Genomic DNA, 71,845 nt, shown 5'->3' on the forward strand with positions numbered 1-71,845 from the left:
TACAGGAACCTGATGTACTTGCAAAGCGTAGACGACGCTACTTGGTGCAAATGTTTTCCGGCCAATCTGAAAGGTGTGGCGCAGGATTGGTTCAATAGTTTGCCGGCCGGATGTATCAATTGTTTTACTACTCTTAGTTTGCTGTTTGTGGGAAATTTTTCATACAACATACCACCTCGAAAGACTAGCCTTAACTTGGCGACAATCGTCCAAGGAAAGAATGAGGGCCTACGCTCGTACTTCCAACGATTTAACCAAGAAAAAGCCTAAATTCATAATCTGCCGGACGAAATGGCTTACTCTGAATTTCTCCGGGGATTAAGGCACAATGGTTTTAAATTTGACCTGGTAAGGAAAAAGATTCGGACATACGCAGGTGTTTTGCGGGAGGCCGAAGCTTATATTGAGGCAGCGGACTTTTGTTCGCTCACGAAATCAGAAGCGCTGGCCAAGGGGGCTGAGAAGAAACCTTCTCAGCAAGACTCGGCCGGCCAAAAGAAAGAAGGAAAAAAGAGAAAGGAAGTCTGGGTGGCTGATGCCCAGCCACAGAAGTCCAAGAAGGTCAAGGCGTATGAGCCTCAGTTTGAATTCAACAAGGATTGTTATTCTATCTTGATGGAAATTAAGGATAAGTTTGAATTTGAGAAGTCACACCCGCTGAGAGGCCCGGCTCAGTATAGGAACAAGAACATGTATTGTCATTACCACAAGGACGTGGGACATGACACAAACGATTGTATCAACTTGAAGAGACTGCTGGACAAGTTAGCCGAGAAGGGCATGCTGAATTCGTATGTGATGAAATCCAAATTCACTTACACACGGACAAACAACACGTCCGAGCAAAGATAGAAGAATGATAAGAACAAAGATAAGGAAGATGATGGCAACAACACTGATTCAGGCTTTGTGGCCATGATATCAGGACGATTTGCCTTAGGCGGCCCCACTATGAAAGGGATCAAGCAGGACGCCCGGAACCTGGGAAAGGTGATGCAGATGGACTCAGTAAAGGCTGAACCCTTCCCCGAAGTAATCATCAGTGAGGCCGATCGGGGGGAGGTCAAAGCCTTACACAATGATCCCATGGTATTCATTTTGAAGATAGCCAATTTGAAGGTCAGACGAATATTGATAGACACGGGTAGCGCGGCTGATATCATCAGCCTGGCCGCCTTGAAAAATCTAAGCTTCCCAGAGGATGCTCTCTAGGACATCACTCACCCATTGGTCGGATTTGGGGGGAATGTCATCCACCCGGTAGGCCGGATAGACTTACCTGTCCGATTTGGGCAAAAAGGGGAAGGAAGGGATATGGTTGTCCGCTTCTTGGTTGTGAAAGAACTGACTGGATATAATGTCATACTCGGTCGTCCTACACTGAATGCAGCAAAAGCAGTCATTGTGCCTCACCTAATGCTGCTAAAGTTTGAGAGGACGGACGGGAAAATAGGTACAATCCAAGGAAGTCAGAAGATGGCAAAGGAATGTAATCAGTTGGCGGTTAAGCCTACAACGCGCAGACCAAAATCGTCTGAGCCAAAAGAAGAAGGAACCTCACTCCCAACACACCAGGTCGGCCAGAAGCGTAAGGCGGCCAAGATAGAGCAAGCATAGCAGCTAATGACTGTTGGTCGGCCAGAAGAGTTACGACCTCAGCCGGCCGGCAGCCACCAAGATATAGTGCTTGACCCCGATCAACCAGGTTGGACGGTTAGTGTGGGCACTATAGCTTTGGGTGTGCTTGGGGATGAGTTAATTCAATTATTGAGAGACTTCAAAGATGTATTTGCATTTGATGTTGGCGAGATGCCAGGTATAAGCCCTAACCTGGCCGTGCATAAGTTGGCTATAAACCCGGCCATTAAACCTGTCCGCCAGAAGAAAAGGAATCATGGAAAAGAGAGGAATCAGGCGGCAGCAGCAGAAGTCAAAAAGCTTCTGGACGCAGGTTTCATTCGGCAATGTTATTACCCAGAATGGGTGGCCAATGTGGTCCTTGTGAAGAAGCCGAATGGAACTTGGAGAATGTGTGTGGATTACACCGATCTGAACAAGGCATGCCCAAAGGATAGCTTTCCCTTGCCCAAAATCGACCGCCTGGTTGATTCGACGGCCGGGCATGCCCTGATGAGTTTTATGGACGCATACTCCGGATTCCATCAAATTCCATTATGGGAAGAAGATCAAGAGAAAACAGCGTTCGTGACTGAGCAGGGGTTGTATTGTTACAAAGTTATGCCATTCGGCCTTAAGAGTGCCCCAGCTACCTTTCAACGACTTGTTAATACAGTCTTTAGAGATCATCTCGGCCGGAATATGGAGGCGTACATTGATGACATGATTGTCAAGTCAAAAGAACCGGCCGACCATTTGGAGGATCTACGAGAAAATTTCACCGAACTCAGGCGGCATAGGATGATGTTAAATCCAAAGAAATGTGTCTTTGGTGTTGAGTCCGGTAAATTTCTCGGATTTTTAATTGATCAGCGTGGAATTGAGGCCAACCTTGAAAAAATCCAAGCCGTCATGGACATGAAGTCACCAAGGACAATTAAAGAAGTCCAAAGATTGACCGGCTGTTAAGCAACACTTGGTAGATTTCTGTCAAGATCAGGCGATAAGTGCCGCTATTTCTTTTAAACCATAAAAAAGAAAGCCATGTTTGAGTGGACTGAGGAGGCCGAGGAAGCATCCGTACAGCAAAAAGTCCATCTACATACATTGCCTCGACTTGTCAGTCCACTTAAGAGCGAGAAGCTATTTATCTATCTTGCCATCTCAGAACACTCCTTAAATGTCGTCCTACTTGCTGAACGGGACGGCCGCCAGATCCCTGTCTACTTTATTAGCCACGTACTTCATAACGCCGAGCTAAGGTATCCCCCTACTGAAAAATTTGGCTTCGCATTATACATGGCATCGAAAAAGCTGCGGCCATACTTCTTGGCACATTCAATTGTGGTCTACAAAGACCAACCTCTGAAGAAGTCATATACAACTCTGGAGGCAAGCGGTCGTATGCTTAAATGGGCCTTGGAAATGAGAGGCTTTGACATTGCATTTGAGCCAAGAAAAGCAATTAAGGGGCAAGCCTTTGCTGATTTTTTAGCTGAAATGACTCGGCCGGATCTTCAGACGGCCGGAGACCAGATCTGGAAAGTGTTCGTGGATGGTAGTGCGACAGCTACTGGTTGTGGTGCAGGTGTTATATGTCAGTCTCCCGAGGGAGATAAGTTTGAATATGCTCTGAGATTCTAGTTTCAAGCCTCTAATAATGAGGCCGAGTACGAAGCCCTCTTGGCCGGCCTTAGAATGTGTAAGGCGGCAGGAGCGACAAAAATTGATGTATGCTCGGACTCCCTACTTCTAGTCGGCCAGGTGAATGGTGACTTCGAGGCAAGGGAGCCGGCTATGATAAAATACTTGAAGATTGTAAAAGAGGAGGATAAGAGCCTAGATCATTTTACTCTACAGCAGGTTCCTCGTTCATCCAATCATCAGGCGGACGCCCTCTCTAAGTTAGCATCCTCAGCGTCATGTGATACTCCCAGGTCGGTATTTTGGGAAGTAAAAGAAAAGAGGAGTATTGATGCTGAGCCAGTACATAACATTAATAGAAGCTCCACTTGGATGGACGGGATCATATCTTACCTAAAGGACGGATTACTCCCGGCCGATCCTAAAGAGAGCTGGCTGATGAAAAAGAGAGCGGCCTGGTTTGAAATTAAGCAAGGAGAGTTGTTTAAAAAGGCATTTGTGAAGCCGTACCTGAAATGTATCACTCCTGAGAGAGGGCATGATGTCTTGGACGATCTTCACCAGAGGCAGTGCGGCTCTCACATTGGAGGACGAGCTTTGGCTGAAAAGGCTGCCCGTCTGGGTTACTACTGGCCGAGATTAAAGTCGGACGCCATGGAAATGGTAAAGAATTGTGACAAGTGCTAGAGGTTTACAACCTTGATCCACCGACCCACCAATAGTCTTTCGGCCATCAGTAGTCCGCTCCCCTTTGCCAAATGGGGGATGGACATTTTAGGACCGTACACACCAGCGTCCGGCCAAAGGCGGTATGTGTTTGTAGCAGTAGACTACTTCACAAAGTGGGTAGAGGCCGAGGCTGTCCGGGGCATCAAGTGGACGGATGTTTCAGCTTTCATATGGAAGAGTATCATTACACGCTTTGGCGTTCCTCAGTCTATGGTGTTCGACAATGGTCCCCAGTTTGAAACACCTCAACTCAAAGAGTGGTTGGAGGACCAAGGCATAGCTCATTGCTTTGCTTCAGTCGGCCGACCACAAGCCAATGGGCAGGTAGAGGCATACAACAAGTTGATCTCCAATGGAATTAAGTGCAAGCTTGAAAGGGCAGGCGGCTTATGGGCTGATGAGTTGGTCAATGTGCTATGGTCCATACGAACCACGGCCAAGAGTTCCACAGGAGAAACCCCATTCATCATGGTCTATGGTGCCGAGGCTGTCCTCCCAATTGAAATGTATGAGCCTACCCTTAGAGTGATGCTATATGATGAAGCGGCTAATTGGGAAGCCATGAAGACCGCCCTAGACTTCCTTCCTGAAGCTAGGGGCAACGCGGCGCTTAGACACGAAATCTATCGTCTACGGATGACAAGGGCATACAATCGCTGAGTGTCAAAGCGACCGATAAAATTGGGAGATCTGGTCCTTAGGAAGATGGAGGCCGTGGGACGAGCAAATGAGGATGTGAAGCTGACCCCAAATTGGGAAGGGCCGTATCGAGTAAGGGAAGAGGTCCGAGATGGGACTTACCGTCTTGAAGGCATGAACGACCGACCCATTCCGCGTACATGGAACACCGACAATCTGAAGAGATATTATGTTTAAGTTTAAGTACTTAGCCAAAAGCTGTGTATACAGCTAGGTCGGTTGACCGAGCAATGTAAGCCGTACGACCACAACAATGTAATTTTGACAAATTAATGAAAAGTCAAACATTGTTATATTACTTTCCATTTAATTTATGCTTATACAGATATGCCGCGTAAAATTTGCGAGTAGGTTGCTTGCAACACAACAACTCGGTCGCAGAACAAAAGTAAATTAAATAAAATAAAAAACGGGCAACTTGACCCCGAGTCATATGTACACGTCCGCCCTTAACTAAGGCGGACGAAAAAAGGTAAAGTACATTGCGAAACCTATTTAATGGGGCAAGGGCATACCTAGGCATTCCAGCCCAGCCAAACTTAAAAATTTTAAGTTGAGATCATACTTGAAATTTTCTGAGTGCGTCCGAGCGATAGTTTCAACGGACAAACTCACATAAAGTCAATGGAACGGCTAAATAATGTGTTGATTCGGCGTACCACCTAGTCCAAGGGCAATCATTACTATGATTTGATTAACTTGGTAGAAGTCATACCACCTAAGGTATAAATTCTACCAAGTCAATCAAACCACCCAAAATATGGACTAGGCGAACGCCGAATAAAGGGGCATACCCCCCAAATGTACGAAGATACAAAAACGTGAAAAAGTACGCGTACGAAAATGAAAAAACATAAGTGTAAAATTTGAAGCAAAATCTGAAAGTTGAATTTATAAAAGACTGCTCAAAGGGCGGCAAAGTGCTTTACATAAAACCGCACAAAAAGGCGGCAGACACAAAACAAAAATAAAATAATTAACAAAGGCAGAAAAAGGCTGAAATCACGGGGCGACTGGAGTAGAAGCTGGACTCTGGCCTGGGCCGAGCTCTTGAACGGCGGTAGGGGACGCGTCATCAGCAGGCGTCTCCTTGCTCTCAGCCTCACCGTCTTTGCTGGCCGTCACTTCGATTTCCTCCTCTTCTGAGGTAGGTTGCGTGACGTCTAGCTCAGGTGAAGGCTGCCCGGCCTTCTTAGCCTCTTCTCTGAGGCAGACAAAGTTAAGACGCTTGGTGAGCGTTCCTGATAAAAGGCCGCCTCTCTCTCGTCCACCATAAGCTCAAAAGCCTCAAAGAAGTGGCTCTTCAGCCTGTCCTCAGCGTTCTGCTCAATGCGGACCACCTCATCCGCACTGGGGGCTCGAGGTGTTTGCAATCGAAGAGTTAAGTCCTCAACAGACTTCTTTAAACTTTCCACCTCGGCTCTTAGAGCGTCCGCCTCGTCCAAGGCCTCCTACAAGTGTTTTTGGGCCAAGGCCACATCACTTTGAAGCTTCTCGGAGGCCTCGAACCCTTCCCTTCAACGCTGGCAGTCTAGCAGGGCCTGATCCCTCTCATGTCTCATGGCATCTCTGACCACGGACTCATGCTGGAGGGCCTCGCCCAGCCTCACCAAATCTTCAACCTGTCGTGCCGCCTTGTCGGACAGGGCGTTGATTTGGGTTTCGAAATACCGGCGCTGGACAGCTGTTTCCCCAGTAATGGCATCCTGGGCCTTCTGAATCTGGGCCCAGGCATGCTTCAGCCGCTCATTCTCCCTGTCCTTCCATTCCAGGAAGGCATTCAGCCGCAGGCTGAGCTGCGTACAGGGTAAACGTGTAAAGCAAAGTAAGAGTGAAAAATTGACTAAGTGAATGTGAGGGTAAAGGTTACCTCAGCGCTGCAATTGATCATGGGGCCGAGGAAGCCCTCATGTATCCCCCGCAGCTTATCTCGCTGCTCAGCAGGGACGGCCCGGGCCATGGCTTCCCGCATGGCCTTCCTGTCCGCCCCAGTAAGGGACTGGCCGGGCACCTTCATGTGTAGCTCCTCTGCAATATCTGTATGCGGACGCAAAGAGTTTAATGAAAGCTCAGTAAAAAAGAGAGAAGAAACGAAATAGAAAATCCAAAGTTACTTGGACTAACCGTCAGAGAAGCTTGGAGGGGTAGGAAGGTTGAAAGTGAAGGGCGGGGGCGGCGCAGGCTCGTCACCCTCTTCTCCCGTCCGGCCAGGCTGGTCGCCGGCCAACTGAGTGGCCTCCAGCTAATCGGTTTCCTTGACTCTTTGAACGGGCGGAGTCAATTCAGGCCCAGTCGGTTTTGCTGGGGTCGACTTACCCCTATTGTCCGATTTCTTGGACCTAACATGACCCGACATGGCGGACGGATCTATGAACTTGGAGGCCCCGCTATCGCTCAGTCGGAGTTGTTCTCCTTTGGACTGCTTAGAGGCAGTCCGCGGCGTCGTCTTGGCCGCAGAAGTGGAAGTGGTCTTGGACGCGACCATCTTCCTTTGTTTGGACGCCTTACCGTCCTGGTCCGTCTTGGACGTAGGGGACGACTGCTTCCGTTTGGACCGAGGGGTTGGAGTGGCCAGCTGTAGAGGCAAAAGTTAGTAAAAAGAGAGCAAGATAATATAATTGATAGGCCGTGCCAAGTTAGGAAGAAGATCTCTTCCGTAATGCATACACGGACGACAAGAAGAAATCAAGATGGGTTTACTTACTCCTTTAGATTGCTCATACAGCTTCTGGCGAGCCTTGTACCGAGCCAAGTCAATCTCGGTCATGTTGACCTCCCCTTTCTGCTCTGGGTCAAGCATCTTGTACGCCTCAGCTGAAAGAGAAAAGGAAAAAAGTGTTAGAAAATTCTGCAAGTTCAAATAATCTGTGCATGTGTAAGAATATGTGTCCATGCGTCCACCTTGGGGCAGGTTCTTGTACAGGCCATAGGCGGACATAAATGTGGGATCCCGCAGCCAGCTGGATAAAGGGACCCAGTTACTTGGAACGCGCTCAGTTTTGCCGTTCCTTTTCACCCGCTTGACTTTGAAATATTCAAGCTGGTACTCCTGGCTGGGGTGGACGGGTGGCTTATCAGGCTTGAGGTCCCCGCGTCCAAGTTGAATTGGCTCAGCATTGAACCGATTCATCCGCAAGTTGAATTCAACATCCTTGGTTTTGATGCGGTAGAATCGGTGTTTCCAGTCACGCCACTTAGAGACGCGGTCCACCACCATCATGTAGTCTCTAGTGGTGCTCAAGATGAACCAGCCGTCCGTATCCGCGTCCAGCTTAGTCAGTGAGTGCATCTCACAGAAAACTGCGAAGTCTGGCTTGAAGCCTTTGCAGATGCACGTCACTAAGTACCAAAAAATGTTCAACCAGTTGTTTGGCATCAGCTGGAAGAGGGCTATGTCATACTCGTCCAAGATTGTGCGGACGAAAGGATGGAGGGGGAAGCGCAGTCCAACGTCTAAGGCCGCCCTGTAGACGCTAAAGGATCTTTGGCGCGGCCTCTCTTCTTCCCAAGCGGCCAAAGCGCGGGACTTCCTTGGAGGCTGGATCTCGAATCCCTCCCTAAGGTGGAGGAATGCCTTGTATTCCTCAAATTTGTAGTTCAGGTAGCCCAAGGCTGTGCTACCCACCGTACAGGCAAACGGATCCTTGAAGTTGTCAATATTGGCAACATCCTCCTCAATCACCTATTCGCCCTCAGCAGCCGCCGCGTTGCCCTCGGCCGCATTCTCAATCTCATCCTCATCTCGCTGAGGAACGCTCCCAAACTCGGAAGACAGCACTCTGTCCAGATCGGCTGCTTCCGCTGAGCTGCGGCTCCTAGAACTATGGTCGCCTCGGGGAGAGACAATATCTTTAAGCGGCCTTTTGCCTTTATCTTTGGCACCGGCCGCCTGACTCCCTGTAGGAGGTGCTCTGCGAGGGGGCAGGTCGGACGGTTCGTTAATTGAAACCCCCGTTCTTGGTCTGTCCGACCTACCATATCGGAGATAGAGTTCTGAGGGGGTGGGGACGGACGTATCAGCGTCCGCCCGAGAAGAAGAAGGAGGCCCTTCACAGAGTAGCAACTCGGCCCTATCCATGACCGAGCTGGCATATTGGGGGAACCTCAACCCCAGAGTTTGCCCGGACGTTCCCCCCGTAGTAGAAGCGTCTTGAGTTCTTTGGCGCTCCTCGAACAAGGAAGTTACTTCCACGGCCGAGCAGTAAGTGCCCGTGGAAGCGGTCGTAGGAGTGGAAGAAGAAGTCTCTAAGTTAGTATTATTTTGGTCATATGGAGGCCTAGGGTTCACCAGACTTCCGTCTGGATTTCTGGCCGCATAACGGTCATGCGTCTGCATCGTCCGTGCCATGTTCGACTGCAGGGACAGAGAAGAATGGGTGGATGTGAGTTGGTACGCACTAGAAATGGACCCACTCCATGAAGGAGACAACTCGTCTCCGTCCACTCTAGACTCCTCAGTCCCAAGCGAACGGCCGGCCTCATGAGGAGAAACGGACGAAGCCGAGTGTTGAGCCAGATTTTAAATGAACAAAGAAATAAAAATGCAATGAAAAGAAAGCAGGCGGCCTACCTCTGTACGTGTTGAAAACATGGAAGCCTTGGAGGTTGATCGGAAAACTCAACAAAAGTGCCCGGAAAACTCAAACGCACGGCGGAGCTCTCGAAGTTTCAAAGAAAAACTCACTTTCTCTCTCTAGAAGCTCTGACTTCTCTCTAGAAAATGTAAAGTTCCAAAGTGACAAAATGAAGTCAAACCCCTTGTATATATAGGCAAAATTTATGGGGGTAAGACAGTAAATTCATCTTTCTCGCCTAACACAGCTGAACGGTTACAATTTGAAAATGTGACCTAGAATTTGGAGGGACAAGGAGCAACTCCGTTAAATTAGGCGGAAACGAAGATGACCTAATAAACGGCGCGTCCAAAGGGAAGTTGGCAGAGCTAAAGCTCTCTCCGCAATGGCAAGACGGCCGCATCTCCCAAAAGCAAGACGACCTACCTTCGTCCGCACCATTTGTATAGACAGGCGTTCGCTCTAAAATTGTCAGGCGGACAGAAAACTAACAAAACCCTAATACACTTGTACGCACCAAGGCTATTTAAGGTCAGAGGAGTCGGCCTGTAGGCGTACGAGCCACCCCCTCTGAGGGGAAAATGTTGAGGGTAAAAATACCTCGTATTCATGACCAATCCCATAGTGAAACGTGGCCCAGTTATAGGGTGACACGTGTCACCACGGGAAGATGCCACGCAATTCAGAGCCCTTATTGTCTCAGGCCAGTCTCATAGCGACACGTGGCCCAGTTAGAGGGTGACACTTGTCGTCATGAGAAGATGCCACGTGTTTAGGGCATGTGTTCCCTCTTTAATCAGCACGCCAGAAAGCCCTAACAACGTCAGGGCCCAAATCCCGAGAGATATCAATGAAAGCCGCAAAACGGCGCCCCTAGAGTAGCACGTGACATTCACTGATTGCGCAGCCAATCACGCCACGCAAATCAAGGGTACAAACCCTAGAAAGGGGCACGAGTTTCCCCCTATAAATACCCCAATCATTTATGATGGGAGGGGGGATTAAGACATTTACAAACAACAGAGCATTAAATAGCTCCACCTTCTCTCTACTTTCTCTCTAGCCTTTTCCGTTTTGATCACTGACTTGATCGTCGGAGGCGAATATTCCGTTGATCGGAATATTCGTTGTTTTGCAGGTTGGACTGTCTCGTTGCCTGAAGAGCGTGACCAGTATCCCAGGAAATCCAAAAGACACCCGAAACACCCCTGGTCAACGCTATTCTACACCATTTATAAAATCTGTTAAGGAACTAATCTACCATACTTTATTTGTTTAAATCATTGCTACTTTTTCATTCTTGTCCATGCACAATATTAGCCTGTGTAATTGTGATGATGCATTTACTATCATTGTATTAATCATTCCCCATGTATTGTATATTTCCCTAGGCATTATGTCTGCTATACTTCCCTAGGTGCTTTGTATATAATGTAAGCTATGCAATGGAATGAGGCAAGGACAATATACATGGTATCAGATTAGGTTCCTATATCTGACTTTTCATCTCCTCTTCATCTCCCTCTTCCCTTCTCTGCCCATTTCTGCTCTCTCTTCCTCCTCTCTCGTCACTACCATGGTGAACGAACAGCTCAAAACCACTCCCTTTCACCCTGCGTGTGCAGTCACCAACATAAAAAGCCTCATTTCTATCACATTGGAGATGAAAAAGACCCTTTATTCTTCTTGGGCCGAGCTCTTCAAAATACAAGCTCGTGCATACGATGTTATCGACCACATACTGCCACCAAAAGACAAAGAGGAATCTGCCGATCCTGCCCTTTGGACCCGCCTCGACGCAATTGTGCTAGGATGGATATTACCACAATCTCAAATGACCTTCTTCAAATAATCCTGGAACTCGAATCCACTGCCCAACAAGCTTGGGAGCATCTTCGTGACATTTTCCTCGATAATCAAAGCTCTCGAGCAGTTCAATTGGAAGGGGAATTCTCCACCATTGAAATGAAATACTTTCCCAATATCTCCTCCTACTGTCAACACGTTAAAATGATTGCCGACCAACTCGCAAATGTCGGAGCTCCGGTCAACAACCAACGCCTGGTGCTCACTTTAATCCGTGGCCTCTCAAAATCGTAGGATAGTGTCGCTTCTATTTTGCAACAAGCCGATCCTCTGCCCTCTTTCTACAAGGCCAGATCTATCCTCACCCTCGAGGAATCCCGCCTCGCAACTCAGGCTGCCAGCAAGGCCATCACCGCCGGCTCCGCCCTCATCACCTTCGAGAATGACTCGGCTCCCTATCCCACTGATAATTCGAACCTTATGACAACTACAATCGGTCAAGCAATTCCAACAACAGGGGAAACAGGGGTAATGGCCGCGGCGGCCGCAATCGCGGCGGCGGGGGTCGTGGTCGTGGATAGCACCACAACAACAATAACCGCGACGTAAATCACTCCAACCATGGCAACAATTGGCAGAATTGGCCACAATGGTCTCAATACCCACCATGGGCTCAGTGGGGACAACAGCCATGGGCGGCGCCACCGTGCCCATACCCAACAGCACCATGGTCCAGGCCTGTTGGGCCCCGTCAGCAAGGGTTACTTGGCCCAGGACCCACACAGCAACAAGCGTACTCTGCTCAAACCTCATCTGCCGCAAGCTATGCTCCAACCGACATTGATGCTGCCCTTCACACACTCTCCCTCACACCACCGAACGGCGGGTGGTACATGGACACCGGCGCCACCTCCTACATGACATCTCAGTCAGGTACTCTCTCGTCTTACTTTAATTTGAGCAATCCTCGAAATATAATTGTTGGTAACGGGCATGCTATTCCAATTCGGGGTGTTGGTTGTGCTTCTCTTCCCTCTCCACATCCCCCCTTCTCCTTAAATGATGTTCTTCATGCCCCTAAGCTTATTAAAAATCTGATTTCCGTAAGAAAATTCACTTGTGATAATTGGGTTTCCATTGAGTTTGACCCGTTCGGTTTTTATGTGAAGGACCTTGCAACGGGAACAACTCGTATGCGATGTGATAGCACCGGTGACCTTTATCCCGTCTCCACCACCATCCCCGCCACCTCACATTCCACCTTTGTCGCTCTCTCTCCGTCAATTTGGCACGCTCGACTTGGACATCCTGGCAAAAATATCTTACAGTCTCTTGCTAAGCAAAATGTTGTTGTTGTAAAAGAAATTTAGACAATTCTATTTGTGTCTCATGTCCTCTTGGAAAACTTGTTAAGCTGCCATTTTTAGACTCTCATTCTACTACTTGTATGCCTTTTGATTTGGTCCATAGTGATCTTTGGACATCACCTAAATTAAGTTCCGCGGGCCATTTATATTATGTGTTGTTCTTGGACGATTTTAGCAATTTTTTGTGGACCTACCCTATTTGTATAAAATCCCAAGTGCACTCATTCTTTCTCCAATTTCGTGCTTATGCTAAAACTCAATTTGAAAGATTGAGAAATCAAGTGCTTTCAATGTGACAATGGAAAAGAATATGATAATGGACCCTTCCGAATTTTTTGTGAACAAAATGGCATGACCTTCCGATTTTCTTGTCCCCACACATCCTCTCAAAATAGAAAAGCAGAACGAAAAATACGCACTATCAACAACATGATCCGCACTCTCTTAGCTCACTCCTCTATGCCTCCCTCTTTTAGGCATCATGCCCTTCAAATGGCAACATACCTCCACAACATCCTCCCCTCAAAAACAATAGGTCTCAACTCTCCCACAAAAATTCTCTATCACAAAGATCCCACATACTCTTATCTCAAAGTTTTCGGGTGCCTATGCTATCCTCTCTTCCCATCCACCACAATCAACAAACTCCAAGCCCGGTCTACCCCATGTGTCTTCTTAGGGTATCCTCCGAACCATCGTGGCTACAAATGCTACGATATGTCAAGCAACAAAATTTTCATCTCTAGGCCTGTAGTGTTCGATGAAACACAATTTCCATTTTCTAAAGTTCACTGTCCAACTTCCCAAACTTATGAATTTCTCGATCATGGGCTCCTTCCTTATATCTTGCACCATTTATGCCAACCCTCACTTCCTGTTGCGGCCCAACAAACCAATCAGGCCCAATAAGAACCTCACTCACCAACGCCACCTCCTTCTCCCCCAATCACCAGCCCATCTATCCCAGACACCTCCCCTCTTGTTCCAGCGGCCCAACCCGCTTCACTAATCTCCAGCCCATCATCACCATCGTCTCTGGGCCAGCCCACTAGCGCAACCCAACCCCTCCAAATCAGAAATCCACCACTTTCACCCCAAATGGCAACTAGAAGTTCCCATGGCATTTATAAACCGAAAACTCCCTTCAATCTCCACACCTCCACTGCCCCCTCTCCCATTCCCAAAAATCCCATTGCCGCCTTGTCGGACCCGAATTGGAAAGAAGTTATGCTTGACGAGTTTCATGCTCTAATTAAAACTAAGACTTGGGAGTTGGTGCCCCGTCCCCCTAATGCCAACATTATTCCTTGTATGTGGCTATATCGCCACAAGAAAAATGCTAACGGTGATTTTGAGAGGCACAAAGCCCGTCTTGTTGTTAATGGAAGGAACCAACAGGTTGGAGTTGATTGTGATGAAACATTTACCCCCGTGGTCAAACCGGCCACCATTCGAACCGTTATAAGCATTGCCGTATCCAAGTCTTGGCCTATACACCAAATGGACGTCAAAAATGCTTTTTTGAATGGGGATCTTGATGAAACTGTGTACATGCACCAACCTCCAGGCCTTCGCGACAAAGAAAATCCATCTCATGTGTGCCTCCTCAAAAAGGCATTATACGGTCTCAAGCAAGCCCCACGGGCTTGGTATCGTAGGTTCGCAAATTTTGTCTCTACAATTGGATTTGTCCATAGCAAATTGGATCACTCTCTCTTCATCTATTGCCATGGCAAGGAGATTGCTTATATATATCTTGCTATATGTAGACGACATCATCCTCACTACATCGTCTAAGGCTCTTCGACTATCCATCATGGGCAAGCTCAAATCTGAATTTACAATGAAAGACCTTGGGCTTTTGAACTCATTTCTTGGTATTTCGGTGACCCATCATTCAAATGGGCTTTTCTTGTCACAAAAGGCATACGCAGAGGATATAATAGCAAGAGAAAATATGTCCTCCTGCAACCCTTCTGCAACACCAGTCGACTCCAAAGCAAAGTTGAGTGCGAATTCTGGGCCCCCAGTTGCCGACCCGACACTATACCGAAGCTTTGCCGGAGCCTTGCAATACCTCACCTTCACACGACCCGATATCTTATACACCGTCCAACAAATATGCTTGTTTATGCATGATCCTCGCCAAGAACATATGCAAGCCCTTCGTCGTATATTACGGTACTTAAAAGGTACTCTCAAGCTTGGGCTTCACCTATATCCATCCTCTCTTTCTACCCTCATCTCATACACCGACGCGAACTCGGGTGGGTGTCCCGACACGCGAAGATCAACCTCCGGGTATTGTGTTTTTCTCGGCGACAATCTAATCTCTTGGTCTGCCAAGAGGCAGCCTACATTGTCACGCTCAAGCGCCGAAGCCGAGTACAGGGGAGTGGCTAATGTCGTAGCTGAAGCATGCTGGCTTCACAATTTGCTGCTTGAATTGCGCCATCCCCTCACCAAAGCAACGATCGTCTACTGCGATAATGTGAGCGCTGTGTATCTCTCGGGCAACCCCGTCCAACATCAAAGAACAAAACATATAGAAATGGACATCCATTTTGTTAGGGAAAAGGTCAGTCGTGGTCAGGTTCGAGTTCTTCACGTCCCATCAAGATACCAACTCGCTGACATCTTTACCAAGGGGTTGCCGCAAGTTCTCTTCGAGGAGTTTCGTTCCAGTCTAAGCGTTCGTTTACCTCCCGCTCGGACTGCGGGGGTGTATTAGTCTATGTAATTGTGATGATGCATTTACTATCATTGTATTAATCATTCCCCATGTATTGTATATTTCCCTACGCATTATGTCTGCTATACTTCCCCAGGTGCTTTGTATATAATGTAAGCTATGCAATGGAATGAGGCAAGGACAATATTCCTACATACAAAATATTGAAGTGTTTGTAAAAATAAAAATTTGTTCATAGTGCAAAAATATTAATGTTTCAACACGAGAAGTGTTTGTGGATATAAACTCGTTCTTGCATATGTTATATTTTTTTATAAACTCGTTCTTGCATATGTTATATTTTTATTTGTAAAAAATAGTGATTCTTTTTTATGGTAAAATCAATTATTAAAAAAAAAAGACCATATGACATAACAAATACATAATCAATCATTTGAATCACATAAAAAAATTTATTTTTTCATCAGAATTACTATCTTTAAGAAGATCTTGCATGCATTATAGAATTTCTCAACGTATGGCCGGAGAAATAGTCGATCTAACGATCCCACATAACTCATTAATTCTTTATCAACAAGTTAAATCACAGTAGTTTTTTTTTTTCTAGAAATAATTAAGTGAAACCAATTAAAATAATCAACTAATCTCCTCATAACAGAACTCAGTGAACTCAAAAGATTTATTTTAATTAAGGAAAATTTTTAGGAAAATTTGTCAGAAATAACCTTTTAAAGTGTCCACTTTATTTAAAACTATCTTTTAAATTTTTTTTGGTAATTTCAGACCACATTATAAATTTTTTTATCAAAGACAACCAAATGTTACTTTCCGGCGTTGACTCTATTTTTCCGATGTTGACCACGAGTGTGCGAGTCACATGACCTCCTATATTGCTTAATATATACACCCCTTTTCCCTCCAATTAACTCCTATTAAAACCCCTGCTTCTCTTTCATCCCTCTTTTAGTACGAGTTAAAATAAAAGTTAACTTTGATTTAGTGTCATTTTAATTGTTAATTAATCTTTAAAATTAATAATTAAAAGGAAAATTTGTCAAGAATAAGTCAACCTTTGTCCGGTTCGCTCAAAATAAGTCAACCTTTCGATTAACTCAGAATAATCCAACCTTTATAGGGTATTCACTTTAAATGAGTCAAAACCTGTTGTAACCGGTTATAAAGGTTAATTGTGACATGTGTCAGAATGTGGTTTGTTATTTTTCTAATAATAATTAATCAGGAATAATTATATGATTAATTATTAAAAAATCTAATAATTATAAATTTAAAAAAAAAAAAAAGGAAAAAACCCCAAGCCCCCTCACCCCTCCCCTGCCAGCTCACCCCCCTCCCTTGCCAGGCCGCCGGTGGTCAGCGACCACAAAATTCGCCGGCACCGGCACCGATGGCCTCTCCCAGCCACCCATGATGCCCCCACCCAACCCTTCCCCTTCATTTTCCCTTTCCCCATTCTCCTTTCCAAACCCCAACACCTCCCTGCCGGAGTCGACCCCTCCCCCCGTCCCCAGCCGGATTCGACCCCCTCCCTCCCCTTCCCTTATCGTCAATCGACACTCCAAAACCCTTAAACCCTGATTCTGATTTTCTTAGGGTTTCGTTAGGGTCTAGGGGGTCGACTGACGGTGGGGAAGGAGGGTCGACTTTGGCAGGGAGACGGGGGTCGTTTCCGGCATGGGGTGAGGGGAGGGGGTGGTGTCGCGTTGTCGGGGTGGAGAAAGGGGATTGGGGAAAGGGGAAGGGGAAAGAAAGAGGAAGGGAAAGGGGGTGGGGGTTGGGTAGTGTCGTGGGTGGGGGAGAGGCCATCGGTGTCGGCGCCGGGGAATTTTGTGGTCGCCGGCCACCGGCGGCCTGGCAGGGGAGGGGTGAGGGGGTTGTAGACACCCATTTGTGTCTCCCCAAAACCAAACCCAGTGATGAGTACCTTTCGCGTCGAATCATAATCGAATGAAGTGAAAGTGTGGAAAGTCTAGCGTTGCGGATAGTTTTAATTTCTTTTCTTTTCTCTATGTTTTTGAAAACTTATTTTAAGAAAACAGCCAATCCAGTTTGGTTGGTCCATAATATGGGTCCAATAGTAGTGTAGTTGGATGGGGCTTGCAAAGACCTTTCCAACGATATATTATAAGCCCAATTCCGATGAATATTGAGGAAGTTATGACCAATTTACTAAACTGGGCCCGATTTGGTTTTTATATGCGGCTCAATGATCTAGAGGAGGGCCTATTATTAATTATCATTCCTAAAGCTATTAGGATTGATTATAGTCTTCTAGAATACTCTAGAAGGTTCTTTTAAATCCTAATGGAGTTAGGATTGATAATTATGTTTTAAAGAGTTTGAAATTGAATAAAACTACTCCTTTTAAGAATCCTTGTTTTGTACGAAGTGGAATATATTAAGATTTTATTTTTGTGCCTCATAATATTTATCCAAATTTTATATGGTTGGATAGATCTTTAAATTATCTTTCCAATGATATATTATAATATTAAATCCGAGTTATAACGAAAAAGATATGAATGAGACATGAAACTTTATCCAAAACTGACACCCTTCCACTATTTTGGCCATATCTTTTTATATACAAAATATTTTAATCTGGTTCTAATTGGGTTGGAAAGTAGACTTTAAGAGCTTTCCAACGACATATTATATGCCTTATTTGGACTTCTAGATCAAAAGATATGATAAAAACAAAAACGCGTTAAAAACGGGCTTGGCGCCTGACTCCAGGCATTGGCGCCTGGAACCAGGCCTAGCGCCTGGCGCCAGCCATTGGCGCCTGGTGCTAGCCATTGGCGCCTGGCGCCAATGGCCAATGCCTGGCGCCAACCTCGTTTTGCGTGCATCAGACTCTGTTTTGTTAATTTTATCTTTTTGGCTAATTTTCACTATAAATAACGTATTAAAACTCCGTTTTCGATAACGAGATTTCATCAATTCTTATTTCAATTCACCAACTCTCATTAAAATTTTCTTGATTATTCTCTCTCTCTCTTTTTCTAAACTAGCCTTTTCTCAAATACAAAATTCCGCATTCGCAAGACTTAGATACACCTAGCCATATTCGAAGTTGCCTTCGCCCTAGACGTGAAAGGTTTTAATTTCTGAGGGTTTGGTCCCAAATCTCTCTTTCAATTATTTAGTTTGATTGTTTTGATTATTAATTTCCTTGAAGTTACTAACGTGTGTATTTTGTTATTAGAAAGAGGTACGAGGCATCAAAGTAAGTGCTTTAATGGTTTTAATTGATATTATGATGTAGAAATCATGTTTATATTGTTATTATGATATTCTTAGTATCATGTCTAGGGTAATTTTAATATTAAATATGATTGCTATGATGCCTTTTATTCTCTTCCTAATATTTATTCATGTTAGTATCATGTTAGGGTTAAAGATTTGATTTTTATCGCTTAGTGACATGTTAGGGTTTGTTATTAATCTTGTTAGTATCATGCCTATGATCTTGCTATCTTTATTATACTTTAATATTAACATGAACATGATAATTATTATAATTGTTATAATTTATGATGATTATGAATATTATTATTATTATTATTTTGATGATGATTATTATTATTCATGTTTATTCTAATGCTCGATTATTTATTATGTTGCTTGATATTTATTCTTTATTGCTTGATCACACCTTTTATTGCATGTTTAAAGGGAATTTGTACTTGTAATCACGCTTAATAAGACAATTAATAATCTTGTTTAGGGCTAATTGTGATTATAAATTCAAGTGATCGCCAATAATAGATTTATTTGTGCATTAATGTTCAACCAACATAGATTAAACAGGTTTAGGGTTAACCTATTGATTGCATGTTAATCAGAAAGCGCACATGAATACGAGCAGAATAAAGTAGAGGCCTATTATTAGGGCAGATTCAATCTCTTTTAGGTTGGATTTGTACCTTCATCCCCGAACCCTTATTTGGTTCATGACCTTATGGAGTTGACGATCTCTTGGATTGTTAAGGGGTGTAACCTTCATCCTATGAACGGTTTACAAGTTCCTAAAAAACTTGTTGGCGACTCTTTTGCTCTATCTTCTTCCCTTTTAATTTGGACGCCACCGTACTTTAGTGTATGATCACAGTGGGGTTCGAGCTAGTGGGATTAAGGCTTGAAATTATTCCCTACAGGGGTTGGGGAATTTTTTCTTTTTTTTTGAAATTTATAATTATTAGATTAATTAATAATTAATCATACAATAATTCTTAATTAATTATTATTAGAAAAATGACGAACCACATCCAGACACGTATCACAATTAACATTAATAACCGGTTGCAGGTTACTTGACTCATTTAAAGTGGATACCCTATAAAGGTTGGATTATTCTGAGTTAATCGAAAAGTTGGCTTATTTTAAGCGAACCAGACAAAGGTTGGCTTATTCTTGACAAATTTTCCTAATTAAAAAAAATGTTTTCATCTTTCCTCCTCCTTCACCCCCGTACCGTTCCTCTTTCTCTCCTCCCTTTGCTAATTAATTATTTTTATCGCTTAGAATTCTCCCCCAGATTGTTTGATGAAAGGTAGATCTAAGCCTCCTTATAGCTTACTTTGACTCTCTGAGTTCTCCATCGAAACGACTTTTGAGCTTTTTGTCTTCCATTGAAATAGTTTGTAAGGTAAGATGATTTTTGTAATCATCGAATAACAATTTCCCTTTGAAGCGTAATCCATGTTCTCCATGGTGGTTCGATTGTGGTGAGGGCATGGTGATGATATTTGATTCGATTTCTGGGTGGGATTGATTGGGCTATAATTGGAGCTTGCGGCGTTGCTCGGTACTGCGGCGGTTTGGTGCTGCTGGCTACAGGTTGGTGCGACGGTGGTTGGTTGTTCGGCAGCTACTATGTGACGGTTGTGGGGAGTTGCCCGATTGTTGGCTGGTGTTGTGGGTTTGGTGCGTGAGGGAGCAGGGGAGGCAGCGGGGAAGGGTGGGTCGTTGCCGGCAGCGGAGGGGGAGAGCAGAGGGGGTGGCTGGACTGGTTGCGGGAGGGTATTTTTTTTAAAATCAAATTATAATATAATTAACCTTAGTTAATTTTTTTTAATTTTTATAAAACTAACCTCAGTTAAACTTAACAACTCATTAACAGTATTTAACCAAATAAGGTTACGGAAGTAACATTTTAAAAGTTTAAGGCTACCAAAGATAATTCATATACAAAGTGGCTACCAATGAAAATAAGCAAAAGTTGACGGCTACCAATGAGAATTTCCCTTTTTTTTTCAACATATCCTACTTTTTTTTTGACAAAGGAAACACAAAAAAAAAAAAAAAAAAAAAAAAAAAAAAAACCAACTTAACTAAAAGGAAAAACAAAGCAAATCCCTACGACGAGCCACTCCGGCCAGAGAATGAGCCTCCGCAATAGAAGCCCTAGTATAGAAATTTTCTGAATGTGACAAGTAGCAAAGGACGCCAAAACATCACAGATTTCCTGAATCGTCCAAATAATCGACACATCATTTGTTCCCTGACACAAAAGAAGATGAGGAACAACCAAACAGTCAGTGAAAAGCAGAATTTGAGTAAACCACGCAAACGAGTCTGCTGAAAACCAAACAGGTAGGCAAATAATTCAGAATGAAGAGCCGAGCTGGCCACACAAGCTTTAATTAGCTCCACCACCAATAGAGTGCGGCGTAGAGGAGGTACCAAAACACCAACTAGTACCAGCATTATGAGTCTCCTTATCCCAAGCTCCATCAAAAAACATATCCTACTTGAATGATAATTTTATGCATTCAATGCTTTCTAGATCCTATAAAAACGAAGAGAGTAAATTTTTATACTAAGTACTCAGTATTTTCAAATAAAATACATAATTTATTTCTTTTTATATGACACGTTTATTTTTTCCTATATTTTTATTCATATAAGTTTCAAAGCTTAATTAGCATCTCTATATAAAAGTTACTGATATAATGAATGTATTCATTAACAGTTTACATAATTATATTTTAGATTAATTATAAATTACAAAAGCTAATCAAATTTGAATTTGTGAATAGTGTTATCTAGATGTCAAAATATATCAACTAAAAAACAATGGATGAACTTTTTTTTTTTTTTTTTTTTTTTTTTTTTTTTTTTTTTACAACGGTCCAAAAAAGTATGAATTATGAAGGATATGTAATACTTCGTATGTCACTACTGACATAAGCATCATTCATTCAATCATATGACATTTCTTAAATACATGATCTTATACAAAGATTATGCGGTCGATGTTAGCAAACACGTTGAAAACTTCGATCAGGTAACAAAAGCGGTCAACTAAAAACGAAGTATAGGATAGTAGAATGCAATTGCACAAAACTATACACGCAATATATTTATATATATAGTTGAAAATTTTAATTTGCTCACTTTAATTAGTCATTTTCTTGAAATCTTGACTTTATAAGTCCACTTAGATAGTAACTCTTTCCTTTTAGCTAAAAGTCTAAAACCTAAAAAGTAAATATTTAAAATAAATGAAAAAAAGCCCTATCGAATAATTACAATAATTAGCTTTTGTTATCGAAGTAAATTAGTTACAAAAAAAAAAAAAAAAAAAAAATTATCAATGTATGACTCAAGCAGGTTTAAATTTTGTTGTTTTTTTCCCAACGGGAGCAGGTTTAAAATAATTACAATAATTAGATTTTTGTACTATTTATAAATAAGTTTTGATCAACCACATGTTTCTTAAAACATACAAAAAAAAATGCTAGATTAGTTTATATATTTTCATCACATTGATAAGATATTTGCACTAGTTAAAGAAAAAAAAAATTCCTTTGTCACATCTCACCATCCACTAATATCCCTTCCCTTGTTGAATTTGCATAAGCATCGAAAGAAGTTATGGTTAAAAGGCCAATTAAATTTTCTAATTTGGAAATCATAAGAATTAAAACCAATTGAGTCCACTTTTTAAATTGACAAGTTTTAACTTTAACACTATTTACAAATTCCACTTTGATTAAATTTTACAGCTTATAGTTATGATAAAACAAAGTTATGAGAAATCTTAGTAGAATCGTCTCACTTAATTAATATTGTTCATAATATCAAATTATTTTATAAATTTTACTTGTTGGTAATTAGATATATAAATCGTTGGAATTATGCATTATGTTAAACGTGATAAAAGAAACACTAAATTAAAAAAAAAAAAAAAAAAAAAAAAAGGGGGGGGGGGGGGTAGTTAATACAAAGTACTATTTATGGCAAAGAACAACATACACATAATCCATGAATACCAAACTAAGATTGATCAAGTAGAAAGGAGTGAACCTTTCAACTATTGAGGTTGGAGGTTTAATCCCCGTTAGGGGAAATTTAGGCGAGGACCCCCTTACATTTTCCCCTACTCGTCCAAATTGTTTTGATCCGATAGGGCTCTTTTTCTTACATATAAAATTAAAAAATAATGACCCATGCATGGATCATAATGCCAGGAATAATCCATCCATGGATCATATATAATACCAAGAATCCGTAAAAAGCAATTAAAAAGTCTTGCTTTAATTGTTATCTAGGTTGTTTTTTTTTTTGAAAGAATTGTTATCTAGGTTGTTGCTTAAAAAGAGAGGTTTAAATTAGAAATGATAACAGCTAGAAGTGATAAAAATATCAGGCCGGGCCGGATCTTGGCCTAAAATCTTGTGCCAAACACACAAAATAATGTCGGATTGATTAGGCTAGGTTAAGGTAGAATTTTCGGATTTTTATTAAGATGGGTTCAATTCGGGCTTAGAATAAAAATAAGATTTTAGGCTTGTCCGGTTAAACCCTCACTTTTTCGGACACTTCATCTAATAGGTATATACGTGTCGGAAACAATGTACGAAAAACCGTCAATCTCAAATAAAGGGGATACATGAAAATGTCATTTTCTAATTAGGAGACGCAGCGCATGTTTGTTGCCATTAACATATTCATCTAGTAAATGTTTGGACTTTTTGTCAAAAACTACTTAATTAATAAAATCCAGATTTTGTGAGAAACTACCTAATATAAAAAATGTTGTAAAAAACTATCTAATAAAAGGAAAAATTTTGTAAGAAACTACCTAACAAAATTTTAATTGTTGTAAAATACTACCTCCGCCGGAAATCCACCATTGACCCACCTCAAAACATCCCCAAAACCACCGCTTTCACCCCAGAACCAACACAACCTACTTGAAATTGCCTTCACCAAGCCGAAACCACCCTCCAATCCCAAGACCACGACCTCTAACCCCGGCCCAAAAATCAACATCCCGAATCACGAAATCAAACTACCCTCACAAACTTGGAATATCTTCTAACCACCCCCAAAATAACCTTACCACCTTGAATAGCAACCTCTGTGGTGGTTTCGTCGGGGGTGTTTTGAGGTAGGTGAACGCCTTAAAATTAGATAAACGGTGGAAATTCGACCAAAGGTAATACCTTACAACATTTTACCTTTTATAAAGTAGTTTCTTACAACATTTTTTTATACGGTAGTTTCTCACAAATTTTAGGTTATATTAGGTATTTTCTGACAAAAAACCCTAAATGTTTTTTTTTTTTAATATATATACTTAATCCAAGGGAGGCTAGCATGTTAAGGAAATAGAATTTATTCAATGCAACATACTTCGTATAATATTGTTAATTATTGCAAAAAAAAAAAAAATAAAAAAATAAAGAAGAAGAAAAAAAAATTAGTTAAAAAAAATGTGTGTTCATACTAATGTGTACTGGCCTGGTACGGAGTACAGTATATGCTAACTTCGTTATCACTTTCTTGTATGTTATTATGTACTGGCAATCTATAACTCTATAAATAGTACTATTTCCTACGGCACTAATGCTCTTCATAAAAAGAAACTTTAAAAAGCTTCATATAAATATTTTATTTTTGTAAAAAAAAAAAATGACAAGCTCCTTAGGTGTTATTCAAGCTCTAATTAAGAAGTTGAAGGAAACTTTGGTCGTTAAAGTTATTGAAAACCCTAGCTCTTTTGTCTCTCCTTCTGCTTATGACACCGCGTGGTTAGCCATGATCGGTAACCCTAATGAAAACTATGAGAAACCCATGTTTACAAGTTGTTTGGAATGGATTCTAAGCAACCAAATGGATGAAGGGTTTTGGGGAGAAAAGGATTTCCATGGCAATCCCACGATTGACTCTCTTCCTTCAACCCTTGCTTGTATAATTGCATTAAAGATGTGGGATTTCGGCCATGAACACATCGAAAAAGGTTAGTAGGTTTGTATTAGACTAATAATTATAACTTGGCTAAGTAAATATTATTACGTGTTTTAACCTAGATGTGAGATCGATATGATCAAACTAAATATTTTCATCTACATCGTATGTCCTGTGTGACTCTCTGCACGCACGTGCACGCACACGCAAAAAATAGTTCATTGTTCATATAGAATAACAAAGGTCTATAATAGCATAATGTTGCATATATGATATAGTTGTGTAGATGCAGACACTTAGGACAAAGATTATGTCTATTAGTCTATTACCCAATTCAATCTTTGTCAATGAGATTAAACCAAAATGTGGTCTGACCTATGTTTTAGAGACAACAGTATTATGTTCTTTTATTTGAAAAATAAATATTGTCGTATTATATAGTAATTAATTTAACAGATATCCTCAAAAAAAATTAATAATTTAACGTATGATTCATTTATGTTTTCAGGGATGTCATTTTTAGGGGGGAATTCAAGCAAACATATACTAAAACAAAAGGGCAACAATGAAAACTACCCTCGTTGGTTTGCTATAGTTTTTCCAGGAATGCTTGATCTTGCATGGCGAACAGGTTTACGAGTGATGCTTGCGGACGACATAAAAGAAGTTGTTGCCCACATCTATGACCAACAGCGATTGATATTCAAAATGTAAAATTCTTACCTTCTCATTTTTTAAATTTGGCAATTTTGTTGTTCAAGTTGGTGTTTACATCTTTTATTTTGATTCTATTATATTTTACACTTCACTATTTGTCATTAACAATTACATGAACTAAAACCTACAGTAAATATAGCATGTTTTACAAAAAAAAAAAAAAAAAAAAAAGGACAAAATTGGCCTCAAGCCCTCAACAGCACTTGTAGATGTTATAGATGGGTGCAGAGAATAGCACAACCATAATTGAGTGCACTCTACATCACAAACTATTAAGTTTTGAAAATTCTATAGTGGTTGTTTGAAATATGACTACCATAATATTTTAATAATTATATAGTTCATAATTAACGTATTTTTATCCAAGTAATTATATATATTACTCTATTTTTGATATAAAATATTATTATCAACATTTTTTTAATTTATCAAATTTTTAGTTTTATTTATGTAATTTTTACTCTTATTTTATAGTTTTTCGAAAAATATTTATTTTATGTTGGATTAAAATTTTCAAAAATTATATTTGCATTGTAGAAATTAGAATACTAATTGTGTCCAATTTATAGTGTGAAAAAATGAATCGTTCATATTGTTTATCATTAAAATAATAAGGTAATAATATTTCAAACGACCACTGTAAAAACATCCATTAAGTTTGATGTAGAAAATGTTATAAAAATGACATCGAAGGACGGAGGTTCTGCAGAAAAGTTGTATTTTTTTAAAAAAAATATTTTGTAACCAATTTTCACCACTTTTTAATCTTCTATAACTTATGGAATTACTATACTATAATATACCTAGCACTTGCTCGCTAATTACTTTTATTAACTTAATTATTTTGTAATGACGTTCATGATAAATTGCAACGAATGGATTGTGTTTGAAAAAATAAATCGAAATCTATTAACACAAATTAAAATTCATCCAAACAACACGTCAATTTTAATAGATCATCATAACACCAACTAATATCCTAATTTCTGAAAACTATGAAAAAAAAGGACAAATAACCAAATATATAATGTAATCAACACAAAGATAGAAATTGAATTTCAAAATTTACCAATGTACAATTCGAAGAATGTCGTGTTTTGATTTGTTGATTAGGATTTTAGGATTGGTCTTTGTCTTCTTCCTCGTTAACATTTCAAGGAATAGTATTAATTTTACTAGTTGGGATAATGGGTGAATAATAAAAATTGGTTAAATATATTAAAATAATAATAATATGCTTTCCGGCTAAATCTCCGATCTTCAATGTACTTGATGATACATTTTGCACTTAATTTAATAATTTGTGATGTAGAGTCACTCAATCAAGGTTGTACTATTCTTTGCACCCAACCTATAATTGGTGCTATAATAAGGTCAATTTTACCTAGAGAAAAAAAAAAAAAAAAAAAAAAAAAAAAAAAACATGGCTATGTGTTATTAGGAAGAGTAGAACAACATATATAACCCCACTAATTCAATGAATAAACAAAAAACGTCATACACGTTTTCCCTACCATTCATCTTTTTGTGGCTAGTTCATTCAAGACGATGAGGTTAATGGGGTGTCAATAAACTTCACCTGAATGACTTTACAACTGACGCACACTAGTACGCATCAATAATGCATCATAATACAAGCCAACATGCCAACATCTAAACGCCGTAACACAACGGAATCGCTCATTAGATGTAAATTATTACTTCGTATTTTCCAATGACCATAGAAGTAGTCTTAGTGGGTGATACTCTATCACACCCTCTCACATGATGAGAGACCTTTGAGCTTGAAATGTACGTGGATGTAGCATGGACCCTCTGCATAACCTACGCGAAATATTCCACTTGAAAGTAGGGGTGGATGAGATTTGAACCCGTGATATTTGTGTCATGTTGGCTTTGATAACATGTTAGTAGACCAACTCAACCAAAAGGTTAAACTAATGGTTAAAACCCAGGATTATGTTTAATACCCTATCACTACATCATCTAATATTACTATGAATACTACCATCGTGATCTTATCTATTGGTACGACCTTAAAGAAAGTTGACATTCATTCCTTACATAAATGATTATCATACTTATTAAATATAGACTCGTATGTGAGAGCTAGTATATATGGATACTAATTTGGCTAATTCTACTATATTGTGTACATATCTTTGTTATCTTTCAGGGAAGAATTAGTTAACAAGTATCACTATCCTCCTTTGCTTTCGTATTTGGAGGCGTTACCGTCATCTTACCAAATTAATCAAGCAACTATAATCAATAATTTGAGTGCCGATGGTTCCTTGTTCCAATCTCCTGCGGCCACAGCTGCCGCGTACATTGCGACCGGAAATCCAGCAACATTGTCATACCTACATAACCTTGTTCGAGCTTGTAGGAATGGAGGTAATAAGTCACAGTTGTAGTTATTTACGTAACAACTAATGTCACATTATTATTGTTAGTATCATATACTTCCTTCGTCGTTTTTTTTTTTTTTTTTTTTTTTTTTTTTTTTTTTTTTTTTTTTTTTTTTTTTTTTTAACACTTTGACTTTTACACTATTCATGTGTTTCACTTTGACGATTTATACTCAAGTAAAAATATAGTCATGTGAGATCTTGTTAGATTCATCTCGATTTATACAATTTTAATATCTAATGTTCATAAGTTTTACATATTGGTATTTAAAGATATTAATTAATGATTAAAAACACGCATCAACAAGCGTGAAAAAAGTGTTGCATAAAAAAAAAATATATAAAAAAAAAAGAGGAAGTATATATATTAGCACTAAAGGATTATTTCATTAAGTTTAGAGTGTTTTAGCATAATATAGTGTTAAATTATTTGACTTAATACTAGTGGTATTTATGATTATTTTATCTTTGTTCATGTAGTTCCATCAATATATCCCATAGATGAAGATTGCATAAAGCTCTACATGGTCAATCAACTACAAAGATTAGGATTGTCTGACCATTTTCATGATGAAATCGCGGTGTTATCAAAAGACATATATAGGTACTATTTCACATACACTCTTAGAAATGAATAGTCATTGATAAGACTAATGTTTTAATTATAATTATTCATTTTCTTTCATGTAAAAACATATTTATCAGTAAATATAATGAAGAAGAAGCATCACAACATGGTTTACTACAAGCCAATATCTTCAACAACTCCTTAGCATTTGAAGTACTTCGGCTACAAGGATATAAAGTCTCCCCTAGTAAGACTATAAATCTTTAATTATCTATCAACAATATATACTTCATTATATTTATTTACTAAACATATATAATCTACCTTTAATTTACTAATTAATCTTTGGGATGAAATCGATAGGGAGGTTTTGTGGGTTCCTTAATGATAAATATGCTCTTCAAGAAATTGAAGACAATCATGAAATGTTTGCTAGCACACTCAATAATCTCTATCGAGCAACGAGTCTTATGTTTGAGACTGAAGTAGAGTTGAAAGAATTGAGAACATTTTCTAGAAGATTGCTTGAAAAATCCTGCCTATGTAGCAACACAATAGATGATGGTATCATGATGTGGCCGCGTCTTCAAGAATGGGTAATTCGATTTGTTTGCCTATATATATTGTTTATAATTAGCAAGTTAAACAATCAAAAGACAATAATGAAAAGTATACTATGATTGTACCTTGTTAATTATATATGTGTTCTCATAATTTCTTACGTAATTATATTTGTTTACTTCATAGATTAAGCGAGAAATTCTTGTAACTTGGATGGCTCGAATGGATCATTTAGATCATAGGAAGTGGATTGAAGCAAACCAAGACAGCCCTCTTTGGTTAGGAAAAGCCTCATATTATAGGTATACTTCTAATTAATTAGAAATGACCTAATTAGTCATTTTCAATTTCTTGTCTTTGTTAAACTATATATATAATAAGAGTTTTTTGATAACAGGATTTCGTGTCTCAATAACATAGATTTGCTTCGACTTGCTAAAGAAAATTTTGAGTATCGACAAATGGTATACAAGAAAGAATTGACCGAGCTAATAAGGTAATTAACTCGATCAGAGCAGGGTTTTATAAAGGGTGTTATTTGTCATATACCATGCATTAGCCTATAAATTTAATTTTGAACTATTGGAATTCAATCATGTATATACTGAATGATATATAGGTGGTCGAAGGATTGGGGTCTAATGGATATGGGCTTTGCACGAGAGAAAACCACGTATTGCTACTTTGCCATCGCCTCTAGTGCTTCCTTCCCTTTTGAATCTGATGTTCGATTAATAGTTGCAAAGAGTGCCGTGCTAATAACCATTGTGGATGATTTTTTCGACACCAAAGGGTCACTCGATGAGCTACAAACCCTTGCAAAGGCTGTGCAAAGGTATATCCCTAGCTAGCTAGCTAGATAGCGCGAGTGATTATGTATGTTTATACAATAGCTTATGTTTTTTCTCATAGAAATGGTTGTTTTGTCACGTATGCACACAGATGGGATAACAAAGGCTTAACAAGTCATAGCAAGATCCTCTTCGATATCCTCGATAACTTTGTGGGTGAATTAGCAAAAAAATACCATGATCAACATCAAATCGACATAACTACTAGTCTTCGAAATTTAGTAATTCTCTTGAGAAACACTCTTTATTTGATTTTCTCTATTGCTTTCGTCATATATTTGCTTATGAGACTGATTTTTCTTTCTATTTCTTTTGTCGAAGTGGTACGAAGCAATTGATTCGTGGCTAATTGAAGCAACATGGAGAAAAACAGGACACATTCCGTCGATGTCTTCTTACTTGGAAATTGGCATGATTTCTGTTGCTGCTCATGTAATGGTACTTCAAGCCTCGTATTTTCTGACTCCAACATTGTACCCTCACAACATTAATCCTTCTCAGTATGAAGCAATTACGAAACTTCTAATGAAATCGTGTCGATTGCTGAATGATATACAGGGTTATGAGGTATAACAATCTTATACTCTTGTTGATAAATTAAAATTATCTTTATTAACTATATGAAGTCAAATAAGCAACCTTTCATTAGAAATACTTATAAAAGTGTTATTGAGTGCTTTTATAAAGAAAAATCTTAACAACCTTTTTCTTACAAAATTTCCTTAGAAGTTTATTATGAATTGCACGTACAGTTTGTGTAGTTTGTACGTAATCTATAATTTTTTGGAAGCTAACTAAATATTACTCCATGTTCGAGTCTTGCAGAGAGAAATTAAGGAAGGAAAAATCAACTCGGTAATGTTATACTTGAGAGAAAATCAAGATGCTAATGTGGAAGAAGCCGTTGATTATTTGGAAAAAATACTTGAAGGAACTAAAATGAGGTTGCTTGAACATGCATTAATAACGGATAATGGAGTTGATCATGAAGATTTGCCAAAACCTTGCAAGATGCTACACTTAACCGCACTTAAAGTGTTTCATATGTTCTACAACTCGACTAACCATTTCGACTCAAAGGACTCTCTACTTGATGACATAAACAAAGCAATTTTCGTTCCCTTGGACCGTCATGTACCTTTGAAATCTTCTAAGCCTCTTACACTTCCATTTCAAGAAAAGAAAAGGTGTTCGACGATTAATTTTCATAACAATACAAGCTTAAACATTTGTGGCGCAAGGAAAAATTTTACAATACATGGAACACCTTTGGGTTTATCATTGGGAAGTTACCAATCAAAGATAAAGATTTCACCATCCTCCAACCTCCGATTTACTATGGCATTATAAACGGGCTAAGTTTTGAAGAAGATTATTAGCATATGCATCCATGAACGTATATGAAACAATAAAGCCTATGTGTTCTGTTCACCCGTACTAAATTTGTTTCCTTTGTAAGTTGCCTCGCGCATTGTTATATACTTATATTTTGAATATAATACTAAAATTAAATGTTTACACATATTGGATAGGAAAGTTCTACCTATTTCGTTTTATCTGTATCTTGTATCATCTTCTTAGTGTTTGTTGCATGCACTTTATTTTGGGAAAATCCCTGTTTCTCATGGTGAGAAACGAAATTTGTTTCTCATGGAGGCATTTTCGTGAATAAATCAACAATTTTTTATTATTGTGGGCCTCACAGTTGAATAAAGTTGTTGATTTATTTACAAAAATGCCATGTGAGAAACCAAATTTGTTTCTCACCATGAGAAACTGGGGCACCCTCCTTTATTTTAGGGTTATTTGTATTTGTAGAATTACACCAATTATCTTTTATGTTCTATTGATTATTGAATGAAAATATGATGCATATGTAACATATGTAAAACAAAGAATTTATTGTTTTAAATTAAACCATCAAGTTGTAAAAAAAAAAAAAAAAAAAAAAAAAAAAAAAAAAAATCAATATTTGTAAAGCTATACTACAAACAACTTACTAACAAGCTTCAAAACTTGTGTAATACTAAAATCATCAACTTATTGCCAAACAGTTCATGTAATACTTGGTCTTACGACCTAATTAAGTCTATGATTGCATTATACAAATTGTTAAAACAATGCTAATTAGACATTATTATTGCGTCAATTATATTTGCTACGGTAAGACTAGTAAACACTTGGAATATTATCTTAGACAACTCCCAATCTCCCACCTTATAAGCTACATACAAACTAGCTTAGTTAGATCAAAGGCCTTTATTTTGGCAATATTAGACCGCAAAACTTTTGTTACAAAATTGACTTATTCAACTTATACCAGTATTATTCATTGTAATCTTATCATGCATTATATTTAGCGGGCTGATGGAAGGGATTCTGCTTCAAGAAAATGTGTAAACAACGCGAGTGAGCTGCTTGGTTTGAATATAGGCACAGCATGGCCGGCTCCTCTGAATGTAGCGAACGTTAAACCCGTATACTCTTGATACCATCCACTCACCTGTAAACAACAAAATCAATGCATTTTATTAGGGAAGGAAATAATTATTCCAAAGTTACACATAATATAAAATATTTCAAAGTTGCATATAATATTTAACGGAAGTAGTATTAACTATTACAATATTAATTTTACCTGTTTTTCATGGTACCATGGCCTCCAAGGTTTTGTGATGGGTAATCCAAGAGCATTTAGGCTGTATCTTGTAGACAACACGGGAACTCTTCCATCTGTATCTCCACTGGTAAAGCCGACAAATGACAAAATATATATTGTTGGTTAAATGAGGCAAGTAAAATGAGACGTAGCAGTATTATATATAAATAAACTATTTACCTATAGACCCATATTCTAAGTCCAGCAGAAATTAGTTTCTTGTAAATGGGAAGTACTGATGGCTTTGAGTCTGCCCAGTTGCTAAATATTGTGAAGCTACATCAAACATTAGAAATTATGTCAAAATACTTCATACTTAATTGTATATAATAAGCTCCTCATTTAATGGTAATTAAGAAAGATTATTTGTAGTTTAAGATAAATAATTTTGGTAATTACTTGCATATGCTCCAATTCTTTAGCTGAACACCATCACTAACATGAAGAGCCTTTTGAACATCTGGTCTATTATAGTAACTTCTTGCATAATCATCCAAGCAAGGATCATAACCACCCATGATTCTCGGCATCTGCAAATGTTTACACCATGATAACCCTTTAAATAAAATTATAATGCGGAGTATTCTCTTTCGTTCCAAAATAATCTTGGGATATACAACTTGGGAAAAATGTATACGGTATATAGTTTCAAAATTAAGTCGATCTATAAAAACCTTATACCTCAAATTAAATTGACTTGGACTAACTTTATCCAAAATAAATTGATCACTCGGCTTATTTGTCACCTCTGATCTAGACAAGGATTTTTTTTTTTTTTTTTTTTTTCATTTCGAGTTATAGGAAATTTTTTTTTAATAACATTTTAAAATAATTACATGAGGTAAAGTTTTAACTTGAAATATTCATTCTTGTAACTTGGCAAATAATTGTTATTTCAATCTTACCATTTTGGAGCTAGCTTTGAACATGACTTCCATTGACCCTGAATTATTTTTGGTAGATTTTGCCATGCAAACTGCTGTGTACAAGCTGTAAATATCAATCTCTTTGTACTGTTTTAGGACCTCGTCGACACCTTGGCTACAATCGGGGTTGTTCCAAGTGTTATCGCTGTTGAAATCACAAGTCTCTCGTATGATTTTGTGTGTTTCGTCGGACACAACAGCGTGACTCCAAGCGTAGTCCACTAACCCTCTCCAATCATCGGGATCTGATGTTTCAGGATTTCCCATCTGAATACATATTCATTTTTCAATTGTCACGTGTTAGTTCAAATTTCATTGACTTGAATATGACTATAAAATCCGTATAAAAAGGACTAGAAGAGTTATAGTTTATATACCAAAATGCCCTTAAGGTCAATGTAAATAGAAGAGTTATAGTTTCTGTCGTGAATGAGCTCAGCCAACTCTGGGACATATTTACCTGCCATTAAGATTTAGTCACCAAATTACAAAAAAAAAAAAAAAAAAAAAAGTAATTAATTATGGAAAATGTTATAAATAGCCCTTAGGGCTACATGTAAACGTTAAAATACTCTTAAAAATTGTTTAAATTTAGAAAATCATGATAAAAACACACTAATTACACTGATCTACGTGTGTTTTAATTATCAATTCCAATTTTATACGGAGTACAATTTTCAAGAGTGTTTTTAAAGCTTATATATAGTTCTAAGGGCTATGTATAGCATTACCCATAATTATTTATATGGTAACAACTTCATGTTTTTCAAATGAGATCGACAAGAAGTTGGACTACCTGCATAGCTCTCCCCTGCAATGTAAAATGAACGATTTCTATATGTTGGAAACTTGAGGAACCACTTTTGGAGAAATTCATATGAATCGTTTGCTGTTCGACAAAAGATAAAAAGAGATTAATTATATTAAAATTAGTCAAATGATGAAGTCGAATTGAATAGTCTCTTGATTGTACCGTAGAGAAAAAAAAAATAAAAAATAAAAAAAATAAATTGAACTGAAGAGATAAAAGATCAAGAATTATACCAGTAAAAACATCTCCAAGATTATCAAAATCACTAGTGGTATGCGTATAGGAGAACCCAACTCCAACAGGAGATTCTAGGAACAACATGTTGGCTTCTGCAAATTTATGTGCATAATACAAAGTCAAAATATTAATCTTATGGAGTTAAATCCATGGTATTCGTACATTTTTACATCCGTCCTAATTAAAAATCTTATTTCATAAAAAAATAAAAAGACGAGGAATATATTATATGGTTATATGGAGTATACTAATTTGCTAAGTAAAATGAACTAACAAAAAATAGTGAATGAAAATCGACATCTTATATTATGTGAGAAATGCGACTTACCTTTATTCCAAGCAAAAGGGTTAAATTTAAGAGCACCACCATCGGTGTCCACTAAGAAAGGACCAATTTCTTGTGTTGCTCCATAACCAACAGAGGAACACCCTGGACCTGTAACAAAAGTAAAAATAATATAAAAATAAATAAAATATATAAATTTTAAAATAAATTGGTATAAAAATAATGTAAAATTGTTTATTAACATTTACTTATAGTTCAATGGCTAGGTTAGTGGGACTTTCTAAACACAAGGCAACAAAAAAAGCATTTTTACTTTTAATTGGAATATATGCTTGCCCTTTTGCTACCACTTCATATATTTGTCTGTGTGTTGAGGTGAATATATTATTTAATTTCTCCACTAATTATAAAAATGTTCAACTTTTCTCCAATAAATGTAATTTTTTAATTTATTATGTGGTCATGCTACCATCTTAGCAGCATGGTGTAATAGGTAATTATATTATCCCACATTCTTTATTATTCCACAAAAGGATTAAACAATTTAATTTGTCAAAGTGTGTGTGCTTGGTATTATTTTGTTATTTTGCATCATCATCTTTGATAGCTGCCTCATATTAGGTCATAATGTGTGGTACATTTTGTTCATAATTTAACTAACAAAGATGAGCATCAAATGTGAAACACTAATAGCTAGGTTCGCGCTACAAATATTCTTTATATTTATTTAGTATTAGTTCATAGAACTAATAATACTTCCTCCGTCCACAATTATGTGCAACAATTGTGGACGGAGGGAGTATATATGTACAAAGTAAGAAATAGAGTGAAAAGACATACGACTCATTTTGACACATGCTTACCTCCATTCAACCACAATACCAACGGCTTCTCATCAAGATGAGATGAGGCCTCATAGAACCAATAGAACAACGCCCTCTCTTTTTTTTCATCAACTGTTATATAACCGGCATAGTGTCGAAAATCGACCTCCGGTTGGCCGGGAAGATTTGTCACAAGATGGTTATTTTCCAAGAGCTTTTCCTCCTTGTCATTATTATAAGGCCTTACTTTATGCCTAGAACCTTCTAAAGGCTCTATACAAAATAATATGGCAATAAGAACAAAGTTAAGGACCATAAATAATGCCCTCATTGCAAAATCCTTGTTAGAGCACCACTCTACAATATTGTTTAGGGACACTTTGAGTTTGACTAGCTACAATGTGAGGAGATGAAGAAGAACCACTTGGGCTATTTATAGTGATATTTTTTGCACTAAAAAAATTCAAAATGTGGGGTTTGCAAAGAAAAATGGGTCCATTTTTGCCATATAGGGTTGGTGAATTTCTGACATGGATTATTATATCAAGGGTCCCTTGCATTATGTAGGTTTATAGGTATGGTAAGTGGATGTTCCATTTTCATTAATTTGCAATAAGGTGTATACTATATATTTAAGAAAATTAAATGAATAAAGACAAATTTGAGGCAGAAAAAGATAATTTTGTAAAGGACAAAATACAACCTACAAATAGCAATTGGTGCAACATTTTGAGATCTAGGATAGATTCCATCTTTCCTATTGTTTTTGTCTTGTAATTACTACTCAATATCGACATACTCGTATCTCTATGGTCCAAATTCATTCATTATTGTAGTGAATCGTAACACTCATCGATCCCTAAAATATTGTGTTAGGAAATTAGGGTGTAATTGTGTTTGATTAATGCGGAACAAGTCAATGAAATTAAGAACGAGAAAAACAATAAAGAAGATAAACAAAAAACACAAGGATTTACGTGGTTCGGTCAAAATAAACCTACATCCACGAGTGGGGGATTCGAGAGCTTCTTCACTATAATGGAGAAAGAAACAAGAGAATAATACAAGGAGTCTTAAACCTAATGGCTCAATAAGGTATGATCTAAATGATCAACTAAAGGGTCCTTTTATAACACAAGGAAACCCTAATAAAACCCTAAGATTGTTCCCCAAGTATACTCAAATAGCCGTCATAGAAAAGATATAATTTTAGGAAATATTCCATAAATTATCCTAGAATAACCTAGCTAGCTCATGCCTGCCGCAAGTCCTCATAGGGCCAAGCTATAGCTCACTCGCATAGAGCATAGAGCTATAGCTCGCAGTCTCGTTGCAAATTTCCAGCTTCGTCAGGTTTTTGTAAAACGGTCATAACTTTCTCGTTTCTTATCGGAATTGAGCATATGACCTATCGTTGGAAAGCTCTTGAACCAAGCTATAGCCTCCAACTTGAATCACCTCAAAATAAGTTATAGTTTGAGAGATATAAGCATTCAAAGTCAGCCCTACTAGATTTCGAGTCACAATTTAACAATCTCCACCTTGACTTGAAATCGACCAAAAACAAGGTAACTCCACCTTGAACCAAAAACCAAGAAGTAATGCTCATAATAAAACATAAAACCTCCACCTTAAACAAAACTCCATAAGCCTACTCACATTAGGCTATCACCAAACGGACATCTTCCATAACTTGTGAACCGGTGCGTCTCCGAACACAAAATTCCGTACACAAAACCATCACATGGCCTAGATTGAGAGTATAATGTCCCGACGCCAAGCATGCTTATCAAAATTGACCATCAAACACTTCTTCATCTCAAAACCAAACCAAAAAACTTAAGCAATTCTAGAAAAATAAAAAATTACATCAAGAATTTCTAAATTGCAATTGTACTTAGTAAGTCACAAAAGTACCAAAATTGAGATAAGAAATAGCATAACTAGAACAAAATCTAATGCATAACCAAGATTGCTACTTTATCACAAACGAAAATCAAAAGCAATCTATCATAGACTCCATACCAAAAAATCCACACGGTTTCTCGTTTTACCAAGAGATCTCAAAGGGGAACTTATCATGAAGCAATCGTAGAAACCGCAACCCCAAAACTCGTAACCCTAAAGTGTATAATCATCATCATCTTCGGTATTGGCAATATTTGCGGATTTGTCCTCATTGGACTTCTCCACATTCTTCTTCTTAAATTTCCAACACTCGGCTTTGATATGACCCTTCACATGACAATAGTTACAAACTTTTCCTTTACCAAAATTCTTATTACCACCATGAGCAACTAAAGCATTGTTTTGAGCAGGATTATTAGATTTATTAACCAACTTATTGTCAATTAAATCTCTCTGGGTTAAGGCATCCTTAACATCCTCCAAACTCAAATCATCTCTACCATACAATAAAGTATCTCGAAAATGCTTATACGTAGGCGGTAAAGAACACAACAACCTAATAGCCATATCCTCATCATCGATCTCAACATCGATGTTTTGCAAATCCATAATAATAGAGAAGAATTCATCTAAATAAGACTTAAGCGGTTTACCTTCTTCTAGACGAAGATCATGAAGTCTAGATTTGAGTAGTAGACGGTTGGTCATCACGCTCTTTGTCATATAAAGTGACTCCAACTTCAACCACAAACCCGCAGAAGTCGTCTCCTTGGCAACCTCTCTCAAAACATCATCAGAGAGACATAATTGAATTGCCGAAAGAGCCTTCAAATCGATCTCCTCCCACGTATCCACCGTCATGCCCGAAGGCTTGTTGGATACACCTTCAAGAGCCTTGTGTCAGCCACTTTGAACCAAGATGGCTTTCATCTTCAATTGTCATAGGCCAAAGTTCACTTGCCTATCGAATTTCTCAATATCAAATTTCATTGGCATAATTTAATCAAACTAATCTATAAACACCTAAACCTTAAGACCTTAAAACCTTGGCTCTGATACCACTTGTTAGGAAATTAGGGTGTAATTGTGTTTGATTAATGCGGAACAAGTCAATGAAATTAAGAACGAGAAAAACAATAAAGAAGATAAACAAAAAACACAAGGATTTACGTGGTTCGGTCAAAATAAACCTACATCCACGAGTGGGGGATTCGAGAGCTTCTTCACTATAATGGAGAAAGAAACAAGAGAATAATACAAGGAGTCTTAAACCTAATGGCTCAATAAGGTATGATCTAATTGATCAACTAAAGGGTCCTTTTATAACACAAGGAAACCCTAATAAAACCCTAAGATTGTTCCCCAAGTATACTCAAATAGCCGTCATAGAAAAGATATAATTTTAGGAAATATTCCATAAATTATCCTAGAATAACCTAGCTAGCTCATGCCTGCCGCAAGTCCTCATAGGGCCGAGCTATAGCTCACTCGCATAGAGCATAGAGCTATAGCTCGCAGCCTCGTTGCAAATTTCCAGCTTCGTCAGGTTTTTGTAAAACGGTCATAACTTTCTCGTTTCTTATTGGAATTGGGCATATGACCTATCGTTGGAAAGCTCTTGAACCAAGCTATCGCCTCCAACTTGAATCACCTCAAAATAAGTTGTAGTTTGAGAGATATAAGCATTCAAAGTCAGCCCTACTAGATTTCGAGTCACAATTTAACATATTGTTTCTTTGTTCTTTACATAATGTTCATAATAGATTGTCTTATGTTAAGGTATGGTCCAAATTATATTTTCCGAGTCTCTTTATTTTAGTTAATACTCTCATGTATAAATAAGAAATTTCTATATATATCCCATACAAGACTTGATCTAGACCGGTCTTACATACATACACAATTAAAGATAATATTGGATTGTGCCAGCATGAAGCACAGAACTACCTAGTGTGAAAAAGGCACAATATGACACAAGCACAGTATAGGCATGGAACATCACATTATTGTGCGTGTTTAGCAATTTATTGAGCTTAAACCACCTTTAATTAGGAGAAGCATGACAAGGTACAACAAGATGACCTTTATCCACTCGGATACACCCATAATGATTACTTCCTTTGGTTTTTTATACTTGCAACACAGCCTTGTACGTGGCACATATTTTAAGGTCGAGATTATATAATGTAAAATCAAAATAATTTTACACATGATACCTAACCCTTCTCTAATCCTAGTATTAAAAAAAAATTGAAAAAGATCATTCAGTTACCTTCACTAATCAACTCCTAAAGCCGTGTGCCTAAAGATTGTGTTGCAAGTAAAAGAAAAAAAAAAAAAAAAAAAAAAAAAATCCTATATAATTTTTAAAGTATAATGCTATATAGTCTGAATTTAATAAGTCTCCAAGTTAATTAGCTCGGTAATTATGTCTTTCACCATTATTAAATTGTACCAACATACATTTTAACTCAAATTTCAGCAAATTCATGATTGCTTCTCCATCAATAAACCATAATGCTAGCTCCTTTATGATTGTCTCTTTGTCTTGATCATGAACACATCAATCTTCTAGAGTTCGAGTAATGGATGATTATGACGCACACTACGTATATTAGTGACTCCCTTATTGAGCACCCTTCCAACAATGTTACACCTTACGCACATATTATTTTCTAAAATGTATCGATAAAATCCCTTAACCCTAGAGAATGTAACAATAAACCTTAGGTATGTTTTTGGTATGTCATTACTTTATTACTCTTTTTAGAGGTAGTAGAAATGCCTAGTGAATAAGTGTCACAACAACAATTTGTGAAAACATATTGGATTGCACCTGATACATAAAACGAGTATATATGAAAGGAGAGTTACACCACTTATCAAATGTTACTTTCTAAAATCAAATGGTGATAGAAGTAGTCAACTTGCACATATATAATTGTGTGGTGTACTAGTGATGGTCATATTTCCACTTATTTTATATAAAAGAAGAATTTTTATAGACGAGAATTTTTTTTTTTTTTTAAATAAAAACCTGGTTAAGTATTTTTCAATATGTATCGGGCCAAAGTATAAGTACGTGACCATCCTTTTAGCAATTTCATCTTTCTTTTTGGCTAGTACATGAACAAAATATTAACGATTGAGTTCCTGTGTAAGTTGACTGATGCTATAGTTTATGCTAGTCAAATCAATAACAGAAAATTTATAGGTATATATTCTCACCATATATTATTTCGTATTGCTTTCATTGTCCCCTAAGAAAATAGGTCATATATAAGATAGAATCTTATGATGGAATAACAGAAATTAATTAGTTTCTTTTGTGGCGAACCTTACAAGTGATTGATAAATAATGATATATATCATAGTATTAAAATCTTTATATTGAAAAAGTGACAAAAAGATAATTGGCCAATTGGGTTGTTGAATAATGACATGGAATCTAAACCTTGCGCAAGTTGTACTATATATGAAATATTGAGATTGATATCATCACACCATTGAATGGATGGAATTGGATGTCAATCATCACTAAATGTCATTTATTTCGAACTACTTGTTTTAAGAAAATTTTAAAAAGTAGAGAGAAAATATTGGTTGAGTTAGTGAAATTTAGCTAAGACTAGGAGAGATTGTATATGTTATGCATGTGAAAAAAGTAACTAGACAAAAAGACTAATAAATGATAGAATGAAAGTATTAAAGTTGAGAATTTGTTATCTAAAAATGTTATGCAACATCTCTATTTGAAACTTTTTTGATCTTTCACTATGCTTAGGATAGAGGAAATTTGATACAAATCGTTCTTATGTTGGTGTATAAGTTAAAGCCCAAAATTGAGTTATATGATCTATCAGTAAGGTGAGTTTTGCTTGAGAAAGACGACTTCTCTCTTAAATTTTTGTATTTAAATACATTATTTATAACAAGTACGTAATCATGATTATGTAGGATTTTAGGTACTCTAAGCGGAATTTCATGAATCTCATTCATGCGCACCTAAACAGGATCTCATGCATATACAAATAAAGGATCACATAATAGTTTAGAATTAACATTTGATGCGTGAATTCCCAAGCTTTCTTCTACCTTCTTGCGGAGATTAGAGCCCCAATTATTGCTCCTCTAATATTGGTCCACAAGTGTAGATCGAACCTCCACCAATGCTAGTTGGACGGGAGAGATTAATCTCCTCTTCTATGGAGAACTTCTAATTAACCGGTGGTAGAGAGAGAGGAAGGGAAAAATATTACGTTGTTTCTTTTGAGAGATGAACGTCTGTTTTTATTTGTCCCCAAGCCCTTTATTATATATAATCATATTATCTAATTAGGGCAAGACTTATTCCTATCTTACTCCTTATGGCCAGTCATTCACTAAGCCCAACTTTTGGACTCGGTATTCATGTTCGACCTAACACTGTAACGTGTGACCTCATAGGATCCATTTAGTTGGCATTGGTTTAACCCAATAATCAATATTGGTCTCTAGCAAGACGTAAAGACGACCCAACTAAACGAACTTATTATCTCCATAATACGATCCATATTATATTAGTAATTGCACGAGAGTCGATCGAGGACACATTTCCTTCAGATTACTCTTGAACAAACTTATAGAATTAAAGGCTTAAAGCTACTACTGTCATACAAGTATGTTTTGTATCAAATCCAGCATGTAAGTTATTCTGGACACGAATGTAGATGATAGGATCTAATTAATTTATAGAACGAAAAAGTCATAAGTCATGTGAGTTACTCAATAGTGAGTTATATATTAGGCTTACGGATTATAAATCAAGAAAGTGAAAGGTTAATTATACTAATTGATGACCATTTTAATTCTATTCTTTAAATGATTTCATTTTATCCAATTCAAAGAATTTCACTCACAACGTTTGTGTTGGCCAACATTGACAAGATCACCCACGCACATACACTTTTTTCTTCCTTTAAGTTCTTCGCCATTAAATTAGTGGGAAATTCTCCATTAATTAATACAAAGTAAAGTGAAGTGACGTTCTTAGCAAACAAACAAAAAAGTACAATTATTAAATTAATGCAAAGCATCAAATTAGTACTCAATTTTTTTATTTTATTTTTACTCAAGCATGAACTTTGCTCACGCCCATTCCATAAATAAATCACTTTAGATTAATGCAAAGAACCAAACTTCTCCAATATATACTGGATAATGGAGAATACATGCTTATAAAATACCATTTGTCATCTGCTAATTTAAATGACGTTCATTTTTATTTTAACTAGCCTTCTGTCCCGTGCAATGCACGGGTTGTTCATAGATAATTGTATTGAGAGATGAGTGATGAAATATCAATAAATTAGTATGGGTGTAATGTGTAACAAAAACCATGATTAAAGAAATTTATCTTTTTAGACTTTGATTCAAAATGAAGCTTTGTGAAAAAGAAGGTGAGGGGAACTAAAATTAAATAAGAAAAGAAAATGGTTGAATTGAAGAGGGGAGATGAAGATGAAGGGTTTAATGAAAGAGTGAAGAAAGATATTGTAATAAAAAAAAAATTAAACATATAAGATGACATGTGGCACATTGGCTTGGAAAAGAAGATGGAGAAGTGTAATAGGATGAGGACACATGTCTTTTTGGTTTGAGTTTTTAAATACTAACTAAGTATAGATTTTGATCCATGTTTGGGTGACAATATTTTGATTAGTGTATATGTCAGATCAATGATGACCATTAATTAGTTGAAATTAATTTTTTATTTTTTTTATTTTTTTTGAATAGTAATAGTACTAATTCTTTATTAGTCTTTTGTCTTTTCTGAAAAAATAAAAATAAAAAAAATAATTGGCAAATGGGTTTTACCGCAAAAGTCAAAAGTCAAAATTAGTTAAATTTTGGAAAATTTTCAATTTATTTGGCCCGACTTTAAGTTTGGGTTTATCCCACTTTTGGTTTCCAAGTGTTATAAATGTCTCTCAACTCATTAGGAAAATAATGCATATAATACCTAAGCTTAATTATTTGACCTAAATTGAGGTTGTGATTGAATGCATGCATGACTCATTATAAACCCAAATTGGCCAAATATAGTCCAATGGTCAAAATACGAGTAATATTTAATTCAAATGAGTTGTTTAATGAGATTTTTATCTAATCGTGTCAATTGAACTATATCTTCATATATATAACTTTAATTTGATGAGACACCATATATGAATGACTCGTTTGATGAGGTTTCTACCCTATCATGTTAATTGAAACTATATCTTCATAAATAACTTTAACTTGATGAGACACCATATACTGTAGTGCTTCAATAGTAACACTACTACGTACATGATATAGAGGTTGATGAAAATTTTGACCTTTTGCTTTGAATTTGTAGTGTTACTGTACATGAAAATATGAAATGCATGATAATACTCGTATATTATTGACTAGATTCTTTTAATAGAAACAAGTAACTTGTTTGCTTTACTCTAAATCAAGTGTTGTGATCTGATTTAATAATGTTTGGTTTAATTTGAATTTTCTAATTTAATCTACTAGTCTTACAGAATTTTGAACATACATTCACACTAATAGATAAGAGACAAAATAAATTATTAATTGAGATCTTGTAAGATTCGTGTACAATTATAAATTTTAAAAATGTAATTCTTAAATATATTACTAAGGGTCAGCTGAACTGAATTGAACTGAACTGAACTGAACTGAATTGAGCCGAATTGAACTGAACTGAACTGAGCTGAGCTGAACTGAACTGAAATGAATATTTTATAAGAGAAGGAAATTAGGATCGGAGCTGAGGTGAACTGAACTGAACTGAACTGAGCTGAGCTGAGCTGAACTGAACTGAACTGAATTGAATTGAATTTCAACGTAAGAGAAAAGGCCCTAACACATAATTAAAGATATTTAATTTAATTTACCAAAAAAAAAAAAAAAAGATATTTAATTTAGTAATAATGAAATAGATATTGAAAGTGCTACACTGCTACCCGATCTAATCTACTGTAATTAATACTTGTACGAAGTACTACCTCCATTTTTATTTAGTTGACACCTTTTTCTTTTCACGCTTGCCAACACACTATTTTAGTGATTAATATCTCTAACTTTCGGTATAGTAAAATTATAAAAAGTGAATATTAATTAAATATACATTGAAACGATTCAAATAAGATTCCACTTGACTATGTTTTTTCGTAGCTATAATCACAAATGCTAGTCAAAGTGTAATTTGTGAATAGTGTAAAAGTCAAATAATGTCAACTAAAAAAAACGGAGGTAGTATATGATATGATCAAGTTTTGAATAAATAAGTGACATGGGTCAATGTTCAAAGAAGGCCCATTTGACACCGCCCATTATTATATATTCAAACCACTGCACACTGTAGCCCAGTATGGTAGCATGCTTAGTCGCCAACACCTTCTGCTATATTGTCAAAACAAAAAGTATTAGGGTAAAATGTTCTCCTTTTCATGATCAAACATCAAAACACAATCCCCCCTCTATTGCCGAAAGACTCAAATCTTAATAAGACATTAACGGGGCATTTGGTATAAACATTGTAAATGAAACGGAAAGGATTCAAATAAGTAGGAGAAAGGGTAATAATAAACGTTACCTTTACTATTTATTTGGTATCCTAGTGGAATGGATTCAATTTGAGTAGATTGTGATTGAGTAAAGAAACGTATTTTGTTTCCACTAATTTGTCAAGGGTAATAAATTAGGGGATTTTGTTACCCTCTAGAAAGGGTATTTGTTATTTTAAACCCATACAAAACAATTAGAAATAAAACACTTAATTGAATCTGTTTCCTACATCTAAAATTAGTATACCAAAAGCCTCCTAGGAGCAAACTAAGAAAATTAACGAGTATTACGTAGTCTCTGTATTAATCATTGCATGGTTATGACTCTTATGAGATGCAAATTTTATCACTGATGCTAACTAGTGACGAGTGTTTGTAACAAGATAAGTAATTGAAATATTCTAGCCGTTCCTCTTATAAAAATTCCATTTGTACTACTGATTGTGATAGTATCAAAATGCAAATTAAATTTAATTAATGACAAAATATTTTCAGAAAAAATGAGAGTTAATTTGGAGACGGAAGAAGTTGTACTAGACAAAAGCTATAGTTTAATCGGTATTGTTCATGAATAGATGTTCCACATGTGTACATTAAAACTTTGTCATCAAATTTGCACCCTTCAAAAACCCTAAAGTATGCTAACGTAGGGCCAAAGCCATAAACTTTGCCAGAAGTGACCAAAATAGAGAAGGTATGACTCGTGCGTAAGTCGTAAAAGTGTAAAACTACCTTTGTTTATGTCCACTAACTATAATATATAGCACGTGTGAATAGGATGATATTGGCCAACCAATCTTCATGTCTTTCTTAGCTTAAATGGATTAAGGTCAAGTCACTCACTCATGTATTAACCCATAATTTTGTCTCCAATTAGGCCTGGTGACATCAAGCTTCATTTTTTTTTAATTGAGAAGGATAGGCCTTAATTTTTATGGGTTTTTTGGTTCATTATTTGTAGGGGTGTTCAAAAATATCCGATCCGAAAATACAATGATCCGATCCGAAATTTTGGATATCTGATCCGGTTTTTAAGGTTTCAGATCGGATATCCGAAAAAATTTCGGATTTTCGGATCGGATACGGATCGAATATTGTCCAAAAATTTTAACTACTCGATCCGGATCCGATCCGAAAATCTGGATATCCGATCCGAAAATTCGGATATCCGAAAATTTCGGATCGGATTCGGATCGCAATTTCTTCGATCCGAAAATTTCGAATATCCGAATTTTCGGATCGGATATCCGAAATTGAACAGCCCTAATTATTTGCAGGTCATGGTAAGGAAATCCCTACCCCCAAGTACCCTTATTTGGTAAAATTCGAATTCCAAACCTCTACTATTTAAGGTAAAACCTTACCAAAAGAGCTAATACTTTATTGGTACTTACATCATTTTAATTAGACAAGCTTGATAATGCATAACTTTGTCAATCTAAGACTACGTATTTATATTCCTTATTATTACGATAAAATGGGATATTATTGAGCCATTGGACTCTCAGTTAAGATTTTAAGGGTTTGTTTGGTTCAATATCAGTGAAGTTAAAGAAGAGAAAGAAAGGGAAAGGGAACGGAAACTAAGGTGTTTTTATTTTTCAATATATGCGCTTGCAAAAACCAATTTTAACGTTGAAATTATATTTTAGATTCATCCATCCTCAAATAGACAAAGATAGATAGTGGAAGACTGGAAGGAGTAAACAGGATCCAATAATCTTATAAATTACTAGCTATTAATTTAATTATACGCAATTTAAAGTCAGAGGAAGAAAAAAAAGGATAAGAAAGTTACATTAGGGGGGCTGGGCCTTAATGGATCACCATTAATTAGCAAATATTCATTGTATCATATTATGGAGGCGAAAGTTGAACAAAATGTACTGTTTTAGATGAAATCAGTTCATAATGAAAGTATGAGAAAAGAATTAAAGAAACAACTAACATCTTTATAATAAAGTTTCTAGCCTTACAAGGGCCCGGAACTCAACTCGAAATAGGAAGTGACTTAAATCGAAACTGACCCGATTAGAACTGGATCAATGTTGATCAATTTTTTTACCTAATATCCAATGTTTATCTTAATCAAAAGTACCCGGCATTTAAATTGATCCAAACAAATTTTTACCCCAATTTAATCCAAATATCCCTAATACTAGCTTAATAAATCACTTTGAAATGAGGGGTGGATGAGATTCGAACCAGTGACATTTGTGTCACGTTGACTTTTGATACCATGTTAGTGGACCAATTCAACCAAAAGTTTAATGATAGGCGTGTCGCGTACCTAACAAAAATAAACCTAACTAGACCACTACTATGTAGACGGGCAAGCAAGGGTCGGATCCCAAGAGACTATGGTTCAACTAATTAGATAGACTCAAGCAATTACTAAGCAAGTAACCAAATAAAATAAGTAAGAATCAATATCTAAAAAAAAACTAATTAAAACGATAAAATCTAAACAATATGACAATTCAATGCTAAAACCATCCAAGATCAAGCTTCACCACGAATACAATTAATGCAATAGTCATTCTACCCCTAACACCTAATTCAATTGATTAATGAGGAAAAGTAATCCATGAATAATACCAATGGTCTCTCCCGAGTTATCAATGGCTTCTCTAATCACAATCAAGCCTACTTCCGTGGAATCATGTAAATTAAAGACCTTAAGCACATTACTCTAACTTCCTAATCATCCATTCAACTACTCCCGTGATGAACTTCAAACCCTTAATTGATTTATTCAAATCCGTCAAAACCCAACTCCCGTTGTGATTAAAACAAAGGATTAATAACAATACCAATCATCCCTAATCTAGTATTGGCATAAGCATAATCAATTAAGCATATCAATTACAATTATTGTTAGAGAATTTAAAGAATTAAATCATGCATTAATCATATTCGGGTTCCGCTAGATCTTGGAATAAAGAAACTACTCACACATATTAATGAAAGCAAAAACAATAATCAATGAAAAAAACATGATTAATAAGTAATTAAAAGTAAAAGAAGAAATAAAGATGAATACCAATTGCTTGAATGAAGAAAAGTACCAATTGTTGATGAATAAAGATCAAAACTTGAAAGTGCAAATTAATCTAGATCTAGAGAGAATATTAGGGTTCTAATGAAGGTTTTAAAGCTAGAAAATAATAACTAAATATGTTTTAGTCGGGGTTTACAAAGGGTATTTATATCCCTTAGTTAAGAAATCCCGAAAAAATAGGAAAACGGGGTCTTCGACACTCCGCCCGGTCTGACCGGGCAATGCTGCCCGGTCGGGCGCGGGAAGCAAATTCGCCTCCTCGCACAATACCTTGCTCGCCCGGTCTGCCAGGGCAATGCCGCCCGGTCCGGGCGGATGGGAGTTGAATTCTTCACTTCTTTTCTTCTTCGCCCTGGCTGCCAGGGCAGACACGGGTAAAATTCTCCTCCATCTTAATAAGCTTTCGTGGCTATCCAAAACAAGTCCAAATTATCCGGAAATCTTCATATGCCTACAAAATCAATCAAATAGACCAAGCCACACTAGAGAAGAAAATATTAGCGAGAAATAGCTCCGTGGAGCTTAGAAATCATACGAAAATAGTTATAAATCGAGGGTAAAATATGGTATAGAATGTGTACATCATTTAAGCGGGTGGTCGAAGCCTAGAAATATGTTTTATAATCTATCACAGATTAATTTATTAAAACAAATCTGAATAGAAAATAACTCAAAACAAACTAGGCCGATTTTATATAAGAAAATTACGTATTTGGAGTATTTCTCTTCCACCCCCCCCCCCCTCTTTTATCCATTGAGTTATAACAGCTTGGTGAAAACCAACAACTGCTAGACATACTACAAGATTGGAGATCCTCTCTGCCACGAGATTTAAAAAAGGCTAAATGAACGAAGAATAAGAGCGAAGTCAAACCCAATCCAAAACGACTCGATCTGAACTTGACCTTCAGTCTTGTCTTGAAACTCAAACCGATTTGGATTGACTTTATTCGAACATGCATGACTCGAAGCCTTAACCCGGAACCCAACCCGACGTGAATATATTTTAACTTAAACACTTCCTAATTGACTCGATCCAAACCTCATCGAATAGTTGACCCGAAATGATATGATCCAAACTACCCAATTGTCAAGCCTAGCTAAGCACACATACTGCTCTACACTATTAATAGTTTTCTAGCTTCTAACAATAAAATGGAGATAAAATACACCACTTTTCTCAAGCAATTAGTGGCTTTTTTTTTCACTCGTTATGTTTATACACTTCTTTTTCGACAGCTTCAATATAAAAGACATTTTCTTATTTGAAATGACCTACCAATCTACCATTACTAGAAGAAGCATCTTTATCCCACTGCCCACTTGTTTTTGTATATTCATATCAGTTTTATGCCCAATGTTTCACCCATTTCACTCTTTGGGCTAATCCGGATCCGGAGATCAGTTCTGGGTGATTACTGATTAGGTTTCAGTTCCCTCCCGATTGTTGTTACGAAAGATCGAACACGGATTCATCCTACCAAGTATAATCTCAATCACCACTATAATAACAATCAATTGATAGCGTGTCAATTATTCTTAAACGGAGAACCGACAAATCAAGCAGTTGGTGCACTAATTTACAAAGGGAGTGCAAAACATGGAGTAAAGTATTTATTCTCTCAAAAAAAAGTATTCATAAAAATTGTCAACAAAACTTTTGGTCCACATTCTCGAATACACCCCAACAATACCAACACCATCATCAATAAACCAAAACTAAAATTCAACCAACCATCCAAACCTCCAATTCCACCCACAAAAAAATAAAGAAAAAAAAAAGTTGCAAAAAAAACCCTTGAATCTTTCTTTCATATCTTTCAATTTCATCAATAGCAATGAAAGAAGAACAGATCCAACCCAAAAACCCACTTCCCCATTCCTGGGGCACAACCCCAGAAGAAGACTACTACACTCAACAAGGCATCAAATCAACCCAATCTTACTTCACCACACCATCTGGTCTAACCCTCTTCACCAGATCATGGCACCCACTTTCTCTCTCTCCTCCACGTGGCATCATCTGTATGGTCCATGGCTATGGCAATGACATCAGCTGGACCTTCCAATCCACCCCTATTTTCCTTGCTCAAAATGGGTTTTCCTGTTTTGCCCTTGATTTACCTGGTCATGGTAAATCTGATGGCCTTAAAGCCTATGTTCCTGACATCAATTTGGCCATTAGTTGTTGTGCCTCTTTTTTCGAGTCTGTGTTAGAAACCCGTTCGATGCGTAATCTGCCCGCCTTTCTCTTCGGAGAATCTATGGGCGGGGCCATTTGCTTATTGATCAGTATCATGTACCCTGACATGGGTTTCAGTGGCGCTGTTCTGATCGCACCCATGTGTAAAATCTCTGATAATGTCAGACCCAGATGGCCAATCCCTGAAATTCTGACATTTATTGGTAAATTTGTACCAACTTTGGCAATTGTACCTTCACCTGATTTGTTACATAAGTCTGTCAAAGTTCCTGAGAAGAAAGAAATTGCTCTGATGAACCCTTTAAGGTATAATGGGAAGCCAAGATTAGGGACTGTTATTGAACTATTAAGGGTTACTGATTATTTGAGTCAAAAATTGAAAGATGTTACAATACCTTTTATTGTGCTACATGGAGAGGCTGATGTTGTGACTGATCCTGATGTGAGCCGGGCTCTTTACGAGGCGGCCGCGAGTGATGATAAGACGATCAAGATTTATGAAGGAATGGTGCATTCTATGTTGTTTGGGGAGACTGATGAGAATGTGGAGATTGTTAGGAATGATATATTGTGTTGGTTGAATGATAGATGCAAAAGGGAAGATTGATGGGGTTGAAGTTATTTACTCCCTCCGTCCCTAAATTAAAAGTCTCTTTCGCTTTAGTATGTGAGTAATAAATGCTAGAAAGAGTCTTTATATTAATATTAAGGGACGGAGGAAGTATTATGGAGTAGAACATTGTTTTTTAAATTGATTTGTGAATGTAGCAAAATTGAATTGTAGTTACATTGAAATCAAGCTACTAAGCTACAATATGAAATGTGAATGTGTTAACTTTGATGATGGATTAAAGAAAGAAATTGGCATATTTGTGCAATTTTTTAAATGTCATGTTTGGTGAATATTTTTGTATGCTGGTCATTTTAAGCTAGTATGATATACAATATTGGTTTCATGCTATTACTTTGAGGTTAAGCATATGTTACTTAGATACTCGCATTCAACACATGTATGTTATTAAGTGTAATGCGTATTGCGTAATATTTGAATAAATAATTCCGTGTCTTTGGTCCAAAATGAATCGTCCGTATTAATGCACTTCTTAATAGAGTTGAATCGAGTAATGTAGTTGATTCAGTAAAGAGTAAAGATTGCTGATTTTTGCTGTTGACAATTGACAGATAATTTTTTTTTATTCTGCAGTATGTAAAACAATTTGTCCAAAAAAAATAAAGGTCCTACCGAGATTTGAACTCGGGTTACTGGATTCAGAGTCCAATGTCCTAACCGCTAGACCATAGGACCAACTTATTAATATAAAGTTCCAAAATAATTTATAACATATAAACAAAAATGTAAAAAAATATCACAGAAAAAGCAAAAAAGAGGTCCTACCGAGATTTGAACTCGGGTTACTGGATTCAGAGTCCAATGTCCTAACCGCTAGACCATAGGACCGGATTGTTAAGTAATAACAAAGAAAATTATTTATTCATTCCGTCAACTAACTAATGCTTTTTCCCTAGTATGTACACCATATTCATTCACCCATGTCCCTTGATACTTTAGCATGACATTTTTAGTATGTACTTTAGCATGTCAACTGTTCTCAAGGGTTTTGGTTCATTTGGCAGTCCAAGAAAAAGGTTTGGTTATCCAGGCTTTAAGGTATTTGGTATGTTACAAGGATTCTCTGCTTTAATCATTCACTTCGTTCCTCTTCAACTTGTAAGTGGCGATACCCTGTCTCTGGGATTGTTTGGACGGGTTACCTCAACCACGTTACACAAGGGTTTTCGTTTGATGTTTGAGTTTTATTAAGGTTTTAGTTTATTTTTAATTACTTGTTAGCTTTACATTGTAATTTGCCCTTTATTTAAATAGTTCTCTTTTTCAAAAAAATAAATAAATAAATAAAACCTTGAAATTAGATTAAGAACAAAGTACATTGATTTTGAATTTAACATCTCACATGTTTTTCTTACATGTGCAACAAAAAATAATCATGATGCAAAAAATTATCAAAGACGAGTATGTTAGCAGTACAAAACGTATGCAACTATGCATAGTTAGGTTCTTAGGTTGAGGTGTTTTCTTATTTGGTATGGACTTATAATTGCACGTGATTATTCACCTTAAATTATTGTAATGATATACAAACACACAAAGTATGCCTAGCTAGCTTATGGCAGTATCTCTTATGGATATAATTTTGATGATTCCGTAATTAATTTGATTTAAACTAATTAGAATGTAACATTATTATCTTAACCTAGCTATTACAAGTTCATAACCTTTATCCTTAAATTTAACTTCTTCAAATGCATTGTGGTATTACCTTCATACTTAAACCAACTCATCCTTATATTTCATTGAATTTGAATTGCTTTTATTACCCTAAACTTAACACATATCTATGTCAAAAAAAAAAAAAAATAAATAAAAAAAATAATTACAAATTGTTGGTCACGAGATTCAAGATTCCTCTATTAAATAATTGGATGTTAGTTCCACAATTGTGCAGGATGTAGCAGAAGAAGCATTAGACGCTTTACATCAAGGCCAAACGAAAAAAACCAAATAACAAAAAAAGAGGTCCTACCGAGATTTGAACTCGGGTTACTGGATTCAGAGTCCAATGTCCTGACCACTAGACCATAGGACCAGAATATTGTTATTGATCTAAAATATTGAAAACTTACTTTTCTGAATGTACAACTTTATACTGTATTACAAGTATCTTTGTAACTGTATGATAGGAAGCTACTAATTCACAATATTATCGTTATTATATTTATTAAATAAAAGAAATTTAAAACTATTGAAAAATATAAATATACAATTGTAAATAACTAGGTGAGGAGAAAATATATGCAATGTGTCCTATATTCTCTCAAATAAATCTTCACAATTTAGGCACCAATTACACAATTAGCTGATACAAAAAATCATCAATATATCAATTCCCATAGCATGGGCTAGAATCACACAAGCTAGTTGTTTAACTGATTTCAAAACAAGGTTGCGTACATTTGAACCTCCACAAATCCCCACCTCGACGAGCTTCATATCAAGCTGCTGTTGATGCTACTACTGGGAACTGGTCTTCTGATTGCCTTTTCCACAAAAAGTTGGCAGCTTCAATCCACCGAGGATTAACTAGAAACTTGCCCTCTTCAACTGCCCTACGAGACTTCTCTGCTGTGGCATCTTTTGATACAACATGTGTTACGCTGGAGTCCAGTTCAGTTGAGCATGTAGCTCCTAACTGTTCTGCCATCCTCCATAATGGCTGGTCAGCAGCTTGTGTTTTTTTCTTAAGCACCAAGCTGAACACTATCTTGCAATCTTTGAGGACTTCCTTCCGAATTATATTCAGTAACTGCATGACCAATTTGATAAAATTAGTACGATTGTCTATGTGTCTAAATTAAAACAGATATCAAACACACAAGTGCAAAGATAGCAGGACCTAACCTCCCTCACATCTCTGGAAGCATAGTCATCTCCATGCTCCTATCAGGAGAGCACGAGTCAATACGAAAGCAGAACAAACAAGGTACTAGTATAGTAGCCATGAAGAAAAGAGTCAGGCTAGATATCTAACATTGAGGTGAATTTCAGCATTTAAAACGACTGCAATACCCATGTTAGTTATTTATACATTTTCTGAAGCAAAGATTGGGGATTAACTAACAGGATCAAAGAACTTGTAGTGTATACTCTTAAGGACTCTCAGAATTGCTGCAAGTGCTCCATCTGACTCGTTTTCATCAAGCTTTAACTCAGCAAGAGACTTGCAATTGTTGCCTAATTGACGACAAGTATATGAAAAGAAGTGGTATCTTTCCATCAATATCAAATTGTCCTTGTGCCTCTCCCAGACCTAGAATGATACAAAATTGCAGACATATCCAACTTCAGAATTTAGCAGTACATTCTCTCAATGAAATGGAAGAATTTAGTAGATGTAAATATAATATCAGAAAAAACTACATTGTCATGAAATCTTAGTTACTGATAGAGTAAAAAAAATCTCAGAATAAGTCAGCAAAGAAACCAGTTTCTAATCACCAGAGAATTTACTTACAGATTCTGTGTCATCAAGTATCAGAACAGCACTCTCAAACCCCAGTACCATGTCTAGTCCTTTCTGGTTTCTGTTTGTGCAATCGGCCCTGGAGATAACTTTTGAATCAAAATAGAGATTTCTGGGATCAAGAAGCTTTGCCATTTCGCGACCATAAGCTGGCTCTCCCATGGTGTAAATGTACATCTCAAACATCTTGCTTGCTTCTTGCAGAAATTCACGGACAAAAGGCCTCAACTTGGTTATCATAGGCCTTTTATCAAATTGAAATAAGCTTCCCTTTGAAGTATCTGTTCATTACTTAATATTAGAGCAAGAAAGAATAGAAAGTATACAAAACCCTGATGGTTAAGAGTCGGGAGAGCTTAGTACATACTTAAAACATGAAGCAATACAAACTAGGATAAATCTGGACTCCACTAATTTTACACCTTTGGCTTAAACACCAGATGACAAACTCAATCATAATTCATAAAGTATAGAAGAATTAAAATACACTTGCTATGGATGAGACAAACAGACGAGAAAAATTAGAGAAACAGCAATTTGATGAGGGTGGTGTCAAGCAAAACCTAAGATATCGTTAAAACAAGAATGGCTTCACACAAAACAAGGAACACGAATTCAAATTTCTACCAAAAATAAATTTTATGACATTGTAAACCGTAGAACTTTAAGTTCAAATGATATAGAAACACAAAGTCAAGTTGTACTATATCATTTTATTCCATAACCAATATAGTCTAAATGATAGAGTGATATACAATGAAAATTGTTCACAAAATTAAGTTTTAAAAATTAATCAGAAGCAGCAAAGCAGATAATTAAACATGTAGGAATTTAAACAGAACAACCTTTAAAGGAGCATGTTTGATTCATTAGATATGCCTCTTCCGGACTGAGAGAATCGATATTAGCTGTATGCAGCAATGTCTGGTCCAAATCAAGAACCAGGAACAATTTTTTCTGGCGTAGGACATTTCCTGCTTCAGCATTACGTAATCGAGAAATTTCTCTGCTGCCAAGCCTCAAATCCTGCAAATTGCAATTGGAAATTATACCAAAATCTTATCAGTCCTTAGAAAAGATAATTTGACCTGACCAAGCTTTGCAACTGCACTAACATGGCAATGAAGATATAGCAGATTATCAATTAAATAACACAACATGTAGTTATGCAGCAATTAGTTGTAAAAACCTCGAGGATGGCAACTCGATGACTAATAAGCTTCAGTATAGTTCTATCTTTTATTGAGCTAAACAAGAAGAGTCTGAGCACAATTGAGTTTAATTAATGACATAAAGCATACTGAACATATTACAAGCCGAAATCAGCACATGATAACTAAATAAAATACGAGAACATACACATACCTTATGAATATATCTAAATGGAATACTATCTCCATATCCATCACCAACCAATTTCCCACATTCTATGCACATATCCTTAAAAAAACCAGGATGTGCACACGAACTTGGCTCCTCGGCCACCTTGCATTGCTTGATCCTTCCAACAAAAGCACTCATGTCAATGTCTAAAACATTTTTCATATACTTTGTACATACTATTCTTCCTAAATGACTTTTCTTGTTGCATTACTCCATAAATCATGGTACAGTTGCTAGTAACAGACAATTATCATTTGACATCATAGAAAATTCAATGTTAATACTCCATGATTGTACATGTGCAAAGTGTAAGTACATAAGTATACTACATTACGATATTCATAAGTAAATAAAATGTCCCGATTCGATTCTAATGAGTTATATGTACAAATTGTACACTAATTATGCAAAAAAATGTTACATGAAGAATGGCCCTTTTACACAATTCATACTTATTGATCTTTTTTTCACTTAAAAAGGCGGTCATTCTAAGATTCCTAACACCATAAACAAGAAACATATTCATCAATGCATACATTTGAAGATCATTTGTCAAAACCTTATAAATTAATAAGTCTAGTTCTTGAAAATCCAAGTACAAATAAAAGCTACATTTCAATCTTCTCATTTTCATTCCATCTATACTCTGAAATCAAACAGGGAGATAATCTTTCTTCATTGCATAAAAAATCAAGCTTTACTGGTTCAATTTCTACTTATATCAGTTCCAATTGAGATACATTATTGAAAATTTCATAATTCAAAAATATGATCAAGAAAAAAAAAAATAAACATAAGAAGGGGACAGAACTAGGGTTTCCGAAATCAAGAACATGGAATTATTTGTATCAATAAAGAATCAAAATTAATATCAATAATTTGGATTAAAGTATAAGCGAAATCCAATTATACCTGAGAGGTTCAGGTTGAATTTGAAGAGCCATCTCAGAGAAAGAAAAGAGAACACACTCAAGAAGAGGAGGTTTGACATGTATCACAACTTAAGTGAGATCTTGGGATCATATACAAAAATTCTCACCCTGCCGGTGGGTTAGAAAATTAAACCCACCGGCGGGATATACAAAGTTTTTTATGCTTCCGCAAACACACACATATATTTTTTTTTCTTTTCTCAAAGTTTTTTTTTTTTAGAATCTTTATGTAACCTTGCGCCTCCTACCAATAGTAGCAATCACGAAAGCCTCCTCCATCGTTGTTGGCAATCGCATACACTACCGCCTTCCACTACTGGCAGTAACCACATCTGCCAACCTACTCCATGTGCCGCACTCTATTTCCACCTCCCCATGACCAACAATGATTCTTACATTGCCTCGTTGGTTTTTTTAACACATAATCACATAGATTTTGTTTTGGTGGTGGTATATCACAATAAGGTCAACTTTTGCACATTTCTTTTGCTATCAAGTTAGCTCCTTTTATTGTTGCAGCACTTGGAATCTTTGTGGAGTATTACTTCTTGCTACCTGGTTTCTCTTTTGAGAATTGATTTAATTTCAAGTGGTGGGATTTAATCTTTTCTTGCGCAATTTTATTTGTTTTTCTTCAACTGTGATTTTACGTAGTAGTGTAGTGTCTTCTCCCCGATGATGGTTTGATCCCTTAACTTATTCTTCTCTGGATCTTCAACTCGGCCCAAGTGTATGCGTGACTCTTCTCCTTCGGCCTAAAAGCGCATATCTCTACTATACGTAGGTTGTGGTTGTTGCTTCTCATCGTCATCACCGGCACACGTCTACTACTTCTCTTTTAATTTGATCATGGGTTACTATACTATCCTTCCCGTTCGATGCGTGATTCAGATCCAGTCTGAGCATCCGATTTTCTCCCGCTCTGACTGCGGGGGTGTGATAGAGAATATTCATAGAATATTCTCATCCTAGGTTTAGGATATATTTTGTATAAGATTATCTTTGATATCTGTACATATCTTATAGTTACCTAATATGATTAGGTTTCTCATTGTAACCCTATAAATATTGATCAATGGAAATCACTCTGATTAAGGAGTTTTACATTATCTGACAGTTTGTTTATATAGAAAACAAGAATTCGGCTTGACCGTAATTTATAACGTGAATCATCCGGAAACATGCAAGGGGCAAAATGGAGAAAAAATATCCTCTATCACGACAATCGGGAAAATTCAGAATGTCTATTTGGTATTTAGTTTGAATTTGGGTCAAACTTTAATTTAATTTGAATTTAAAATTCAGTTTTGAATAATTGGGTCAATTCGGTTTGAATTTTTCCGAAATCCTATATGTATTGAATTTTGGTAGCTTTGATCCAAACTAAAATTCAAATGCTATCTTATTTTAATTTTAATTAGGATTAAAATAGCTTAGGGCTTGTTTGGCATCATTTTTGGTTTTCAATTTTCTGTTTTTTTGAAAACCAAAAACAAGAAACAAGAAAAAGGTGATTCCACTTTTCTGTTGTCAGTTTTCAAAATTATCATGATTTTAATAAGTCTATATATTTTTTGATTCATTATGTGACATATATAATACACTTTTAAAAAACAAAAAACCAAAAAACAGAAAACCACAGCGATGCCAAACGAACCCTTAGTTATGTAAGCTTATTGTGTATGAGTTTAGAGAAAGAAGAAATTATTAACTTGCAAAGAAACTAAACATCATGATCCGCTAAGGCAAAATAAACCTTGTGGAAAAGAGTTCAAGAACACCAATTCTTTTTAACGTGATTTCAAGAAAAACACACAAATTTATCCCCAATGGAGAAAACATATCCTGTATCACGACAATCGGGGAAATTCGGAATGTCTATTCGGTATTTAGTTTGAATTTGGGTCAAATTTTAATTTAATTTGAATTTAAAATTCAGTTTTAATTAGGATTAAATAGCTTAATTATGTAAGCTTATTGTGTATGAGTTTAGAGAAAGAAGAAATTATTAACTTGCAAAGAAACTAAACATCATGACCCGCTAAGGCAAAATAAACCTTGTGGAAAAGAGTTCAAGAACACCAATTCTTTTTAACATGATTTCAAGAAAAACACACAAATTTATCCCTCCCCCCCCCCCCCCCCCCAAAAAAAAAAAAAAATAATAATAAAAAATAAATAAATAATTATACTACCTCCATTTCATATTATTTACAACGATTTGACACAAAGTAGAGAGGAAAAATGTCTAATCGTTACAAATATTATGAAACGGAGGTAATATCTTTTATTACCAATCACGGCAATCAGTTGCAGTTCTCTCAAATTTTCCATGAGCGACTGGCCTGCACCACAAGCTCCACAGCATCGCACTCAAGCTCAACACGCTGATATCCAATTCGATGAGCAAGAAGAGACCCAAACCTTGCTGCCAATGCTTCACCATCACCAATTCACCACAGGAGCCTTCCCCCCATCGCACCACAACAGCTACTATCCCCCCTCTCCCCCTCTCCTATCACCCGGAATCACAGTGAATAATATCATGAGCCCCATCTTTAGTTTAGGCTTGAACCTTTAGTTGATTTGTAACAAAGGACAGGTGAAAAACTTTAAACCTTACTGACATGTTCATTTCAATAATTTGGTTTATTAGCTTACAAAAAGGTTAAAGTTGTGACTTGTGAGATTCAGAGACAGACACCACAAAACTCCCTCAAACTAAGTATTTGAAGGGCATGAGGGTCTGCAACTACAATTTTAAACCCATCAGCAAATACACAAAAAATAATGAAGTAAATAATAGTGTAATTTCAGACTGTTTGATATTACAGTTGTGGAATATAAAAAAAAGAACCAATTTTCTTAGCAAATAATCCAATACTCCCAAAGAACCACAGCCTTAGAGCTTGAAACAGCAACAACTTTATACTACGTATATACAATAGCTAGAAACCGGAATCCTGAAATAGCCATGGCTTTGAAAGAATGCAACTTAGAGCTAACAAAGAAAAATATAATGTGCTAATAGACAAAAAATAGATTTCATTAAATGACTCCAAACTATCCCTGTGGTCCGAAGCTAAACATGCTAAACTATGCTGCTATACAAGGCAAGTCTATCGCATGCTCACGGAAGCATGGTCATTTGACCAATCAACTGAAAAATGAATCATTTCTATCCTGTACTATACCCTATATTCTTTAAGAAGCCAACTTTCTACTCTGTTCATTGATGTCATCTATTGTCAGGGGTTCTTGAAACTAATAACGAATGCGCTGGTGTTAGCAGATCGACATGTATAAGATATCCAAACAACTCTACTGAGGTCACGCCATAAAAAGATATGTCAAGTCCTCCACTGTAAGACGACTTTGGCGGCTACCCTTTTCATCTTCACCAAAAGCAGAAGCAACCAACTCTCTCTTCTTTTGCTGTACAAAAAAATTCACATGGCATTAATAAAGGAATAAAATTAAAGCATTTTACTCAATATGTCCAATGACTCATCTTGCAAATAAAATGATTAGAACTGAAATTTTCTCCCATTAACAGTCACATGAAAAGAAAGATACCCCACATCGAAGCCAATCCCCAAGTATCAAATCCATATGTTGGCCTAGAAAATCAATTGTTCCAAATATTCCAATATCAATGCTGAAACTAGAAGTTCAACCACGCATTTGTAATGCCTACCAGAGCTATGTTAATAATTTTTAAAATAAGATAAAATTGGGCATGTCATAGATGCAGAGAATGTAACAATGTAAACAATCAAAAAGGCAAAACATACTCAGACCCTTCACAAGCAATTTTGGAGACAATGAAAATTTTAGCAACCTTAGGACGGCTTTGATGCATCTTTATAATCAGCATGTCTACAACTAATCAACCTCATAAAAATATTAGTCTTTCAACTAGAAGATGGCACGCATGTGTCCTCACTACGACCAAGCCTTTGCTCACAGAGAAGCAAGGAATGTGGAAAGAATAAAAAATTCTTAAGAGATCAGTGCTTTGCAATTACAAAACGGCTAACAATGTAAAGGCTCCAAATGAGAATGAGATGCCTAAGTGTGCAGATCTAAATTGCATGTCACCCACCAAATTTTTATTTTTTATTAGGGCAGGTACATATCCAGAAGCCAATTCAGGAATTATTATTCATCTTCCAGAGCACATGAAAGATGTGTGATCTAATCATTTAGCACATGTACATTTGTTGGTAACATTGAGTTCCAATATGAGCAAAATACACTCTAGGAAAATCCTTTTGCCCAGAGAAAAAACAACATACAGCCAGAAAAGACGAGAAGACAGGACACGTAACAAAGAAAAATAAAGCCCAAAATTTGCAAGGAATGAATTATAATAGAAAACAAAGTTGCTTTTTCCACGGTAAAAGAAATTTTGGAACGTTACAATTAGGTCGGTGCAGATTTCTTTTGGACCGCAAAATAAAATACCTGAAGTGCTAATATCCGATCTTCAACTGTATCCTTCACAGTCAGCCTCACGACAGTAACAGGACGAGTTTGCCCAATCCGATGCGCTCTGTCAATTGCTTGGTCCTCAGTAGTAGGGTTCCACCAAAGATCCAGAAGAACAACATGACAAGCTGCCACCATATTTAGCCCAAGACTTGCTGCCTTTAAAGACATTATCATAACAGATACCTGCAAATATTGACAAAATAAAATATTACAAATTGAAACCAGAAATTACTCAACCCCAATAATTCAGAATCTAGTAGAGTGAGATCCCGCTGACTGTTGATGATTAAGAATTGCAGACTATATATGTGATAATACTATTCATTTCCACAAATGACGAAAAGAAAAAGTTCTTAATATTGCACTGAAAGAGCATAAAACCAATTCAATTTGGGTCAATTACTTTCTAAGAAATTTATTCACTTTAAAGCTAAAAAGTCTGCAATTTTTGAAATGGACAAAAAAGATAGAATTGAGAGAGCATATAAAAAATGAAAGATCCAGATAGTTGCAAACCTCTGGAATGGTGTTAAAATCTTGCACAGCTTTATCACGGGCAGCAACAGACATAGTTCCATCTAACCTCCTGTACTGTATAGAAGATTCCTTCAGACAATCTTCAAGCAGATCCAACATCCTTGTCCACTGAGAGAAGACAATTGCTTTCTCCTTTATGACAGATTTGCCATTACCCAAACCATTGGCAGCATTGGTTATTTCACTGTAAGCGGCAAAGGGTGCAGAATTGGATTTGTCCAAGAGACTGGTATCAGTAACAGGTTGGCTTGGAACGTCACTAGGAACAGAAACATGAGGTTTTGAAAGTGAATTTAAAACTTCCAAAGCTGCCTTAATTTTAGATGACTCAAATCGGCCAGGTGGTCCAAGTTCAATCAACTCTTTTTGTTCTGAGGATTCAGCAACAGGACAAATATGAGAGCCTTCCCGACAATCCTGATCAGACAGGCAGCTGTTCAGTGTGCCTTTGGAGAAGACATTGGAGGCACTAAGCTCTGATTTGCAACTTGCAGAAGGACACACGTTGTCATCGGCTGTAAAACGCTCAGAAATACACTGATTGCAGAATACATGGCCGCAGATACTGACAACAGCATCCTCAGGTGGATCCTGCAGATTTTTCAATGATTGGTGGCATCAACAACAAAAATTTTGTCAAGCACTTGATTTAAACACATAATTAGCTACTGTGCAACAAATTTAAAATGCAGAAAATCTAAATAAACCATTTTAAATTAGTCTAATATTACCAGCAGTAAACAGAATAGTGGATCTGTCAGCTACATTGGAAATAAATCATTCAAATTAAAAATGTTTTACTACGTAAAAAAAAAACATATAAAAAAAAAAAAAAAGGTATTCAGGATTGGGATTTGGGAATGAAATAGACCTATAAAAAAATTTATATGATAGGCGAATTTCTATGCCAAAAAACTTGATCATTGACCATAAAAATCAAGATACAACACTTATCACAGATATTTTATTAAAATCAACAAAGAGCTTTGACTCTAAGAACACAGTAAGAATTAATCAATCTAAGCCCATATAGAACATATAGCTCATCAATTTCTGTCTGGAAAAAGGCATACATCCAATATGTTCTTAACTTTAAGTATTTCCTCCCCCATCCCTTTTCCATTTCTAGTCATAAGTTTATCTTTGTTACCTTAATAAAAGTTACCTTACTAAAAGTATAGCTCATCAATTTCTGTCTGGAAAAAGGCATACATCCAATATGTTCTTAACTTTAAGTATTTCCTCCCCCATCCCTTTTCCATTTCTAGTCGTAAGTTTATCTTTGCTACCTTACTAAAACTTACTCATCCCTTTAGATACAAATCTCATATCTGATAAAATGGGCTACATGACTATGCATAGTAAAAATCCCTCTCTCACTTCCTCTCTTTCTCTCACACACACACATAATTGAGTTCAGGAAGGCATCTGAGTAAGAGTGCAGTATGGAGGGTCAGCTAAGGTAAATTTGAAAACACAAGCAATGGAGACAAACAATTAGCAATCTAACCAACACTTGTGCTCCCAGATAGTTGAGGACAATATCTCTCAAACTATTAGTATCCAACAGTTGTCATACTACACAAGCAGAAAAAGATAGGCAACAAAATTGAAAAAATACCCTGCATATGCCACAAATTGCTTGTGACGCTTCCAAACAACTCAAAAGAGATATCTGTCGATCTCGAGGAAGCTTCTTTGCTGTATGAATGGAAGACTTCAAAACGGAGCTAGAATCATAACCCTTAACAAGAAAGGGATGATCACATGCTTGTCGAAGCCGTAAGAGCATTAACAATATGTTAACATAATTTTGCTTAACAGTTCCAGAGTCAGCGTAAGCCTGAAATCAAGAATTCATTATTACAAAAATGGATAACAGCAACACAGAACACTGAAACGTGCAAAAATAAAAAGGCTACAGTCTATGCAGCAACAATTTATTAATAATAACACTAAGAGCATCTCCAATGGTTCAATTATAAGGACTTGCTTGCAATTTAAATAAAGTTCCTAGCTACATGTTTACCATTGGAGAACAAAAAATTGAGCAACATGCAAGCAACTGTAGCCCAACCAAGCTACATGCTTGATTGAAAAATAAGACAAATAATCTCCACTCATATTGTTACATGTGTATAATTATCTATTATTTTTTAAAATTTTATTTTTTGCATACTACAATATGTTGTGGCTTACCATTGGAACAATTTGTTGCATAAAAAGTGTTGTAGCTTAGAAATTGATATGGAAAAGCAAGCTACAAAGCATTGTAGCTTGCCATTGGAGATGCTCTAATATCTTCAATTCTCTATTACTACTCAAAGGAAAAAGGACACTTTTCTACTTACAATAGAAAAAAATTAATATACCCTATTCTACTCTTAGAAAAATGCTTGTTCTAGACCAAAAATAGATAAATATATAAGGTGGTAAGTTGGTAGCTATGAAATGCAGATTTTAGAAGGCTGTTTACCCTGAATTTTTCACAGCTAAGACAAGAAGATAATGAAGACACTTACTATAATTCTACAATTGCAAACACATCCATATTCTCCATGGTTAAAAACTACTTTGTATTTAAATCAATCAGTTTTCTTAAAACGAACATTCCATATTAGGCGATACCTTAATAGTTTTTTATTTTGCGTAGCAGTGAAAAACACGAAATGGAGTATCATATGAAGCTATACATGCAAAAGAAGAGTTTCCTAAGTATCAACTGATTGGTAAAAAGCAAAAAACTTGTGCTTTTATATGTTAGACAATAAACAAAAAATTACCATAAGTAGAGCTCTGAGATTATGCTTACTTGAAATTGGGCCCGTGAATCAGCCTCCAGCTTGCTATAGAATTCCCTTTCCTCTTCTGAAAATTCCACTTTCTTCAGCTTTACAGATTTAGGTGGCAAGTTTATGATTGGTTTCCCATCAAGAAGTGTACCTAGAGAATATAATAGGCAATACAAGATGCTCAGCTATACACAAGCGAGGATTACAATCAGAACTGTACAGGAAGTAAATTTTCAGAAACTTGCTAGTTCCTTGATATAATACTTGTCTGATTAAGCTACAAATTCAATATTACTTGTAAAGTATACTCACAATTAGTATTACTTGACATACACACAGAGCTGTGAAGTATACTCTCTAAATCTACCCTTTTTAATGCAGTACCCTATAATATTCAGCTCACTTTTTGCTACATTTTCAATATGTAATTAAAAAAATCCTCACTTTTCATTTCCTTTTTATAAACTCTATGCACTTTCCATTCGATTCCTTTTTTTTTTTTTTAAACTAATAACTTTTACTTTATTCACAATATGGTAAAAATAACTTTCCTCTTCTACACTCCAACGTCGCACCAAGAGGGATCACAAAAACCCACTAACCATTTTTCTCAATCTTAAGTAAATTTGTATCCATCACTCCCCCACCCTTTCACCTAAGGACCCCACCATTTTTGGTTTATTCTAAATTGCATAAATCTTTGAATTACTAAGTAGAAGTGTACAACAGTGGAAAAAAGAAAGAGGACATGGGAAAGAGGCAGTAGTATTTTAAAGAAATTAAAAAATAAAAAAATAAAAATAAAAAATAAGCCAAGATAGGGCAGGCAAAAAAACATGCAGCATTAGATACCCCCTCTTTAATTACAATTTTCTTTTTGCTTAGACCATGAAAATTGACAAAAGTAAGAGAGAGGAAGTGATGAGCAAAATAGAAGATATTTGGGGTGGATTATGACAAAAGAGGGTAATTGGGGGCCCAAGTGAGGGAGAACTAACAAATCATGAAACAGAAAACATAGCAGCAAGTAGTTCGAAAAAATTTCCCAAAAAGGACTGAAGAAGTGAAGAGCATTTTCGAGCCATTATATTTATTTCTGTGTATACAGATTGACAGTCTAACCAACTAACCCCCCCCCCCCCCCCCCTCTCTTTCGGTGTCTCTTTGGGCTTAAGAACTTATTTTTTTATTGTGGCATATAAAAGCCAGCATATGCACACCCAAACACAATATCCTTACATGCAAATTCAACATAAATAACATTAATCCGAATTGCCACATTCTATTTCTGATCAATATGCAAATAGACTTTAACTGACTGAATGTTGCATCACGAACAAATATTCAAGAGAAAGTAAAACAAAAAAGTATATACAGTACATGAACACCTAAGTTTCTTTCTAAACCAGGCAGCAGCTATGTGTAGAAAGACTAAATAATACTCTATCCACTTTTTCTATACTAGCACACACCTTATTGGCACATGATTTGAAGAAGTAATTAAAAAAGATAAAACGGACAAATTAATCTACAATTTTCAACGTAACGACTTGTCACATTTTCTTACCAAAGGTAAAAGTAGTTATATTAAATTAATTTGTGTGTTTACTTAATTTTATTTCTTTCTAAAATTCCGTGCCAAAATGGTATTTTGCAAATAAAGAAAAGGCGGAAGTATGTCATTCAAAATAACTACAACCTATTCCATTCTAATAAAAACAATAAGTCAAAGAGGATTTATATAATCAATATACATGAAGGCTAACCTTTTGTGCGGCGCAACATTATATTCTTTAAGACAGCCTGCAGCTTCTGGTACCCTCTAGTCGGATTTTTACTAATTTGGAACTTAACCATGGAGCAGAACGAATTATACACAGAATAAGGATCATACTTGAGAAATCTGAAATAACTGTAGAGATCATCTATTGCATTTTGTATAGGTGTCCCAGACAAGCACCACCGACGTTTTGCACGAAGACCCCAGCAGGCCTGGGCTACTCTAGTCCGGTGATTCTTGATGCTCTGTGCCTCATCAAGTACAACTCTAAACCATCCCACCCTGGCAAGAGGATGAACAACAGATTCAATCAATGAATTGTCTGTTCCTCTCTTGGAACGCTTTTTATCAGATGTTGAAGGTTGCTTTCTCTTCCTATTAAATTGAGCGGATGCATCTTCCACCTCTGATTTTCGTCCATCACTACCATTCTTAAGGACCACAGGCTGCTTAGGAACCTCCATGCTTACGATTGAATATGTTGTAAGAACTACATCATATTTGGCCAGTTCATAGGGATCCTTTGTCCGGTTACTCCCATGGTAAACATACACAGAAAGTTTGGCCTTGCTAGTTACCTTATTGGCAAGCTCCTCGGCCCACTGCCTAAGGACACTAGTAGGACACACTACAAGGGTTCCTGCAGCAGGTCTCCCCTTAACTGAAGAAGACATTATACTATTCCCCTTTTTCTTGTCATCGTCATCATCCAAATCCAATGTTTCAGGCTCACCTTGTTCCTTTACCTTCAATGTCCCAGCAGACACAGGTCTTTCTGTAAGAATTAAAGCGATAGTCGATACTGTTTTCCCCAGCCCCTGGTTGACATATAGATACATTTTCAAAACAAATACGGCTCATAACTGCCAAGAAACTGGCACATATATTATCTTCAACTGTCATCCACAGAAACCAAGGACTCACCTGATCATCTGCCAAAATTCCTCCGGAACAATGCAAGCTGTTTGTTTCTTTTTGCACCATCCATGACAAAGCAATTCGCTGCAGGGGGACACACCATTGTAACCAATTAACCATGCTACATAAAAATACAACATAAAAAGATTTTTTTTTTTTTTTTTTTTTTTTTTAAAGGGAGGGGGAAAAACAAGAGAAAGATCGTAGCTATTAGCAGTAGATAAATCTTTTTAAAATAATCATAAACAAAAATTAACATGATAAAGAGCAAGATCGTAGCAGAGTGAATATTATTTAGATATTAAATTATTGTAATTAATTGTCATCCTTATCAAAGTATACTTTGTATATATAGTGTGTTGTATATGTTTCGGTTTTGAATTAGTTTAAAAAAAGTGAGAAAAAAACAAAATAAAACAATAATTAGCTATTAGTTTTACAGAGACAAAACACTGAAAATTGAAAACAATGCCTTAACTATTTATTTGTAATTCAAACATAGCCATGTGGGATCTTACTAGCTTCATCTCAATTTTTAGTTTCAAAAGATGTAATTTTACAACATTGTATTGAAAAGTGCGTAAAAACAAATAGTAAAAATGAAAAACCGGGGCCCGAGGGAGTATACTTCAAAAATCAAAAAAAAAAAAAAAAGTGTTTTAGCTAAGATAAACAATCTTTAAGATACTAAATATTAACAAATACAAGATATATTCTACCTCAATCACATCTTAACCTTCCCGGATAATGATGTCACATGTTAGATATAGAGTTCATATATCTAAGAAAATAAGTGCAGAGGGTTTAAAAAAATAAAAAATAAAAATAAATAAGCACTGCAATGGAGAGTGAAAACAGGCAAATTAGGAAGCACAAAAGTGAAATGAGGGAACATAATACATCTCTAAGGTATCATGCACATCTCTATGATTAATCCTTTCAAACTTTCATATATCAACTGCTGAGGAGATGGTCCTTCAAAACTCATTTAAATAATTAAACATATTTCAAAGTTTCAGAGATAGACATAATGAAAACTCTAACCTGGTGTCTCAGAAGAGGTACTTCAAAACTCATGTAAACAATTAAACATATTTCAAAGTTTCAGAGATAGACATAATGAGAACTCTAACCTGGTGTCTCAGAAGAGGTACTGCTAAAGAGCCATCGGGAGCGGACGCCTCTGACTTTGGTTGTGAAAGATCCTGTAGCATATTGGGAAGGGTAGACAATTTTTTAAAAAAATCAAAACTCCAAATTCTACTATTTTAGCAAGATGCGCAAAATTAATGAAAAGCAACCTGCATACAAAGTGTATTAACAGCATTCAATTGTGGACATTAGGGGGCTTAAAACAATAATCTACATTTGCTTTTAGTCAGGCTTTTATTTCATATTTTTATTTGCTGCAAAAGTGTGCACAGGCAAACAAATCATATCAAAGTTATGCACAGAACAAAACCATATTTACACATATCATTCCACAGAAGACGGCTATTGAAAACAAAATAAATAAATAAAAATAGACAGAGACTAATACAACTGATGATTCCAAATCCAAATCAAAAATTCAAGTAATTGGGGATTTCATGACTTAAGTAAACCAAAGCAAATAAGCAATGTGGATTTCGTCAATCCATCCAAACAGAGAATCATCTTAAAGTAATCCAAAGCAGACAATAACCCAAGAAACGAACCAAAGGAGCATCCTGTGGTAAACAATATGGGGCACTAATTTCTATCCATAATGAACATTACATCAGTCTCATAGCAAACAGGAGCGAGTCAGAAAAAGGCAGAAAATACCTGCACTAATGATTGAAAGATTAAGCGCTCATCACTTGCCCTCGATCTTGTTCCACTAGGAACTATTTGATGAAAAGGTGTGATGGATGTTGAACACTGTGAAGTAAATGTTGTGGGCTGAGGGATGACAGACTTTCCATGTACAGGATAAGGGTGTATCCGTGCCGGCTCACTCATATTTTCAATTATGCACAAATCATTGCTGTCATCAATGTCACTTCGTCCTTCTGACAAACAAGTTTGGCTTGCCTCAAGAGTTCCCTCCAATAGATTAAGCTTTAAAGTGGCAGGTTGAACCTTAGCAACCTCTCCTTCAGTGTTGTAATAAGAACTGTCAATGTTGGCAAATATATCTGCATGATACATTGGATCATCAGAAAGCTGCACCTTCCTAGGCTTCCTTATATCGCCACCACTAGAGAGATTTTGACATTTAACAGCGGGACCACCAGCTACAAAGCCAGAGTACTGAGCTTCAGCAGAGCTGAGGAGCTTCCCAGAACCAGAACCAAAAGAAAATCCACTTGATGGACCTTTGTTTGCTTCAGAAGGCTTGAACTCAAAACCATTGCTTGTAAGTATTTTGTCGTTCACTTCATCCTTCGTAACAACTGTTTGATTCAGACATGACTTGTCCATCTGCCTCCAATAATATGGCTCAGCTGAAGTCTCATCAGTAGTCGTGCTACTACTACTATTATCAAAAGTCATGATGTCAACATGTTGAACAGGACGATTACTATAGAAGATTGATTCAGGCCCCTTGCCGTCAAAAAAATCATACATACGGACTTCTGAAGCAGTGACATCCCCAGCTCCAACTTGAGCTTCCAAGGCTATTTTAGTATCCGGCCATGGATGTGAAGACTGAGAGTCATCTAAATCACTCTTCACGATAGCCCTCGTTGCTAAGTTTGTTGACATCATGTCATAGTTTACACCACCAAGGGAATTCTGATCAGGGAATCCCGAAGACATTTTATATATGCTGTACCAATCCTGTGCAGCAATCGGAAAGCTCTCTGTCTCGACAAAGGTGGGCAATTGGCATGTATTAGCTACTCTGAATGAAGTGTCATTAGCTTCACTTAGTACCATCTCAGGAGGAGACGAATATGGAAGTTGCTCCGAAGCCTCAACTGTATCAGCACTATTTTCACTTGCAGCGCCATAATCTACACAATCAAACTTCATTAGTATGATTCGTTAATTGAAATTACATCACTATGAAACATAAAAACAAATTGGAACCAGTCAACACCTTAATTTGAAATATCTACCATCCTACAGCAGTTTTCAAAAACAACAAATAAAATTAAAAAAAAAAGCAAGAGAGAAAAATTTGCAGGGGACCACTAAATATTTAACATTTTGCAGAAGGCACCTAATGTTGTTCTCATTCTCAAACCACCTTATATTTTTACTTAAGCGATTTGTCTGGTAAAATTATGACATGAACTACCATAAATACCCTTTTGTGTGGTTCTGTCCAAACCATTTGGAGACACAAATTATCTTCATGCCCCGCAGTAGATAACACCCTTCCCATTTTTTATGGTCCCAACATAAATAACAAAAACATCTTAGGATATGGATCCATCAACGCCGAACACATCTATTTTTTCACTCTCCTGCATAGAGATCATCCACAATGGCACAACCTCCAATCACAACAACCTTTTCACTCTCCTCAATTTAGAAGTTCCTATAATCTCCCATCACACCCATTTTTCACACTCCTCAACAAAAAATTTCCCATTATCTCCAATCACATCTGTTTTCTTTCTCCTCGACTTAAAAGTTTCCATTTTCTCCAATCACATCTTCATTCTATCTCATCAACCAAAAAAAAAACATACATCACCTAGTATCTTCCATCACATCTTTCTCATACTACTAGTCTATTACCAAAACAATACCCCCAACATTATAACTGCCCTAAAACACTGTGACCAACTTCTTCATGTTATCTATTGCAGAATGGAGGGAATAGTTCCACTGGACAACTAAGCATTTAAAGCATATGAAGTCATAATGAGCCTATCAAACCATGATTCCAGTAAAATAACTTGAAATGAACAGATTATAAAACTGCATGAGAAATTCTAGGCATTTTTTTTTTTGAAGAAAAGAAATTCTAGGCATTTAAACTCTTTAAAGTAAAAATAAGTATGTTGAAACAGGAAAGCTAATTTGTTTGTGTGTGCACGCGTGTATGCATGTCAAACTACATAATTGATTAAAAAAAAATTCCAAATATATCCCTAAAAATACTGTGGCAATTGCCATGAAGTAATCAGCAACAACACAATAGCAACCTAAATCACACTTAGTTTCTGAACAAAAGATGTCAAGATAAAGGTAAATATAATGTACCAATTACAACAAGATTAAAATATACACAGCACTAGAGAGTTTACAAATTTGTGTTAACAATCATCACCCCTAATTTAAAGGTTCTGCGTAAAATTTAAAAATAAAAAAAAAAATAAAAAAAAAAAATAAAAAAAGAAGAAGAAGAAGACCATGCAGCCCCATAATCATTGATCATGTCCTCCCTAGAACAGAAAAAACAGGTCATGAGAACATAGAAAGGAATGAGAAGAGAGGTACTTATTTGCCTCTTCTGTTGAAATGATTTCTTTTGTTCATGGGAGAGAAAAGGTTGATCCAAAATGGATTATAAATAAGGATACTCTTAAGAAGTTTTCGAAACATAAATTTAGTAGATAAACGTTTCGAACAAAGAAAGCATCCATGCTATGACAAATCAAAATAGAAAGTTTGTCTAGATCCAATCTAATATACACCGGATCAAAATTGCAAAAACTATTAATCACAACATACTTGAAAAGGAAGAAACACCCAACAATTATCTCAGTTCATAAAACCAATTTGCAGTAACAGTGATTTACATATTACACAAATGCCGCCCAAAATGAAGCATTACACATTTTATTGATTATATCTCAGATCATATCAAAATTGAGTTTCATGGAGTAAAAAAATTTGATGATTGTAAACAAAAGAGCTATAAGCATACAAGTCGAATAACTCACCTCTTAATACATCCATACGATCGTTAGCAAGTATAGCTGAACCACTTTCCTGGGTATTATCAGTTGATGGATAAAA

The 71,845-nt window shown here is 36.6% G+C and overlaps 6 protein-coding genes and 3 non-coding genes across 9 annotated transcripts in view; 3 read left to right on the forward strand and 6 right to left on the reverse strand.

The window, feature by feature from the left end:
* The first annotated feature begins 10,839 nt into the window (after positions 1-10,839).
* LOC145637224 (uncharacterized) lies at positions 10,840-12,439 on the forward strand. The gene is made up of 3 exons (XM_081688700.1): positions 10,840-11,067; positions 11,364-11,597; positions 11,708-12,439. The coding sequence occupies exons 1-3, from the start codon at positions 10,840-10,842 to the stop codon at positions 12,437-12,439; spliced, it is 1,194 nt and encodes a 397-aa protein (XP_081544826.1).
* An 11,632-nt stretch (positions 12,440-24,071) lies between these two features.
* LOC145637225 (S-linalool synthase-like) lies at positions 24,072-30,805 on the forward strand. Its single transcript, XM_081688701.1, has 12 exons — positions 24,072-24,399; positions 24,856-25,057; positions 27,241-27,461; positions 27,956-28,079; positions 28,181-28,290; positions 28,407-28,639; positions 28,791-28,906; positions 29,002-29,100; positions 29,224-29,439; positions 29,547-29,676; positions 29,777-30,022; positions 30,281-30,805. The coding sequence occupies exons 1-12, from the start codon at positions 24,072-24,074 to the stop codon at positions 30,803-30,805; spliced, it is 2,550 nt and encodes an 849-aa protein (XP_081544827.1).
* Positions 30,806-31,515: 710 nt separating this feature from the next.
* Positions 31,516-35,585, reverse strand: LOC145635254 (serine carboxypeptidase-like 31). Its single transcript, XM_081686539.1, has 10 exons — positions 35,238-35,585; positions 34,417-34,524; positions 34,085-34,180; positions 33,837-33,929; positions 33,418-33,500; positions 33,020-33,307; positions 32,514-32,644; positions 32,295-32,390; positions 32,094-32,199; positions 31,516-31,958 (listed from the first exon to the last, which is right to left on the reverse strand). Exons 1-10 carry the CDS (start codon positions 35,527-35,529, stop codon positions 31,812-31,814), a joined length of 1,440 nt encoding a protein of 479 aa, XP_081542665.1. The 5' UTR covers positions 35,530-35,585; the 3' UTR covers positions 31,516-31,811.
* Positions 35,586-49,499: 13,914 nt separating this feature from the next.
* On the forward strand, positions 49,500-50,846 carry LOC145635255 (caffeoylshikimate esterase-like). The gene has a single exon (XM_081686540.1). The coding sequence runs from the start codon at positions 49,604-49,606 to the stop codon at positions 50,573-50,575; it is 972 nt and encodes a 323-aa protein (XP_081542666.1). The 5' UTR covers positions 49,500-49,603; the 3' UTR covers positions 50,576-50,846.
* A 356-nt stretch (positions 50,847-51,202) lies between these two features.
* Positions 51,203-51,274, reverse strand: TRNAQ-CUG (transfer RNA glutamine (anticodon CUG)). Its single transcript has one exon. It is a non-coding gene; the product is annotated as a tRNA-Gln (tRNA).
* Positions 51,275-51,355: 81 nt separating this feature from the next.
* On the reverse strand, positions 51,356-51,427 carry TRNAQ-CUG (transfer RNA glutamine (anticodon CUG)). The gene has a single exon. It is a non-coding gene; the product is annotated as a tRNA-Gln (tRNA).
* Positions 51,428-52,562: 1,135 nt separating this feature from the next.
* Positions 52,563-52,634, reverse strand: TRNAQ-CUG (transfer RNA glutamine (anticodon CUG)). Its single transcript has one exon. It is a non-coding gene; the product is annotated as a tRNA-Gln (tRNA).
* Positions 52,635-53,039: 405 nt separating this feature from the next.
* On the reverse strand, positions 53,040-58,829 carry LOC145637226 (RNA polymerase II C-terminal domain phosphatase-like 4). The gene is made up of 7 exons (XM_081688702.1): positions 58,678-58,829; positions 55,434-55,569; positions 54,914-55,094; positions 54,060-54,349; positions 53,667-53,855; positions 53,447-53,485; positions 53,040-53,351 (listed from the first exon to the last, which is right to left on the reverse strand). The coding sequence occupies exons 1-7, from the start codon at positions 58,827-58,829 to the stop codon at positions 53,040-53,042; spliced, it is 1,299 nt and encodes a 432-aa protein (XP_081544828.1).
* A 345-nt stretch (positions 58,830-59,174) lies between these two features.
* LOC145636298 (helicase-like transcription factor CHR28) overlaps positions 59,175-71,845 on the reverse strand; it is a 15,922-nt gene continuing 3,251 nt past the window's right edge. The window contains exons 2-11 of the mRNA XM_081687818.1: positions 71,770-71,845; positions 68,711-69,885; positions 68,038-68,109; positions 66,911-66,988; positions 65,973-66,804; positions 64,227-64,357; positions 63,036-63,257; positions 61,394-62,005; positions 60,851-61,060; positions 59,175-59,818 (exon numbers count right to left, since the gene is read on the reverse strand). The exon at positions 71,770-71,845 is cut by the window's right edge and continues 9 nt beyond it. Of these exons, the coding sequence (XP_081543944.1) occupies positions 59,714-59,818; positions 60,851-61,060; positions 61,394-62,005; positions 63,036-63,257; positions 64,227-64,357; positions 65,973-66,804; positions 66,911-66,988; positions 68,038-68,109; positions 68,711-69,885; positions 71,770-71,845 (3,513 nt within the window). The 3' untranslated portion in view covers positions 59,175-59,713. The remainder of the gene's footprint in view (positions 59,819-60,850; positions 61,061-61,393; positions 62,006-63,035; positions 63,258-64,226; positions 64,358-65,972; positions 66,805-66,910; positions 66,989-68,037; positions 68,110-68,710; positions 69,886-71,769) is intronic.

This window comes from Chenopodium album, chromosome 6 (genome assembly GCF_948465745.1).
Source record: "Chenopodium album chromosome 6, dcCheAlbu1.1, whole genome shotgun sequence".
In the NCBI taxonomy this organism is placed as follows: domain Eukaryota; kingdom Viridiplantae; phylum Streptophyta; class Magnoliopsida; order Caryophyllales; family Amaranthaceae; genus Chenopodium; species Chenopodium album.

Coding starts and splice junctions, on each gene's coding strand:
- LOC145637226 (XM_081688702.1), bottom strand. CDS start 58,829: ATGGTGAAGCATTGGCAGCAAGGTTTGGGTCTCTTCTTGCTCATCGAA. Junction 55,570..58,677: donor GCAACTGATTGCCGTGATTG/GTAATAAAAGAT, acceptor TTTTGTTGGAAG/GATCAAGCAATGCAAGGTGG. Junction 53,352..53,446: donor CTTCCAGAGATGTGAGGGAG/GTTAGGTCCTGC, acceptor TTGGTCATGCAG/TTACTGAATATAATTCGGAA.
- LOC145637224 (XM_081688700.1), top strand. CDS start 10,840: ATGGTGAACGAACAGCTCAAAACCACTCCCTTTCACCCTGCGTGTGCA. Junction 11,068..11,363: donor GGACCCGCCTCGACGCAATT/GTGCTAGGATGG, acceptor TCAAAATCGTAG/GATAGTGTCGCTTCTATTTT. Junction 11,598..11,707: donor CAACAACAGGGGAAACAGGG/GTAATGGCCGCG, acceptor AACAATTGGCAG/AATTGGCCACAATGGTCTCA.
- LOC145635254 (XM_081686539.1), bottom strand. CDS start 35,529: ATGAGGGCATTATTTATGGTCCTTAACTTTGTTCTTATTGCCATATTA. Junction 34,525..35,237: donor GGTATTGTGGTTGAATGGAG/GTAAGCATGTGT, acceptor CTTTTGTTACAG/GTCCAGGGTGTTCCTCTGTT. Junction 33,501..33,836: donor TGCAGGGGAGAGCTATGCAG/GTAGTCCAACTT, acceptor TCTTAATGGCAG/GTAAATATGTCCCAGAGTTG.
- LOC145635255 (XM_081686540.1), top strand. CDS start 49,604: ATGAAAGAAGAACAGATCCAACCCAAAAACCCACTTCCCCATTCCTGG.
- LOC145637225 (XM_081688701.1), top strand. CDS start 24,072: ATGACAAGCTCCTTAGGTGTTATTCAAGCTCTAATTAAGAAGTTGAAG. Junction 25,058..27,240: donor CAGCGATTGATATTCAAAAT/GTAAAATTCTTA, acceptor GTTATCTTTCAG/GGAAGAATTAGTTAACAAGT. Junction 28,640..28,790: donor GGCCGCGTCTTCAAGAATGG/GTAATTCGATTT, acceptor TTTACTTCATAG/ATTAAGCGAGAAATTCTTGT.